Genomic DNA, 71,045 nt, shown 5'->3' on the forward strand with positions numbered 1-71,045 from the left:
AATGGGATGTGCAGACCTCCTCTCTTATACAAAAGTACAGGCACCAGGCTGGGTCTGACAGCAGCAGCCAGAGGGGCCCAGGCATTCATCCCTCACCGAATTTTCCTCACTGCCTCCAGTGGCAGCATTGTTCACATGCTGTGAATGTCCCAGCCCTGAGCCTTCAAGGCTCGGCAAGCCAAGAGCCACTGTTGGCCAGTGTATAAAATGGATACAACATCTGCATTTTGAGTCTTTTACTACCTTTTTTAAGGTGAACATTTTCCCCCCTGAGATTTCTGAACTCTCTGAGTAGTGCAGAAATATGACCATGCACAAAGTACCCTTCCCGTCCAAGCGCTGTAAAATCCCTGGCTGCATCACCCTGGCATAGGTGGGATCTTCAATGCTCTGGTCCCCCCAGCTACCGTCATTTCTCCATGCAGTCGAACAAAGTTTTGCACATCTTCCCCCTCCTTTTTTCTACCCTCAGAAAGGACGGGGCAGGTTTGACAAACTAACCCAGGGCAGCCTGGATTTGGCCACTGCATTCCCCATCTGTTAAGCACATCCACTCAACGATATTTCAGTACGTGCCTCAAAACAATGATTTCCTTTTCTCTCATTGTTTCAAGCCCTTTGGATTCCTCGTGCAGATTAAGGAGTGTCCCTGTAGAGTTGAAACACAGCGACAGAGCTTCTTGGGTAAATCGGATCCTGTCTCCCTGCAGAGCACCAGCAGTGGAAGAATAGCACTGCGCTGGCATTGCGTATTTGCTTTGCAGCCAGGAGCCTGGGGAAAGAAAGGATCCAGCTTGTCCATATTGCATGGCCGCAGCCACCACATTGTGAGGAGTGGAAGAAGGGAAGGGGAGACCCACCAGAAGCTCATTGAAAACTGCCACCCATCCACAGCTTTTCTTTCTGAGCAATGAACTCCTCCGATTTCTGCTGTGCAGAAAGCAGCATGTGGGCAATTCTGGTGCCAGCAACACTTTTTACTGGAAACCGGGATGTTTCTGTAACGAAGAAAGAAACGTTCTTGAGCATGAAGTTATCAAACAACTTGACAAATTCAGATGTGCTAAATCACCCAGCGTAAACATCTGTCTGGCCTGGTTTTACGTGCCTACAGCGAGGGCGGCTTACCCGATTCTTGGCGAGATGTGATCTCTGTCCTCTGGAGCTATTTTTAGCTTGTATTTATTTGGAGGAAGCTGTTAAAATACTCTAATCAGGCCTCACTTGCCTTTAATTCCTCTTAAGACCATTTTGGGGAGGTGGGCAGTTAAAACACTGCTGTGGCTAAAGCTCCTGTGGCACGCTGTGATGTGAAAGCCCCATGTATGGTTCCCTCTCATCACTGGAGCTGTTGGACCCTGGATCATTGGTACTTGTCTTGGTTGCATTAGTTACTTGCTTTCTGATGTTGGGGCAAATGGTTTCACTGCTCTATTTCCTGTGTACCTTTTTTCCTCCTGGACAAAGCACTTCTGCAGCAAAATTGGCTGTTAGTGAGTTTTCCTGGCCCTTGTCATGAGGTGTAGGGGGCAGAGACATGGCTGGGGGTTGTTAGAAAGCAGCTATATTCAAGCATAATGCCATTGACCTCACTGAGACTGCTCACATGTTTTAAATTAAGTGCATCCTTTAATATTTTCAGGAATTGGAACTGGGTTAGTTTAGGCTTGAATGCATGAAGGGATGCGTATGCATCTGGGACCAGAACGGAACCTGAATGTTTTATACCCATTAAATGTAAAAGTACAGGACTGTGTGTTGAGAGCCGGGAAGCCAATATTGAAGTCAGTATTCCCTGTTGCTGAAAGGAACCCAATGCAGTGGCTGCATGGTAGCATGGGAGGGGGGCAGAGCTAGGAAAAAGGCAACCCTTCGTCCCTTCATCCAAGCAAATCTGGGCACAAAGAAGTGCTTGGTGCAAACTCCCTGGTTACCGGTAATAGCACCCAAGTGAATGGTATGAAGCTGTGTCAGGGGAGGTTTAGGCTGGGTATTAGGAAAAGCTTCTTCACCCAGTGGGTGGCTGGGCACTGTGACAGGCTCTCCAGGGAAGTGATCACGGCCCTTAGCCTGACAGAGTTCAAGAAGTGTTTGGCCAACACTCTCAGAGACATGGTGGGATTGTCCTGTGGGGAGTCCTGTCCAGGGCTCAGAGTTGGACTCGATGATCCTTGTGGGTCCCTTCCAACTCAGGATATTCAATGATTCAAATATGCTTGCTTTGTGTTTCACCTCCCTGTGTCACAGTGCACTGCTTAGGAAGGTGTCCCACATGTGGGAACTGCACCTTTATGGTTTCTGTGCTCCACACCATGGGACAGCATCATGGAAATGGATTTGTAGTTTATTCTAAAGGAAGACATAAAGACAGCTTTTCAGAAAGTTGCCCCCACCAGGACTTTTACCTACATATTTTTCCATTGAGGAATCCCTGTTTTGTGAAATGATACTTTATTTGGGGAAAAACCTTTAGCTGTTTCTTTTGTTTGGCATCAAAGCCAGCTTAGAGAAGACTTTTTTTTCTTTAATAGCAGCCAGCTGCATCAGCAGTCTTGAACCATGTTCTTCCTTCTGCTTTGAATATAAAGCCTATAGCAAGGGAACATTAGTTTTTCTTCTTGGCAACAAACAGTGTCTTCAGCTGCCAGTAGTGGAACTTGCCCATTTGCTTGCAAGAGAAAGTTAAAATCAGCACTAATGAAGAAGAAAAGCAAATCCAGCATTTCAGGTCTGTGTTCCCTGTTCCCTATGAATAGGCATACACTGCTTGGAGCAGTTATGGTGATGGACTGGAAATCCATTGGGTGTTGCTTGTGCAGGTATAAGTCCTGCTGGCTGTGAGCCACTTTTCTCTTATCAGGTTTTCTGCTGCAATGAAATGGCTTAAAATTCACATCTGGGTCCTGAGGCAATGCTCGTGTCCTTGCTTTGACTTTTGTATGTAACAGCAGAACATACTTTGGCTTCTTTTTTTCCCCTAAAAAAAAAAAAAAAAAAAAAAAAAAAAAAAAAAAAAAAAAAAAAAAAAAAAAAAAAAAAAAAAAAAAAAAAAAAAAAAAAAAAAAAAAAAAAAAAAAAAAAAAAAAAAAAAAAGAAAAGAAAAAAAAGTCAGGGAGAAGAGGAAAAAGAAAAAGAAGGAAGGATCTCCTACAAACCTGAATGGAGTGTAAAAAATGCCACTTGTCTCTTCCACCATAAGGGGAAGCTTGTCCACTTGACAGAGCTAATGCCTATTTCAGGGCTAGTTCTGCACGAGCTCTTCAGTGCCCATGACCAATACCCCAGAGGCCAGGGAGCCTCTCTCTGAGCCAGACGGTGATGGGAAGTGGGTGACTCCCTTGGGATTTGCTCTCTTGCCTGAGCTCTTCATGGCCCTTGGTCACACATCACAGTGCTTTTGGGTTTTGGCTGGTTCCTAAACAATGTCCCGGTCAGGCTGAGCAGACACGGAGTCTGTGGTTTTTTCTTCTTCCTGAGTTCAAGTCCTGTAAAGTGGGAGTGCAGGAAAGAAATCAGCCTTTGTGAACTTTCAGTTCACAACTGCTGCTGGGTCTTGTATCTGTCCGCTCATCCCACTGCCTGTCATCACACAGCTGCCACAACCCTCTATTTATCTGGTTCCTTTTCTCTCTTCCTCAATCCATGGGGTTTTTATCCCCCTGTAGTCTGCCTTGCTTTCTGCTCCTTTTTTCTCTCCCCTTTGGTCTCTCCTTGTCTCTGTACTTCTTTTTTCTCGCCTGTACATTTGTTCACCACCTGTGTTCGCCCAGGCTTGCGGCAAGAGCAGCTCCCTCCCTTGGAACATCCCGGGGGCATTCTCATCATCTGCAGGAGGGAAGCGAGCCACGGGACAAAAAAGAACCTCACTTCTGTGATTAGAGCACAGAGACGTAACTCAAAGGTCTATTTAGAAAACAAAAGTCAAGCTCATCTTTCCTTTGAGTTTTAATTTGCCAAGGTGGAGATCCAGCAGTGCTGGATACCCTGGGAGTTCCCACAGAGCAGGTCTGGATGCATCGAGGCCCAGATGGGGAATGTGGGTGGATGATGGGCACAGTGACACCTCCAGCTTCAGGAGGAATCTTGGCATCCAGTCCTGCCTTCTTGGGTGCATAGACTTGTGGTAAATGATCTGTCTCCCTGCCCTTTATTTCAGAGAGCTACTCTGTCAAACTGTGACACACCTGCAAAGTGCCCTCCCTGACTCAGCCTGGCAAGCTCAGGAGGAATTGGGAGCATCCATTTCTGTCTGAATTCTGTGTCTGCCTGGTTAGGTCTTGCTCAGAGGAACTCCATGTGTGTGCATGAAGGAAGGAACATAAAACCACCTTCTCAGCTACTTTCCTGCATCCTCACCTCCCTACTTGGAGTTTCCAAAGATATCTTTGCATCTGCTCACAGACCATCTCAGGAGTGATTTTTGGAGATGAACAGGCTTTGCTGCTTCTACATCAGCTTTAGTTTTCCCTGTGGCACCCTGGATTTGTTTAAACCTGAAGTTCCAGAAGGGCAAAACTGTGGCAGAAGGCTGTTGAAACATGTACAAACTGGCATGGAAAACATAAAGCATTTTACTGAGAAGGCCAAAGGTTTCCTATGTCTTAGAACTATCCTTCACTTATTTAAGAGCTTGAGTGCAAATTCAGAACCCTACTTTAGGAACTCACACCTCTTACTTTTGTTCTTTTTTTTTTTTTTCTCATTATTTGTAAAGAGCAAGAGTTCTTCTGTGCCCTGCTTAATAACTTTCTGACTGGAAAGGCGGGAGATGAGGTGCAGTATGGCTCTGTAGATGCAGTACTGCACTTGGGACCAAGCGTTGAATTTTTGCAGATATTCAGGTATCAAAGCTTTTGCCCTGAATATGTGCTGTTGGTAGGAAGATTTGCAAAACAAGGCAATATCCGGTTCTGAGGGGGTATTCGGTCAGAAAGCAGCCCTACCATTCCCCTTCAAGTATGGATGAGTTGTGGCTTTTGTAGACTTATGAAAAATTAGTTCTCATTATAAACTGAAGTTTTTATCGAAAAAATGAGTATTTTTTAGAATCTGGAATCTTGGGTCGTAATTTGCCACATTGTCAAAAGTCAAATACTGTAATAGCACCACCATTCCTCTCTGTCTCACACTGACTAGCCAGTGGCTACTCAAGAATGAGAAAGCTTGGAACAGAACTGCTGAAGTCAAGGCAGTAGTCTTCCTCATCTGCCTCATCCTGCTGCCTCCCACCTTTGCAGAGCAGAGCTGCCTGCAGAGCTGCCGCTGTCTCTGACAGGCAACATAGATTTTTCTTTCAGGAGAAATGTTTTGATAGCCAACAGCTTCTAGGGTTTCCCATGCCAAACCCTAATTGGTTGTCTTAATCAAATGCCTCTTCTTTTTTGGCTTTGTGCAGTTGCTTGTTAAATATAAGAATCCACCAGTGATGTGACTTGATCTTTGGAGATGAGAATACATATTTTTATACATACATATATATATATATACACACACATATATCTATATAAACACACAAATACATATGCTACTTGGTGTCTTTTTCTGTCTCAAAAGTCTTGCATCGAGATGCACAGTATAAAGAGGCATTAAAACCACCCATGGACATATCTTATTTATTAATTTAGCAACATATCTGATTCACATTACATTGAGCCTCCTTCAAAATGACTGGTGCAAAATGTCAGTAGTAGAAACCACTAATGCTCCTCAGCTTTTGCAGGGACTTGATGAGATAAAGGACCTTCTTTTCCACATATCATTTTTACTTTAGCTGTATGTTTCCTATTAAACATGTGCAGTGTATTCCCAACATAGGATGTTAAAAGAGAAGAAATTATCCCCAATGCCACCTTATCAACATCATTGTGCCTTTTTACAAGGGCCTGTAGTGACAGGACAAGGAGGAATGGCTTTAAACAACCTGGTCTTGTGGAATGTTCCCTGCCCAGAAGAGGGAGTTGGAACAAGATGATCTGGAAGGTCCCTTCCAACCCAAACTATTCTGTGATTCTGTGATTAGGATTCTTTTGATTTTTTTGATGGTTGGTCTCTGGAGGGGCAGAAGGAGTGGGGTTGGACAGTGAAAATCTTTCTAGCCCTGCTCTTTTGTCCAAACTCCTCTCTCTGAAACTCAACCTCTTCCTAACCACTGAAACCAGGGAGGCCAGAATTGGAGTAAGACTATGAGATGGTAATAAGACAAAAAGTATAATTGTGCTTTCATATTAGAAATCATGGCCAAATATCTCAAAATATTGCCTGCAGCTGTGCTTTGATGGACACATGGCTTGTCAAAAAGTGTTGTGAGGTGGTGTGACAGCTGTGATGGCTGTAGGTGGGGGAAATTCTGGAGAAAGCTGGGACAGTGTGTATGTGGTCTCTTTGGTGTGCTTTTCTCCATATGTATGGGTGTACAAAACTCCACATACAAATCAGTTTGAACTCTGGGGTCAGCCTAAAGGTCTTGTGATGAGCCAGGTTGTGTGGAGCTGCAGGAGGAATCGATTCAGAACACGTCAGGGCAGGAAAAAGTAATCCCAAAGCATTTGTAATGATGGTGGCTTGGAGTTTTATACCCAGTTCACCTTCTTGAGGATAAATCTGGTTTCCATACAAAAACCCATTTTCACTCCGAATATTTAAACTGAAAATTGGACCGTGGACTTTTGAGGCTGGGACAAACCTTAAACTCTGCATGTTCCTGGGTACTCATGAGTGTTCCTCCAAAGCTGTGCATTTTGTTCATAGTCTGGATATTCCCCTCCATCCTCTCTGGAAGTCGCCTTACCTTGAGGCACTGCATTTTCTGCCACAGGGCTTAGGTCCACACAACCCTCCACTTCATTGATAATTGCCATAATTTTCAAGCTAGATGAGTTCTTGATTACATTAAAAGGGATGCCTGTACTTGACTGAATGTTAGCTATTTTGCTTCCAAGGGTAATTAGTCATGGATTTAAATAGAAAGGAATAATTGATGTACACAGAGAGTGGAAGCACTCTACTGCCATTACAGTCTGAAAACTCATATTTATTTGTTCATTCTGTCTGAATGTGAAGTAGCTCTTCTGTTAGCATAGTAAAATGAGTAGGCTTTTTGACATAAGATTGTTCTGGGTCTTATTAGAAGCTATTTTCTAATTTCTGGAAGAGTGGGTAAGAGCAAATTACTTGAATTTTTCATACTCAGAAAAGCAAACAAAGGTAGTTTCCTGGAGAGTTCAAATGTATTGCTGAGATGGTGGTTTTGGCATTGGCATGATGTGGCAAATGTATGCTGAGATAAACCTGCACATATATGCTGTACCGGAAACCTGCAGTTTGGAAAGATTCTGATTCAGGATTTCCATCTGGGAGGTGTGAGACACACTGGTATCATCAGCCAAGAGCACAACACGGATCTTTGCTTTGTGTTCCCAAGTCCTTTTCCTCCACTGACCTTGCCATTCAGGTTTCCTGTCTTCCCTTCTCTTCTCCCAAGCGACGTGGTGTGGTCAGTTGTGTGGTGACACCCTCACCTGGCTGTCACACCTCAGGTCCTCTTTTGGTCTCATCTCCGTTCTGTGCTTCCCTTGGGTCACCCCTAAAGTTCCCCTGTTCCCTTGCAGCACTCTCTAGGTGCATCCTCTCATGACTCACGTTGTTGCCATCTGTCCTCCAGAGAAATCATCTTGCTTATCTTTGCAGTTCTATGTCCACCTTTTCACCTAGCTTTCCATGGTGAGTTTTTACGGGAAAGAAAGAGCTCACACACAGGATACAGGCCACTGGTTGTTGGAGGATGTGGTGTCTTAGCTAGAGGAAAATGTAGCTGAAAAACTGGACTAAGATACAAGAGCCAGAAGAGCTGAAATAAAGGTCCTTCAAGGAAAGATGGGACCCAATCCAGGGCTCCCACATTCTGTGCAAGAGTCTGAGCCACCAGCCACTAAAGAATAGAAAAGCCTTTTGTTTGCTGCCTTGGCTCATCCAATTTTGATTCAAATCCATGGGTTTCTGGCTGACTTACACTGTATTTCTGCATTAGTTTTATGAGTAAGCTGTTGGGTGAAAAATATCATCTATGTGTAGATAGAAGTCACAGCATCATTTCCTACCATGCTCTTAATCTGACAGGAGTTACATCTTGCTACTGTACATAGGAATTCCCACTGCTGCCCATGCAAATGTCAGGGTGCCACTTCTTTCCTGTCCCTTCCTGGGCTAGAGAAATGCCTTTTTGTAAACCTGCACTGTCAGCTGAGCTGACAGAGGTTTTATTTAACATGAGGCAGAACTAATATCCTTTAAAGAAAGCTGCCATGCCATTAATTGTCACTCTGGTTTGTGTCAGATGCTTGCAAGAAGCGTGCTTGGTTCCTCCACAAGCACAACAGCATCTTTCACTCTTAGTGAATAATGCACTCCAGATGTTCCACCCTGTGAGAATTTCTTGCGCCCACTGCAATGCCAAGAGAAAAATAAAGCAGTTCAACTTATTTAACCCAGATCTCAGACTGTCTGTCTGCATCATCTAACTCCATCAAGCTGATGGAGCACATGGGATGGATGGAAAACATGTGGTTCCTATAGACTCCCGCATTTCATGTTGGTTAACAAACGCAGCATTAGTTTACCCAAGGCCATAACAGGCATGAGCCTAAACCTGGTGTATTCCTGGCAGGTTCTCTGTGTCTTCCCCAAACTATCAATATTTAGGCCTCAGAAAACTTTGCCAGTCCTCCTGTTTCTACTCACAGTATCAGCCTGAGGACTCTTGCACTTACTTTCTTTATAGGCCAGACAGGAATAATGCCTGAGCTGCCCTTAAAAATTTAAATCCTTTTCTGCCTAAAGATTTTGTGAGTGTCATTGGGACCTCTTGTGTTCATGGCTGCAGCTCAAATACTCATTGTGGTGTTTTCAGGAAACAGAAACTTGGGGCTTATAGGAGGATTTTAAAGAAGCGCAGTCAGGATGGGCTCCATGCTGCCCTGCAGCTAAAGGGAGCTAAATTAACTAAATGAAGCCTGCCTTGCTAAAGCAAATGCCAACCCCACTTTCCTACCACTGACTGGTGATGGGAACCAAGTGGACCATTGCAGGGAAGGGCAGGAAAACTAGTTGTGATGAGACACCTCAAAGGTGATGAGGATGTGATTTTAGCATACTGACTGCTGTGCTCCCTTGCTAACCTCCCAGACAGAAACTTCAGAGCAGCTGCTCCACTCTGTCCTCTTATAGAACAGAAGAGAAGCCACAAAAGTACTCTCATCCTCCAACCTAAGAAAGAAATTCTGGAGAAGAGGGTATCTGGTTACCCATGTCCCTGTGTCTGCCTCTGCCAGTGCCATTCCATACAGGATTATATGTGAGTCTTTTAGCATATCCACCTCTACCCCATGACTTTCTGAGGTTTTTTTGAGGCTGGAAGACACTGGTGTTCTCTAAGCTCTTTCAGAAAAGTCTTACTTCCTTAAAGCTGTGCAAAAGATGCAGAACCAAAGCGGCATGCAAGAACAATTATTAAATGTTGTTAATTAGGATGTGTGAAGATGGTCCCTCTCCCCTTCTCCTTTGAAGCATGAAAGCCCAGAGGGAGCCTTTATTAAAGTCAACAAAGAAATCTCAAAGGGAAAAATTCTCTTCTTTAATGTGGTCACACACATCATCTCCCGCCTGGTGTGACCTGACATGTGAATGTGATTAGGGGCTGTGTCACATGGGGGCACAGGCACACTGTGCCCCCAGCCACGATGGGGAGAGGAAAGGGGAAGAGTCCTCACAGCTGGTCTTACATCCAGCTGCTTGGATCCTCTTGCTGCTGATGCCAGAAATACAGTATCTGGAGCTTGCTTTTGATAGATCATTTATTTTTTGTTAACTACCTTTGATTTTGCTAACTACCTCTCTCCAAAGCAATCTCTCATAAAAGTGAGCTGCAACATCCAGGGTAACAGCTGGATCTCCAACCTGGATTTTCCTGCTGGAGTGATGGACATTACATTACTGTCCAAGTAAGTTTTGTCTGTGCATTTAAAAACAAACCAGAGTCTCCCAGCAACCTGATTATGGTGGTGCTGATGGGCTCAGGGAAGCCCATCAGAAATAGCAAAGATCCCACTGTACTTTGGGAGTTGGGGTAGAAAACCTCCAGATTCAGCTTGGTTACGTAAGAAGCAGTCACAGCATTGCTTCCCACTCAAATTCCCAAATAGCATCCATTTGTAGGCATAAATACTTTGTCCTCTTTATTCCCAAATGTCAAAGACAGGATTTGAGAAGCGCTGCTTCAAAATTTTAGCTCCGTTCCTAAACACTCCCTCGTAGGGAAAGGTTGGATATGGTGAGCTCTGATCCACGGAATGAAAGACATCAGGGTCTTGCACTGAAGCTGTATTTGCTGTTGGATGCAGGTAATGAGGACAGGGCACAGAATGCTGCACTCTTAGTGTATGAAAAAATGAGGTGGGGATGCCCTTTCCCCTTCCCTGAGTTGCTCTGTGGGCTGGTGAGGGCAAAGACTTGGTGTGTGACAGGTCCTTAGGGATGCTTTGATCATCGTGGAGATACAGCAGGGCAGGGCCACTGTAAAATTCATGGAGTGGAGAATCTGTAGCTTCATGGACTCTTCAGGAACATCACTGGTTGTTGGTTGCTATCAGAAATGTTTTGCCCAAAGAAAACAGTGCGAGATATGCTGTTCTTGTCCTGCTCTGTGCCATTCTTTGGTTGGGTCTGACTGTTTCTTATCTAGAGAATTTTCAGAAATATCAGGATTTCCACCCTCTCCTCCCCCTGTTGTTAATTTAGGAATGGGGCAGCACCCTCACTTGGCTCCTCTATAGCTCACACTACCAGCCACATCCCTCTCCATGTACCAGAGCTAGGCCATGGGCTTGGATTTTTCCAACAACAATTCTCCCTCCCTTTCTTTTCCAAACAAGAAAATAAAAAAGTCATATGAAAACAAAAGAGAGTCCAAAGAGAAGCAGCCAGACACTTCCTTCTAATACCCAGATAGCTTGGCATGTTCATCTACCCTTTTGCCTTGACTGCTGGGCTGGCTGGCCACATCTGAGAGGGGGGGATCAGGCAGCAGCCAGAGCCTGTATCCGTGAGCAATGTTGGTGGCAAGGAGGCTTTGGCAGTGGGTTCCTCTCTCACAGCCTCTTTTTTCCCCAGCTGGAAGCTCGAATTGTTGGGCGATGGCACACGAGGCTCCCCCCGAGCCTGGCGGAGCCCTGCAGGAGCCGGCCTCATGCTGTGAGCAGACAATGCAATTAGCTGGGTTTCACAATGTGCCACTTTGGGTGACCTTTCCAGGGAAAATAATTAGAGGGAGACCATGTCTGCCGTTGATAATTGGCTTCATTAGCTCTGAGGTTAATTTCAGGGATGTGCCCAGGAAGCAGCAGAAGCGGCTCGGGGGAGGCTGCCCAGTTAATTACTCATGAAATAAAAGAGTCCATCAGCCTTGTCCTTGCGCGTGCGTGTGAGGGGGGTGTTCGTGGGGCAGCCTGGACCTATGGGGAGGTTGGACCCTTCTCCTGCTATCACAGCAATGGTGGGATCAAACAGTTTTTGAAGTTTCCAACCCCTTGGTACAGACTTGCCTGACTGTTCAGGGATTTGAAACCCAGGGTCTGGATCTGCAGGACCCACCTGGTCACCCAGGCTGAGAGCTGGAGGACAGGGCTGGCTGCAGCAGAAGCTCCCGTTGCTCAGAGCTTGTGAGGTGCAAAAGGGCATCCCTTATGGCAACCTGTTCTTTCTGGTGGCACTAAGGGCCCAGAGGATGGGAGCAAGATGGGCAGGAGAGGAAGCACCATGGGCAGCAGAGCCACAAGCCCTCTCCCTACTGCATTTGGTCTGGCATCACAGACACAAGTGCCACTTTCTGTTTGTCACCAGGGCTGTTTCCACATTGCCCTGGGAGCTTATCCATGAGGCCATGTCCCCCTCTACATAGGCAGTTAGACACCAAACCCTGCATTTCCCACTGGGAACGCAATTTTTCCACATTGTGTGTGCAGCACCTCTGCCTTCATGGAGTCTCTTTTCCTTCATCCATCTGCTTTGGTGTCACCAAGGTAATTAGACATTTGACCCATTGACATCCCTTATGTTTGTAGCCATGCTATCTCTAAGCTGGGCGTGGTGGGAGAATGGGAAATGAAGGCAGAAGAGTGCTTTGCACAGTGGATTGTGCTGAAAGTGTCCTCCTGACCTGGCTGGTCTCAGTATGTATCCATCAGACTCAGAGGGGCTGGTCAGTGCAGACCTACTTCAGACCCAACCTGGGAACAGGCAGCTAAATAAAACCCCTTATTCCCCTGTGCTCGCCTGTCATAGCAATTAGCAAACTTTGGGCTCTTTTTTAGCTTTTTGTGAACTTTCAAAGCTTTTTCTTATATTTGTTACTGAAACTGCACAGGCTTTGACTTCCCCTTGCCAGTGCTGACTCCCAGTGGGTTTGCTGGGGTTTGCCAAAACCAGGGACTGGGGAGGGGCACAGCCTCAATGTGTGCCCTCACAGCAGCATCAGAGGAGAGCAAAGTTTTTCAGGCAGGAGAGTCAAGTATAAAGGAAGTTTGGAGATGAGCACTTGGGAACACGTTCCCACAGCAAGCAGTTGTACAGGAAAGAGGTGACCGGGTCAAAGGAAAAGCATATAAACAACCCAGAGAGAGGATCTTCTTGGCTGCCAGTTTGTTTACATCTTGCAGAGGAGAGCGTAGCAATCCGTGTGCATCTCTGGAGAGCTGCAGCACCAAGTTCCCGTCATTTCAAAGGATAACGTAGGGAGAGGACTCGCAGGAGTCACGTCTGTGTTTCCTGTCCCAGTTGTGGCATAAGGAAGTACTGTAGGTTGTACCCTAATAAAACGATCAAAGGGGTTTTTTGTTTGCTCGGCTTTCCTTTCCTTGGGCACACAATCCCCTGGGAAAGCTTTCTGCAGTGTGGTGTGGACAGCGGAAAGGTGGGAAACGTCTGGGATGTGTGTGAGAGACAGACCTTTCCTCTTGGCCTGAGTGAACCCATTCTTGAGCGTGGCTGGACTCAGGGAGACTCTGTGGATTAAGGTTCTAAAACGCATCATCCGATAAGGACAAAACCTGGAGACAGACGTGCCGGACCATCCCAGTGAATACTGGGAATTTTTATGCTCTCAAGGTTTTAGCAAAATCCAACTCAGATTTTTCTGGTTTAGGAGCTGCTGTTCTGTCCCTTAGTATTCTGAGTGTTCAGATCAGCTCTTGGAGCTCGACTGCTCCCTGGCCTGTGGTCTTGCAGCAGAAAGTGCATCCACCCAGTGACAGAGATTATGCCTTGACGGTGGAAACACACGAAGAGTACATTGGATCATCCCCAGCCTTCAAATTTGTATCTGTGTCCAATTCTGCCTTTATTAGCGATTGCAGCTGAGCTAGTGAACATGATGTACTTCTTTGGGCCTTTTGGTGGGCACATTTTATGGGAAAGCATTAGTTCAGTTTAATACTCACCAGAATGTTCTTCCTCTTGGGAAAAGCATCCCAGCGTGCTTGAGAGCAGAGAGGTCGCGCAAGATTTATTTGAAAAGCCTGTCCTTGATATCCAGTTGGTCAAAATCCATCTAGCTCCATGGAAGTTGAAGAGGCTACACTGACTTCTGTGAGCTGGATGTCCCCCAATAATCTAGTTGCAGCTCATACTTCTGTGATAGATATTCATAAAAGGCCTTAAAGCTATAAAAAAAATAGAATTGGTGCTTTCTATTCCATGCTATAAAATCTCGTTTTCCCCCCCAAAGCTCTTACAGTGAGACATGCTCATTTTGTTCCCAGAGTGGTTCTGGTTTCCAAGCGTGTTCCTGGTAACCATTTTCTCAGCAGTTGAGAGGATTTGCACCGAGGGGTTGGGTTCTGCAGTTGGGAGGGTGGGTGGCTGATGAGATCACATGCCGTTGTTTCTGGTCCATGAATCAAAGGCTTAAAGCTTAGAGTTGAAGGTCCAGGAGAAAGACATTAATAAGTAACAGGCTTCCAGGAAAGATCTTTGGAGAACTAAGTGTTTGGGCAAAATTAAGAAGGTCTTGTGAAACATTTTCACAAGTACCTGAATGCTTATTTATCATCTTGGATTGTGAAAAGTCAGAAGCTACCCCAGCACTTTTATTAGTGGCACTCTTTGTGTATCTTTGAATTTCTACTCCTGGCATTAGTGCAAGTATTGGTTCATTTGTAATTTGTAATTACTACTTTGAACACAGTCTTTTGTTCTAAATCACCCATTCCTTTTCTCCTCCAGAATCACATCTTTAGCTTTATAACCTCTCCACACAGATACAGCCTTAAATCAACACTTGGCTTCAGGCTAGTGATATTTCTTTATTAGAAAAATATCTGGCAGCTCCCCCCCAGTGGATTTGAGAACTAGGCTGTATTAAAAATAAGGTTATACTTGGTTGTTTCTTCCTGTGCTATCTTTGAGCAATCATATAGAGCTCACTGCTCCTTTATCCATGTCATTTATGGATTTCCATAGTGCCAAAGGAGGCATATAGCAGTTTGCAAAGGCAGATTATCTGGAATAAATCATATGGTAAGTGCTGCAGGTTTGCAGGCAACTGGCTTTGGGAAGATTTGAACCTGAAATGAGATTTGATGATGAAGGTGAAATGATCACTTGCAAATGGATGGGAATGCCCTCCATTTATTTGGAGAACTGTGAAACTCCTCTAGAATACAGGACCTCTTTATTTATCCCTCCCTGACGCTGCCCAATACTTTCCCCACTTTCTCCCTTTCCTCCTTCCCTTCTGTTGTGGTTTAACCTCAGCCACAACTAAGCCCCACACATCTGCTTGCTCCCCCAAGGTGGGATGGGGGAGAGAATCAAAAGGGTAAAAGGGAGAAAACTGGTGGATTGAGATAAAGACAATAGGGGCAGAGAATTCAGTGGCATCATTCAAGCACCTGTTTTGAGGCAGAGCTGCTCATGTCTCGGGTCGTGGAGCACCGTTGGGTGCGGGGAGTTTGGAGGGAGCAGATGTGGCCCTCTCCAGCCCACGGGTGTATTTTCACCTGTGTTCAGAGCCATCCATTTCACCACAGATCCCATCCCACCAAACTGGCCTTCACGTGTGAAAATCTTCATTTCTGAGCAGAAGCAGGAAACCAACCAGTGCATGAAAACAGGGAATAATGGGAAGGCTTGTCTGGGTCTGGAACCAAGGTCTGATTTGCACTGCAGTTTTGGGTCAGGTCTGTGTTTTTTCTCTAATCAAATCAGCAGACGGGTGTTGGGTAAAACACAGCCTGTGTTTGCTGGGTAAGACCAGTGAACGGAGAGCTCTGGAGCAGAGCGGAGCTGGCAGGGACTGAGGGTGAGCTCACCTTCCCACTGGGATTTTACTGTGCTTGGCTGTGGCCTCAGAGAACCACCACAGTGCAAACACTCGCCAGGAGTAAACATCTGGAGGCCAGAGCTGCTGCTCGGTCCTTGTGCGGAGCATCTTGCCCAGAGAGGTCCCAGTCCAGGCAAAAAGTGTGTAGCAAATAATAACAAAAAGAAGCGAAGCAACTTTTGGCAAACACAGCTAATTAGCCCATCATTCTTCTGTTCCCTGGAGATGATCTAACGGAGTTGTCCTCAAAATCCAGTGATTTTGTAAGAATGTAAATATTATTTTAGTCGTCTTTAGAATTACTTGCTCAAATGTCAAGAATTACATTAGTGTGAGGGAGGCTATTCTTTCAATTATGTTTCCCCTCTCCTTTTGAGTCTCATAATTTTTGAGTGCCAACTGCATTTCTCCGTACCTTTCTGTTTGTCAGCAAGTAATCTTGTCACTAGTGCTGGGAGGGGCTCTCTTCTTTTTTTCTTTTAAATCATCTTTAATATATTTTTTTTTTCCAAGCTCTCAGTAGGAAAGTTGTGAAACCCTGTCATAACTCCAGAGCTCTGCACTTTCCTTGCCCAATCTGACAGGCACGGTTGAGTAGTTAGCACCTGGCCCTGAGGGTCAGGGCACCTCAACCTCTTTCTGGGTCTTTCCTGCATTTACTGTGTGACCCTGAATGAGTCACGCTCTGAAAAATGTGACTGCAAATTGCAGTAATGAGAATTTCTTAATCCTTGGCTTGACTCTGCAGTGAGCTGGGTTACCCACCCTGCTGTTCTTGGTGAGACCTCTCAGATTTCATACCTTGGGCCCACACTGATGCCTGGTATCCTGGGATTAGCACAGGGGATGGACTCTGCCGAGCTGCTTGCCAGGGGTCGTGTGTCACCAGGGCTGTCCCACCTCCACTGCCTGCCAGCGGGCTTTGTGTGGTATCAAGAAAGCCTAAATCTTAAAAAAAGAAAGGTAGTGAAACTTGCACAGGGTTTTATTCAAGCCTCAGCTGCTCCACCATGGTTCTGAGAAAGCCTCAGCCGGTGCCATGGGCTTCCACATCAGTTTTTCTCATCAGCTGCTGAATGTCATGAGCAGATGGAGGTCTAGGGCCTTCCCCATAGACGACTTCATTTTCTGCCACTCACCTGGTAAAATGCCTGTCAGGCCAGGATGCACACAATGACCATAGCTGTGACATGCAGTCATTTGAAGAAGTACCTGAAACTTTTAAGCATGTTACAGGAGACAGGATGTAGAAGGCCCCCACGGCCAGTCATCTTGTAAAACACATGGAAAAGTTGTCTTCATTTCGTGAAATGTCTGCTTTCACAATATGGCCCCTGGTTATTTAGCCAGTCAGCAGAAAGCAGAATTCCATGCTCTCGTCTCCTTTGTGGGCACTAAACACATGAACAATCTATACAAGTGGTTTGTTTCCACCGTGTCATCATTGCTCATTCCCATGTACTGGGAGGCACTCAGGCAAAACAAGTTGTCTAATCTCTAGTTAAAGAAAAAGCTCTGTAAAACTCTAAGCTTTCCAGAGGTGTTGGACAATGAGCTGTTTTCACATGCCCAGCAAAGCAGCAGTGCTTCCTGCAGCCCCAGGTCATCTCAGGGATCTCCTCCAGCTCAGTCTGGGATTAAGGCTGTGACAAGGTGAGGGAGAGCAACTTAAAGTAAGGATGGAGGAAACTGCTGTGTTAGACCTATGTATGCACTGGGGTCCCTGGGTGCCAACCAGGCAGCCTTCCTCACCTCTGTGATGTGCCTGGCCAAGGCAAGGAGGGAGCCCATGGGGAGGGAGAAGAGGTGAAGCTGGAGGAGCACTGCCTGTTCCTGCTCATTGTATTTCTCATTAGCAGGAACAAAGGCTCTGAGAGTCTCAGTCCTGTCTGACTTTGCAAGGAACACTTGGGGAGGGCTTGTTTGTACTTAACAAAATCCAGGAACAACAGCAACAACAAAATAAAACAGTGCTCAGTCAGCCCAAGAGGTGGGCAGGTGACAATAAACCAGTAAAGCACGGGCTGGACACCAGCAGCATTGGGGGTCTGGGATGACAGCACAGAGCATGTCATGGAGCCAAAGGAAGGGGCACATGGAGGGTATGTGTGGGGAACTAGGATGGTGACAGAATGATGTGGAGGGCCAGAGGATGTTTTATAAGACTTCTTGGGAGAAGTGGCCACACTGGGGAGTTTCAGCAGTGCTGGTGATTTTTCTCCTGTATCACAAGAACTATGAGAGGCAGCGGAAGAGGAGGAGGAGATAACTGTGTTTCTTCTGGCAGGGCAGTCTGAAGTTGGGAGATAAAGCACAAGGACTGTTTTGTGTGTGCCATCCTGCTTTTTCCTAATTGTGTCTCCCAGTGCCTCTTGCCTTGGGTCCTTTCTCTTCATGGCTGTGCCTCTGAGGAGGAAGAGCAGGGCACTGCTCTCTGGCTCTGGTGCAAGTAGGGCAAGGGAGGTGCCAGAATGGAAGTGTCTATCCGGAAGACCTTTTCCTTTTTAATTTGGGCAGATAGTCCCAATGCCAAAGGTGAGGCCCCAGGAGCAATTTTTGGTGGGCTGATCTTTGCCTGGGCTCTCCCATCCCTCCTGTCTATCTTGGCCTTCCTTCCCTTCTCTGGGGTATCTCAGTGCCATCCTATTCAGCCCCATTCCTCCACACACCACTTTCACAGTGGGATTAATCTCCCCATCTCCCCACTGCTCTGTTTTGTGATGCTTGTTGCTGGTTGCCGTTTTGGGGATGTGTTGGATCTTTGAAAACAATGTGACCCTGTGGAATCCCAAGCATCCAGATGGGATGTTTGCTGCTCAGTGTTCTGCTTTAACATTGTGGTTTCTGAGAGAAAGAACCATGAGATCAGGCTGTGAGGCAGCTGTGGTAAATACTGTTACTCCAAAGGCCGCTGCTTTCCTTGGGAAATGAGATGAGACCTCTCCTACGTACAAGTCAAATTTTAAGGCACATTCGGAGTGCATGGCTGTTAGATGGATGGGGTGAGCTGGGGATACACAGCCAGTGCAATTAGTTGGTGTATGACTGGAGGGAATTAGTTAATTCAGGCTTTGATTCTGTCCTTTGAGAAGAAAACAAATGAGAAGGCATGCCATTAGAGGAGATGAGTTGTCTTAATCACTGGCTTGACGTTCCTGTTCTTTCTGTTGGACACCTTTTATCAGCAGAGATTTGGGTATGGCCACAGGTGCCAGACAGACACTTTGCTAGTCCTGGAGGAAAAGTCATGGCATCTTAGGTCATGGCTCAGAAAACTTCCCAGCAAAACTATACTGGTGTAAAGAACCCTTGGTGTTTGGGGCAGCCCCAGCCTGTGGATGCAGAGCTCACTGCGGGGTAGGAGAGATGCTACACAATTTTACTGCTCTAACCTGGTGGTATCGTTGTGATGGGACACTTGTGACGGTACATTTGCGGAGGTGGACGTGCCAGTAGGCGTATTGTGACTTAAATCACAGTATCTGCTGAAGGCAGTGTGTATTTTTTTCCACTGTGTATATATATATATAAGTAGGCAGCACTTCTGTGGCGTTGCTCATATCAGCCCACCAGTCCTACCTACCTCATCGATAAAGGAGTGTGGCAAGTTCAGCTCTTGGGGAAAACACAGCTGGTGCCTTTGCCTGTTGTTCACCTGTGGTGCTGGAGGAAGGCATGGGGAGCCCATCTCCAAGATGGGTGTCACATATGAGGCGTTTCAGCCATTCCTTTTAGATCTGGGGTCAGCAGAGAAGGGCTACTCTTCTCTGAACTGTAAAACACGTCGTAGCTCTGACAGATCCCATGGGTCTCAATATGCTTCTGGCTAAGCTCATGATGACACACTTTTACCTGAGGAGAGATGCTGCATGTAAAAATCATAAATACAGAAGCCACATTCAGCTGGAGGGGGGCCAACCACGGAGCAACTTGAATCTGTTCATACCAGGGACAGTCCCAGTGCAGGGATTTTCTTAGTCCCTTTCCATGGCCTGACACCTCAAAACAGAGACAAGTAGCCCCACTCCCACTTTTACTGGAAAAGGTGGTATTTGGAGGGGCTGGAGAGCAAGGTGTGAGAGGCAATTACACACCCCCAGCTTGGAGGCCGGTCGTGACTTTTATGATCTCATTTCCTCATCCACACACAAACGCTTGGCCAAAGCCCAATCACTGCAAATGAGCTTGGTCACCACTGGTTTTAATTAGCAAGAACAGTCCTGTGCAGTGTTCCCAATAACTGAATGACAAAGTATCAGTCTCAGTCTCTGGCAGTTTTCTCTTCTTCATCCTGCCAGAGGGCTTTTTCTGAGCCCCAAACCAGCCTCTTGATCTCCGCTTCCAGGAAACCTTTATAAAATTCAGACCAGATTCTTGAGCAAGAACCAAATGTTTCAGCCAGAAAGATTTCTTTTTTCGTTTTGGGTTTTTTTGCCTTTTTTTTTTTGGTTGGTTTGTGTGTGTGTGTGTGTGTGTGTGTGTGTGTGTGTGTGTGTGTGGTGGTTTTGTTGTTGTTGTTTCATTTCGTTTTTGGAAAGGGTGAATGGAGGATGATTAAATCTGAACAGAATCCGAACAGATGATATTTTCAATGGCACGTTTAGCATTTCTCTGAGAAGGCTCCAATGGGCACAGTGTTGCTGTTGTTTTCTTAAAAATATCAGTGAGGCCAATGTGTTTAAACAGGTTCGGCTGTTACCTTCTTTCCTCATGTTTCACAAGTACAACCAGTGAGTCATGTGCAACGTTATTTATTTGTCTTCCTTCACAGCAGTGAGGGGCTGCTGGAGGAGGCACTGCAGAAAGCCCAGCCAGCAAACGGCTTTGCTTTTAAGGAGGATCCCAGCAAAACACCCGAAGTGGTGGCTAAAATTGCCAACCCCCCTTTCACGCAGCAGGGATGGAGGTGGCTGCCCTCCCTGCAAAGTGGTGCTGGTGTGGCTCCCCGTGGGGCATGATGGCCTCGTTGGTCATGCCAAAGAGTGAGCTGAGATTCCCTGAGGCAAAGGATGACCTGGTGCCACTCAGTGAGACCTCCTGCAGTGGAGCGACAGCTCAGCCTCTGCTCTGAGCTGTGCCAGGATGCCCCGGGGGGTCACACACACCGGGGTTCCCATCCTGAGCCATACAGGTGAGTGAGTGAAGGAAGCCTGACTTACCTGCTGGTCTTTAATTTAAAAGTCTCCCAGTGTGTGGCACTGAGCAAAGGGAGAGTTTGAGTGTCTGTTCATCTGTGGTCTCTGAGTGATGCAGTGTGTGTGTAATCATCAGGTGTCTCCCTGCCCCAGCACCCAGTGTGACTGCCCAAAGATGCTTTTCTGCATTAAAGACTGTCTCTCTCCAGGCCTTAGTTAACTTCCCGATTAATGCAGATGCATGAATTATTCATCAAACCGCCAATGAGGCCATTAAGTTTCCCATCCTTTGAAGATACCGGTAGGTATTCCTATTACAAGAGCAAAGGAGGAGGCTGCAGATCTAATTGCAGGCAACAAAGTGAGGAAGACTCCTAGTCCGCTGCTTTCCTGGTGTGCTTGAAAAGCCTTCCTTTTGTAGAGGTGTCAATAGCAATTTCATTCTCTTTTCAGAGGAACAAGTGCCTTTAACCATTTAAACCCACTTAAACGAATGGCTTTTGTGCTTCGATTACAGACACAATGCAGAGAGAGCCAGGCCTGGTTGGCTGCAGGGTCCCCCGCTGGGCAAGGTCCAGCCTGTGGCCAGAGGGGTCGTGGGTGCTGCTCTGCCCTCCTGACCCACCGACCTCTCCCAGCTGGGACAAACCTCTCCCTGCTGAGCCGAGGCTGGATAGGCAAGATTTGCACTCCTAAGGCTGTATTTTGTGGCTCAGCTATGAAGCAGTGCCTCCCATCCATGAGTGACACCCTGCCCTGTCCATCAGCCACATCCAAAAGCCTCCACGTTTCTCCAGGAGGCCTGGGCAGCCAGCGCCTGGCTTGGCATCTCAGGTGTTTTCCCTCTGCTTTGTTTTTCCCTGCTAGATTTGTCCTGCTCAAAACTGCTTGTGAAAATGGCCTTCTTCAGCCCACAAGGGTCACCTTGCTGCAGAACTCGAGCCCCTGCCCAGGCACAGTGGTTTTCTTTGCTGTTCAAAATATTCCAAGAGCTCTGGGCTAAGTGCTGGACAACAGTAGCATTAATAAATAATACAAGACATCAATAGTTCTGGGGGATTTTATAGCCACTCCTATCTTGAGATCTCAAAACATTTCTCAAATGTTAATTTGTGGAGCCTTACAGATGCTCTTGCTAGACTGTTTGAGAGTGGAAATGAGAGTCAGGACACGCAGGAGAGCAGGAACGAGATTGCAGCCACTCTGCTCCCAGGTCATGAACCTTTTGGGCCACAGCTCTGAGCAGCCTGCATTTGAACAAGCATCCAGAGATGCTGCTTTTGCTCCCTGAATTTTATATGCACAGCACCATTTTGGATGGATAGAAACGAGATCAGGGAGGCTGCTTCCTCACATTCAATTTTTTTCCAGCAACCTTTGGTATAAATAGCCCAGAAGAGCAGTGGTGATACCCACCAGTAAGCACTGGCCTGCTTATTTACTGAGAACTGTGTCTTTAAGGGAGCATAGTATCATTGTTGTATTATTTTGACATTAAGACTCAATAGTATTGAGTGATAAGGGAAGGAGATTGTCTGGTCCAGGCAATCTCATCCTTCAGGTAGAGTTAAGCAAGTTTAATGGTTAAACACTTAATGAGGTGTGAGGTTAGTTTGCTCTCACAGTCCTTTATTAGGGACTCTGGTCCCTGTTAGCTCATGGATGGAGAGAACTTAAGAAGGCTTTGCTGGGCAGGCTGAAGCACCATAACTTCCTGGAGGAAGACACCCCATCTTCCTTTCTAGATGCTTTCAAGATGTTTGCAAGTTCACCAGATTGAAATATGTTTCTTTTGCCATTTCAGTGGCCTTGGCTGACTTGTACTCAACTTGATCTGAAAGAGAAGCAGGTGGCAGCAAGAAAAACCTAGACTAAAAAGAAGAAAGTTGCCTTGCCTCGGTCTTTCAGGGAAGGAATAAAGTCCTGGGAACAGGAATATTAACAAAAAAGGGCTGAGATCTGAGCAAATAATCCCTAGGAGGTTTGGTACAGGTGGGAAGACACGTGGTATCTGCTTAGGAGCACACACTAATGCCCCAAACCCAGGGCAGCTTTTGCCCTCATGTAGTCAGTGCTGATGGGGAATGAAGCAAATTACTTTGTGTTTCCTAAATATCCTCAGTTCAAGCGCACCTGATCCGTAGGGAATCTGTTCAACTGTGCTGTGACACAGTTGTGTGGCTGCTTGGTGCCAGGGCAGAGCTCAGGGGAAGGGAAGGACTGTGGCAGAAAAAAGGGACCAGTGATGCTTATTGCTCTTCATCCCATCTAAACTGACTTTTTAGTCTTGGCACAAGGCAGCAGGGGAGAGAAGGGATAAAACAAGGCTCAAAATGCCTCTTTCTCTCTGACATGTGCTCTGTTAGCCCCGCTCTGAAAGCTCACCAGGACAAATTGTCTGTGCTGGCAGTCTCTAGTGAGGAAGATCACATCTCCTAGGTGAAGCCTTTTTCACTTACCAAAGATTTAGTTATTCTTGGACTGAAGGCCAAAAAAACCCCATGGAAACCTAGATCCTCTTGTGTTTCCAGAAGCAAGAAGGGGAGTGAGCGATTTCCACTGCAGCAGCTGTGTCGTGGTTTTGCCAGAGCAGCAAGTTCCCTGTGGTGATGCTGAAGGTTGCAGCATCCCAAGGTCTTGGTGAGCCACAGAGGCTGTGCTGCTCCTGGTTTTTTAACAGGTTGTCTGAAAGCCTGGGGAAGCCACAGAACAGAGATGAGATCTAGAGAAAATAGAAACCGAGGGTGAGAGGCTTGCTTAGCGAGGCAGAGAGAGGTGAGAAGCGACTTGACTCCTGTGCCCGAGTATTTCACAGAGAGAAAACACCAAATACAGGAAGGGCTCCTTAATCTCAGGAGCTAAATCAGGGCAGGCATCCCTGGCTGGTAAAAAGAAGCAAAGAAAGTTCAGCAGGACTTGTCTTTTTGGCAGAGGGGACAGCGAGCATTGGGGACAAATCACCCACAGCAGAGGCTGCTTTGTCTCAGATGCTCTAATAGTCCCTCTTTTGCTATGGGCCGTAATCAACACAAGTCATTAATTTTAATGCTGGGGTAATTAGGCTTAATACAGGGTAACTGAGTGAAAATGAATGGGTTGGGATGTACGGGAAGTCAGATGGGATAATTCTTAGTGGCCTTCCAGTAGGCAAACAAGCTTTGTAGTTTTAACGTGAGCCCCGGAGGCTCACTGTGTTTTACTGTGAAAAGATGTGGGTTTATTAACACCAGATACCCTTCCAGGCTGCTTTCACAGCAGCTGGAGGATGTTGCTGGTGTAAAAATGGCACTGGAGTTCTTTAAAATGTTGGCAAATCTGCTCCCCCTTTCCTTTCTGCACCCAGAATTCTGCAGGATGTGAAGAGATCAGGTCCCAAGCTGCAGCAAAGGGCTGCCCCTCCCCAGAAGTGTCTGTGTGATGCACAGCTCGGTGAATGGTTTCGGAGGGGCCGTGTGGGGAGGGATGGGCAGTGCCACGCGTGTGCTCAGCAGTTGCTGCCCTGTGAAAGGTCAGCCAGAGCGCTGCCATTTCCAGCGGGAGCCAACTGGAAAAACGTCCATGGCAGAGGTGTCCCCCGAGCAGGGAGGGAGGCAGCGCTGGGGGCAGGGGATGGGAGGGGCCATCTCCACAGTGTAAATGTCACTGCCCATCGCCTCTCTCCTCTGCGTGCCCAGCCCTCCACGGCCCTGTGACAGAAACCTCTTGGCATTATCGAGAGAAATGCTTTTCTTTCTGTCTGCTTTCTCTTTTGCAACTGTGTTGTTCCTGATTTTATAGCCACGGACATACTTTATTAATTTATTTTTTTTCTTGCATCCCTGTTACTTTCAACCACAATAAGTTGGGCGACAGAAGGGGAGGACATGTGAATATACTGTTCTCCCCAAATCTGGAGCACGTATAGCAGGCTGGCAGTGCAGGCTTGGCTTCTCATCTGGAAGCTGGAGCTGTGTTCCTAACAATACAGCACCCACCCAGCATGAAATTGTAATGGATCACGCTTTGCCCTAGGTCCTTGGCTTATCCTTGGTTGACACTGAATTAAAGGACATGATGTGTGGGACTCAGTAAATCCCTAACCTGCTGTCCCAGAGACAAGTATTACCAACTGCACCACGCTGACACACGAGATTAGTGGGAGAGGTGCCCTCAATGCCACAGGCAGAAATGGGTCAGCTCCGATTTGGAAAGCTCTCTACTTGAAGTGAGTAGCGATGCAGCCAGCAGAAATAAAAGGCCAAAAATCCCGTGTTTGCTGCCTCGGAGCCCTGCTGAGATCCACAGGCAGTGAGTCCTAAGCGGCTGAACAGGAGCATTTGTGTCGTGGGTATTAGCTTTGTGAATGGCGTTTTATTAGAAATTGGGTAAAAAAATTAGGAACCAGTCCAGCTTAGGAGCTGCGCTAAGCAGGTGTGATACTCCCTGCTACCACCAAAGTGCCTGAATTTATGTATCAGCCAGGAATCTGATTATTAGTTTTTTATTATTTGAGCATATTGTGCACTTTGCAATACCGGTGTCCCCACTGCTTCTAATAACTGAGTGCAGCAACAACACGAATCTCATACCTATTCCCCTTTCTCTCTTCCCTTTGCCCTAATCAAATCCTTTATTCATGCTTTTTCTGACATACCAGGTTTCCTGGCTTGGTTCAGCAGTGACTAAGTAGCTGTACAGTAACAAAACAGTGCTGTCTTTGTTCTGGAAAAGTGGAGAAATGAGCTGTATAATCCTGAACTAAGGAAGCTTGCAAGTGAGAAGGAAGCCAGGCACCCGCACTGTTGTATTCCGGCACGAGCTGGGTTGAATTTACCAGTGTTGACTAGAAAGAGAGCAAAGAGAGAAAACAAACTCATTTGTTGTTTTGTTTTGCCACCTCTTAAATGACCTGAAGCCCATCGGAGCTGACGGTGTTTTTGGTGGTTAAAGCGATGATACTCATCTGCCTCTCATACATTCGCTTTGTTTTCTCCATTTCACTCTCCCACTGTCTGTTCACTCTCCCACGCTGCACATGCTCATCCTGCCAGTCGGGATCACGAGGAGCCCTGATCGTGTTCTTTCTCCTGCATGGCATCATGTCTTCTACTGGAATTTTGGACAGCAAATCATCCCCAAAGCAGCACTTCACTTAGGACAGCCCTCGTCGAGCAATACCTGCACGCTGTAAGGACACCTTAACTCTGTCTCTTCCTGGGTCTTTTTCAGTAAATCCTATTCATTCATCATGCTTGTAGAAGGCAAAACTCTAAATTAAAGTGTTATCCCTCCTGTGTGAATCCTCAGGGAAAGATGGTATAGCCTGTGTTCTTTCCATGGGGTTTTGAATGCCCCCTGTCTGCCTGTGCTTCTGGAACGGCTCCAACAACTCTGGGAGCAGCTGAGAGGGAGAGGTTATCTGCCACGAAGGTCTTACTGCTGCAAGGTGCAGGTTGGACAGTGTAGGCAGATAGATTTGAGCTGAGGACAAACCTCAGCTCCTCCCTGGATCTGGTGTAGCCAAGTGCTGAGCCTGGGGAGCAAAGTTCTGTTTTACTTGCTGGTAACTCTGAAAATCCACACAGACATTCGAGGCATGCAGCAAGCAGGAAAGGGGAATGCAGAACAGGTGGAAGCCAGATGTGAGCTGTTTCATTTGAAGGTTTTGTGCACAGACCTGTGCAGTATTGCTTTCTCTGGTCTCTTGAGTCTGCCCCACAAACTACTCCACAGCATATGCACCAGTGCTACAATTAATACTCCTGGGAAATTTGGCTTCTCCAACCGTCTGATGGCATGTATAGTGTGCTTTGGGTCCAGTTGTGATTCCAGTTGTGATCCTGCCAGGACAGACCTGTCCTCTAGGTCTGGCTCTGAAAGGGAAAAAGGACTTCCCTCCCAGAGAGCCCTGGAGCCTGCTCTCCAGGAGAAACCTCGGATTTGGCAATGGAACAGTGAGCCCAATGGGGAAGGGAGGCAGGGTCAGCCTGAAGAGGAGCCTGATGGCCTGAGAAACCAACTGGAGATTCCTCAAAGGAGGAGAATATGGGTGCAGACCCAGGTCACTGAGCTGATGGAAAGAAAGAGGCACCTGGAGAAGGCAGCACTGAGTTTGCAGCAGTGTAGAAGGCTCAGTGAAACCAAGCTTAAAAGGAAGGATTTGTCTTCCAGGCAAGAGTGGGAGGAGAATTTGTTTTAATCTCTCTCTCTCTCTCTTTTTTTTTTTAGGTAGTTTTAACCTTTTTACTGTAGTTCTTTGTTCCAGGAGTTCATTGCTAAGGAGAAGGAGGTAGTCACTGGGGTTCTGGTGCTGTTCTTGCACCAGGGAGGGCTTGGCTAGATCCAGCTCGAAGCTCTTGAGCTTTTGAAAACACATTGCCAGATTTACCGCTTCAGCCAGCTTCTGTGGCCTTCTCTGGCCAGCCAGGACCACTTAGGTCAGCACCAAGCCAGCACAACTTCTTGGCCTCACCAGTGACCCCAGTGGGAAGCTGGCTCCGGTGGACTGAAGTGTGCAGTCCCAGCAGTGCTTTGCAGAGTGGGTCCCCAGATTTTCAGCCTGTTGGAATGTGTTGCTGTAGCCAATCATGTTTCCCAGATTTTCCTTCATTGGTGGGAGCCTCATGAAGTGTGGGGCCACCTTCTGCTCTTTCTCATGCCTTTGAGGTCCTTTGGGTACTGCAGGCCTGCTTTCTCAACCAGGGTGGTTTCCCTGTGTTGTTCCCCATGGGAAGAGCCACCAGTGCGGTCGTGACGCTGGAATTCATTACAACATGACTGTGACAACTGCAGGAAATAAACAGTGGGAGCAGATGGGCTTCCAGAGACCAGAAATCCCATTTCTCTATGAACATCCTCAATAATTAGATGCACACAAAAGTAAAGGAAGGAGGGGAAAAATGCCGAAGGCTTGGGACAGCCTGAGGGCAGAATTGCCTTAACACATGAGTGAGCCTTTTCTGGTGGCTGCAGCGTGGTGGGGACCTGCAGAGCTGTACACGAATCACCTGATATGCTCTTTGTTTTATTGTGATGTTACTCACTGAGCTGTTGCATGAAGGTTTCTACCCCGCCACCCCAAAGCACGGTTATCTCTCAGGACCTTGCATTTCACCAGCTCGGTGGTGTGACCCAGTTACCTGATTTAACAGGGACTTTTTTACTCTTTTAAGGGCACGGTTGTGAAAATGTTCTCTTTGCTTCTTTCATATTGAGGCAGTGACTGAATCCCATTCTCCTTCCCCCTGTCCCATCCCACCCTGCCTGTCTGCACATCCTGTTGTTCTGTGCTGAAGTGCCTTGGCTGCAACAAAACTATATTGTTAAGGGTGGTACTGGACAATTTGTAGAAGACAGGGGAACTGGAGAAGGCTGTGGAAGCAATGGCCATCTAAGGCATTGGGTGCTGCTGATGGAGAAGCACAGCATTCTTGAAGAACAGCAGCTTTGGATCAACATCAGCACAATTAGTGCCATGGCCAGCAGGAGAGTAGCAAAAGTTGGTGCAGCGTGTGCTTCACCACACTGAGCTGCTGTGTAGGAATGCTGATCTCAGGTGGTCCTGAGAGCTGTCAAATGGAATGGGAGGGCTCATAGGAGTAGAAGAAGATGTGGTGTGGGGTACAGGTTGGACAAGTGCCTGTAAATAGTGAGATCCAGCTGCTCAGAGTAAATGCTTTAAGAGGCAGGTAGTTACAGCTGGTCAGGAAGTTTTTCCAGACAGCTTTGGGGTTGTTTTTAGCAGGAATATTAGAATTCGATGTGTAAACAATTGTCATGGGAAGTTTTATGTTTTCCACAGCACTCTTGAGTTGTGCTGGAAAATGAAAAACTTAAAACCTAAAATCTATTTTGTTATTTCTTATGAAAGGCCTGACCGTTCTCAGGATAGGGAGTCAATCTTCCAACCGCTTCTTCTGAAACTGATGGTAATTTGCTGATTTCCTGGAGGTGACATTTAGGTGTCTCCCAGAGGGCTAAGATGTACAGAGACACCCTCCCTTGAGCTGAGAGTGTGCTGTCCTGGGTTTGCTCCCTGAGAAATGGCAGATTGCCCTGAAAGCCCCTTAAACTGTGCTCCAGCCACCACTCGGCCATACACTCAGGCACAGTGCTTTAAACTGCCAGTGCAAATGAGAGCTGGTTTAAACAGTTCCTTGTCTGTAGCAATAAATGAAAAGTAAGAGCGCCAAAATATGCAAAGATGCAAAATAATCCTGGCAGGGGGTAGTTAATCAGGCATTAAAACCCAGGGCAAAGTCCAGGCAGAGATTAGACAGTTGCTCTTTAATCAAAGCGGCTGAGCTCATGTGTGCCTGCTAGTAACACTGCTTTTCAACCTGGAATTGGAGTTAGAAAAGCAAGGATTTCCTGTAATTCCATTAATACCATTATTATTTGTGCAATGATCTGGAAGTATCCTCTTCAACTGTGGTCTGGGATCAGGTGCTGTCAACCCAAGTGCCTGTTCCAGTTAGAGCAGCAGCAGAATGGAAAGGTCCTGCCTGGCTTGGTCTGTCGTGTTGCAGGAGTTGTGATGAACCATTACTTGTGAAAGGTAACAGCTTTGCCAGGGCTTGCTGCTGAAACCTGGCTGTCTTGGTGTCTGTGAGGATGATGCTCCTTCTTATCTGCCCAGCTCTGGCAGCAGCCAGGGGTTGGGCCTGGAAACCACAGTTGGCAAGAGATCTGGCTCTGTGCAATGCCCAAACTCTGCCGTGCTCACAGCCAGTCAGTGATTTGGTGGTTTGGTGTGCAGGCTGGGAGCTCGGTCCCAGAAAGCTCATCCCTCATCAGCTGGGCTGGGGATGATGCTTTAGGTGGCCTCTGAGGCTCCATCACAAAACAGAAGCGTTGCTGCTGCGTGGCTTTGGCCCTCAGGCACAGCAAGGACCGAACCCCCCTGGAAGGTGTCAGTGCTGAGCTCACAGCAGTCCCAGCAGCTGCCTCCTGCTGCGTAATGGAGCCGTGCAGATGTGAGAGCGTGGGATTAGCAGGGCCCTGAGCTCCTCGCTGGCAGGATTTAAGGATTGATTTGAGCTGTGCAGCTCCGGCACAGGGCAGCTGCCATGTGGCTGGTGCTCAGTTTCTCTTTGCCCTGCTGCACCGAATGCCAGCGAGCTTCCCTTCTCACCGGGCTGCCTCTCCGCTCGAGTGCCTCTCTTCCCAACTCTGGCAAGGTCTCCACTCACCAAGCAGAGCTGGTGCTTACTGGAGCCCTGCTGGACCCTCATGGATGCTTAGTGGAGCAAAACTGCTTATGGCACTGGGAAGGTTGCCAGGTCTACAAGAAACAGCACCAGGTTTGCACCTCAAAGTCCACGTGCTCACTGAGAGAAACTGCAGCCCAGACTATTTGGTCTTTCCTAGTGCCTGGACAAGGTGGATTTTTACCAACCAAGCAGGAGGGGTGGTAGATATGGATCTCATTTTTGGCAGTTTTCAGAGTTTTTGTGGCTCGGGTTTTGTTCTGGGTGTGAGAGCAGGTCAGGCAGTCACAGGTTGGCTTTTGCTTATTTTTGGTCTTGGAAAGTTTCTTGTCAAAACCTGACTGCAATCTGTGCCTTTTGACTCCAAGCCTCGATATTTCCATGATGATCCATTTGAGCAATGGTGTTTGAATGAGCTTTGCCCATGATACCTCAAGGAGCAGAGAAATAAAAGCAACTCCTTTTGTTTCCTCCAAGGGTTTTCAGGTGGCAGTGACAGCTGGCTGGAGAGAGCAGATATAGGTCCACCTGCTTCCCAGATTTTTAACTAAACTCCAAATATTTCACCGCTTATTGATCATGACCTGTCTTCTCCCTAGCAGAAGGATGTGTACTGAGGACACTTCTCCTTTTTCAGGATGAGAGAGGCTTTTCTCCATCCTTGCATTATGCAGCCATAAGAGTTGCTTGTCAGATGCACTGTCTGTAGATGGGTACTAAGAGACTCGTTGGCTGTCCTGGCACTCTGCTTTCAAGTTTGGCTTTCCTTGATGTTAGAGATCCTCACCACTTTCCAACTAGAATATTGCTGTATACTGTGGGCCAGGGCTAAAAGGAAATAAAGCCTTTGGGAACTGGCCCATGCACGTGAAACTCAACCGATCTTCATCAACAATAAATAAAAGCAGGCAAATATATTTGCAAGGTGACCACCTTGCTGATTTTTCATGCTACAAGGCTGTGAAATAAGGAGTGGAGATGTGTGTGCAGACAGATGAGGATGCTGCTGGGCAAAACCAGGGAGACAGAGTGATCTTCAGGTCATGTGTTGACACCCTGCTCCTCTCTCCGTGGTGATGGGCTCCAGTACCAGCTTCTTGTTAATTAGTGCTTATTGCAATCAGGACTGCAGGCCAGCCAGAAAGGGTGCTGAAAACAGGCCAGCCACAGAAATGACTCTTCTGGGTTGACTTCTGCTGTGTTGGGAGGAAAACAGGCTTTAAAGGAAAATACAAGAAGAGCTGGGACATTTAAAGGCAGCACAAGGGAGGGATTGCTAAATAAAAGCAGTGGTGGTGTTATCCACCCAGCGAGGAATCGCTGCCTTCCCTGTTAAGAGTTAACACTGGATCAGCACAATCCCTATTTTTAACTGTCTCTGACAGTTTCCTAGCAGCCTGCTTTGACTGGGTTATGCTGAAGGCCTGCTGTAATTTTTCTGCCATTGGGGAAAAGAGGAATTCCTGTGCTGGCCCGGCAGCTGCAGGACATTCCCAGAGCGTCCTGCTTCGCTCACTGCCTTTTCCAGTGCTTCTGTCTGTTTGAAAAAAACAGCCCTTCCAAAATTTCCAAACAATTAAAACTCCTTGGAAGGCAGGCCTGGATTGTCTTTCAAGAAGGGAGGCTGACTGCAGGCAAAGTTAGCAGTGCCGGTGTTGAACTGTGCAGCAATGCTTGGAGCAGTTTGCCCTCCCATGGCCAGCTGGAGCTTGCAGCTTCTGCCTTCCAGTGCTGCTGCAGAGGTTTCCCCTCGGCTCAGATGGATTCAGACTCAGGATTAGCATTGTGCTCCTTGCCTGCGTCTTTTCTCCATCCCCAGGATAATCTGTCCGAAAGGGAGAGCAGGGGATTTACTGGAGCAAAGCACTCTCAGGGAATGTGCCCAGCACTGCCTTCTCCAGCAGCACCTGCTTCCCTGCAGGCAGCTTTGGCTTCTTGGGGATTCTGTGGGCCTGTTCTGCGTTTCATGGTTTGGTGACCTGTCTGTGGTTTGTTGAGACTCTTGTGTAAGCTACAAAACACCCAGAGCTGCTTCGCTTCAGTGGGAGCATCTGACAAGTGTCTGCAGGCTGGGGCACCGTTGGATACTGGGCAGCTCTGGGCATATCTTCTGCATTCATAAGAAAAGGGGAAACGCCTCAAGTTGTGCAAGGGGAGGTTCAGGTTGAACATCAGGAAGATTTTTTTCACTGAAAGGGTGGGCAAGCACTGGAACAGTCTGCCCAGGGAGGTGATAGAGTCACCATCCCTGGAGGTGTTCAAACGCTGAGTAGATGTGGCACTTCGTGATATGATTTAGTGGGTGTGATGGTGTTTGGTCAAGGGTTGGATTTGAAGATCTTGGAGATTTTTTCCAACTTTAATGATTCTACAGTTCATGGCTCCCGTTGTGAGATCTCTCCTCCACCCTGGGGATGGATCCCTCGTGCATCTCTAACGTTTGAGCAACCCCACGTTGGGGTGTGCCTGGAACTGGGGTGTAGAGAACAGGTTGGCCTGGCATGGATGGGATCAACAGAACGACGAAGAAAAATGCGGTGAGAATAGAAAATCATTTCACTTTTTGTCAGGGTTTTGCATGGGAAAACAAGAGAGCAAATGCAAACTCCCAATTTCTGCACTTTTTTTTTTAAGAAACATTTATATCCTGAAAATCAGAGTTTCAGGCATTTAGGTAGAAGGCAAAGAGTGGTAGGTAGGTTGATTTCTGCCTCCTGCCCCCCCATCTTCAGTGATATCCCAGTAATAACCAGGTATGAGGCTCTGACCCTCCTTTCCTTCCTTCACCTGTCAAAAAACTGTTGTTCTAATCTGGCCTCTGAATTTGCTAGGTCTTTTTTCCCCAGCATCTTCAGTAGATTCCAAATCCCCAGCTATCCCTGCAGTCCCTGGCTATCTGCATTGGACTGCTGGGCAAGATGTGCATGGCAGCAATTCCCGCCCTGGTAACACGTGGTGTCCCCCAGCCCCATTCTCCAGAGGACAAACCTCAAAAGTCTGGTCCCTGTTAACTGGCCATTAGCACCAGCAACATCCAGAGTTGAATGTCTCAGGCTTGGAAGAGCCAACAGTTGCTGTGACCATGCAGCAAGTGTGGAAAGCCGGATGATTTTAATGACAGTGTGTCCATTGGATTCGTTTGTGGGAGGTTGTGATCATTTCCTCTTTCTCCCAGATAAAAGAAATGCAGAGTAAGAGAACTTCCTTGGCCACTGCTGGGTGGACACTTTGAATATCTCGTTTAATTTACTAGATAATGATCACATTTATGGAGCAGCTTGTTTCAATTTTCTCATTATCACTAACTGAGATGATAGCTTACTTAATCCACTTCTGCACCACTTCACAGACAATGAGAAATGTGGGAAGGAAATTCATTCAGGGGAGCACATGGAACCCTCATGTAAGCAGGCTGAGGAAGCCTCAGGTTCCTAATAGGCAGCCATGTGAAAATGAGTGATTTTGCAGGACCTGTGCTGTCGTCCATTCAGGACACAGGTCACGCTGGAGTTCAGTGGCTGAACCAGATGCCAAAGCTTTTTCTCTGAGACAGTAAGAAGTCTGTGCTGACTGTTAAAAGACTGATACATTGTCTGCTGAGAGGACTGAAGCAAATGATGAATGAGATCAGAGATGAATTTGCTCTAATACTAATACTCTATATGTAAGGCACAGGCTGTTTCCGCTGATTCTGAAAGAAATTTAATCCTCTGCCACTGAGAAGGAAATGGGTTTGTAAGTCTGAGGAAGGAATGCATCATAATCCCAGAAGAAGTAGGCAGCAATTTCTGGCACCGGAGATTTGGCAGAATTTTGAGGCTGAAGTGGAACAGGAGCAGCATTAGCCAGTAGATTTCAGCAATGGCAAATGGGGTGAAGGACACCTGTGGTCTCTTGGCTGTCTCTGGGCTGTTGTGTCTGTTTTCATACCCTTACCCATATAATAGCAGCAAGATTAATTCTCTAATGTTTTCACATGGAAGAGAGCAAGCTCTCGTGCTGCAAAGCCACCTCCTTCCCTGCCTCAAAGTGCCTGTAAAGCCCTACTGTGGGAGAGGATGGGGTCCCAGCTTCACTGCCAGCTTCTCCTCCACTTCCTCAGTGGAGGAGAATCCCCTGAGGGCCCAAAGGGGACTCCCAGGGTGCTCTGACATCTTCTCTTTATTTGTCCAATGTGACAGAAAACAAACAAACCCTCCAGCTATCCAAATCAGAGCAGGAAGAATGTGACTGTAGGATTGTATCCATGTGCACACCTTCAAGAAATACCACCTTTTCTGAAGGCTTATGCAGACCCCCTAGGGTAAAGTAAAATTATTCCTCTTATTTCAGTTGGCTTCTAAAGGAGGTAGACAGGAGGGGCCTGAAGTATTTAGACACACAGCTGTCTTTGATGGTCTCTCCCTAGGACCTTCTGGAGAACTCAAATGAAAAGCCAGGTGTGCATTGCAGGGGGATTTGTTTTTCCAAATACAAATTATAAGACAAGGAGAAAGGCTGTCTTTTCAAAAGCAAGGAACTCTTTGGACTCAAGTTGTGAATCAGACTGTCAGTCCCTGAATCCATTATATAAAATATGTGCTTGACCTGTAGCTGTTTAGGAATCATTCTTAAAATACTCTTTCAAGTACCAGCGTCAGAGCTCTGTCTAAAAAGTCCTTTATGATGGGCTGTTCTGCCTTCAGCTCCTACTCATTTTATGCTAATTGCTGTCAAGTCGTAATTTTCCAGTAAACCACTCAGAATAAGCTTCGTGCAGATATTAATGATACAATAACTCTTTGAGGAGTCACCAAGACTGACACACGAAAAGCAAAGGCATCTGCTTTTAGGATTTGACCCCTTGATGTATTGCTTGTCTTCTAGACAACAGACACCAATTCTGTGTGTAGATGGTTGATTTCTAACGCCCAAATCACAGTGATGAGTTGAACAGTTACCTATGACATTGGCTGGGTTAGGACGGGAGTGCCTGGGTTGCAGTTTCTGCCCAGACTTAGAAGATCGGGGTGCCCAGTTCCCACTGACTTTGGTAGCAGGCAGGTGCCACATTTCCTGAGGCTCCTTTAATGAATCCAAGCTCTTACCTCTTGTATTTCTCACTGCATTTCTCCCCTGGCCTTACAGGGACTGTGAGTTTTGGGACGTGGAGGGGTGGCTGAGACGCACTGATAATAAATGGTATGGTCAGACATGTCTGGGGACACCACTGCTGCCTTAGGAGGTGCCACACAGGCCCAGGAAGGGAAGCCCCAGGAGGAACTGCTGGCCAGACCACCTAAGCTAAGGAATAAATCCTCCAGTGCATTTAGCCCTGCAGACAAGCATCTGCTGGCCAGTGGTGAGGGGTGGGGGGGAAATTCTACAGAGTGTGCTTGTTCCAGGAAGCTTTACTCTTAATAGTATTTTGGAGGAAACCCAGGAAAAATTCCATTGGAAGGCTGAAAGCTATTATGGCAGGATAGCTGCTAAGTGACTTGGTATGTGCCCTTGGAGACCAGCTCTCCCAACTTTATGAAAAATTATATAATCTGATTCTTTGGTTTTATGTCACTGCAGGCCCAGTGTAGTGTTGTCTACAAAAGGATCATACCATCATATTTCCATTCTTTTTTTATGGGTCGGACAAAAAGAGAAATTATAAAGAAAATGGTGAAAATGTAAAGTCTCTTACTGAGTTGCTTCTCCTTGGAGTCCAGTAAGCTGCAGAACACTGTAGACTTTTCAGCCCTTTCAGTTCCTTTATTAGGTAACTCCTGGTATCACTTATGGATGTTTAAAGAGAAGAAAATGGGACTTCTCCTGTCTGCCACTTAATTAATTGTGATTAGCACAAGATCTTCAGGGTATCACCACCACCTGTGGGCCTCTCCTTCTTCCTCTCCTCTGCTTACCAGCACGGCTGCCTGGTGTACCTGTTCAGCTGTGAACTCAGGGTATGCACTCCAGCTGGAGAGGACATTTGGTGACATCTTGTCCAGAACAAGCTGAGGATACACTTGGGAGGAGATGTTGCATGAGGGAGCAGCCAAGCTGGGACTTGAGCTGTACTTCAAGGGAAGGAGGCAGGTAATCAATTCTTAGAAATAGCTCCACCCATAGAAGGGTTGAACTGTTAGGAGCTGAAGAATATCTTTCTCTTCCTTCCTTTTGTTTTAAAGGGGCAGGATGTGCTGCTTTTGACAAGTTACGAGCATCTCTACCCTGCAGGGAAGGCTTGGTTGTCTATTTGGGCCCAGGGCTGGCACTGGTTGTAGCTGGAAGAGTATGAGAGTGTCCAAAACACTGATTCCTGTTACTTACAGTGCCTCTGTAATATTCCCCCTCCACTCACCTGCAGTGCAAGTGCTCCACATCCTGCCTAGTGAAGTCGTTAGAAGGGACTTGCCAAAGCCTCTGCACAGCTCTTTGTCTGCTCCATTCCCCTGGGCTTGGACTGAATCATCCCCCGCTACAGGCCCTGACAGAAAGTCTCTCTGACTCAGGAGCTCCCAGGAACAAGGCAGCTGGGACTGCTGGCTGGGAAGAGCCACCAGACAAGGGAGGCTTTCTTCTTGCCACCACACTGCTGATCCTGGTCTGCCTACGAGCAGGTGTGGCCAAGGGAAAGCAGGGCATCTCAGATGTGCTCTCAGGCTTAGGAGGGGAAAGGAATGAATAGAAACAGGGAAAAAAGGATGAGAATAAGGATGGAAGGAGGAAAACCATTTTGGCCAGACAGGCTGTACAGCTGCCCATACAAAAGCCTCTTCCCATCATCCCTGTCACACAAAAGAGACTTCAGTGCTCACCACAAAACTGCTGAAAGGCACACAGTGCAGCAAGGAGAGGTTGGAAAGCTTTGTTAAATACACGGATGAGCAGTGCCTGATACAAATAGGAGTGTTAGGAGGGCAGTGCTGAGCCACCTGTGCTGTGGTGGCAAATCCTGGACAGGAGAGTGGCTGGGTTTGTGGCATTAAGCAAGTATGTGAGCGTGGCAGGTACCGTGGGCAATGCAGAGGGCAGCGGTCACCCCCAGGAGGCATCTGCTGTTGCATCTGGTCAAAGGCTGAGCCAAGATGAAACTGTGGTGACCTGAAGCGGCCATCTCCCCTGTGATGTGAGTGGATAAAGGGGAGGCCAGCCTGCACTTTCCAAACTCGATTATACTGTGGTGTTCTTAGCAGAGCAGGAAGCAAGGCCAATGATTGGTCCTTTGGAGTTCCTAACCCTCTCCCCTCTCTGCTGTCTTGTGCTTGTGGCTGTTTGAGGCCAAACAGTGTCTCTGTGCATGCAAGGAGCTGTCATGCTGTCATGAACTAGTTAGAACTGACAGATAATGCTTGATTTTACATTATAACCCATTTCTTCCCCACCCCATGCCGACTGTACATGTCTCTTCGTGCCCAGGCTGTGTCATTTCCGTTTGTTTCCACTTATTACATCTCTCTTTGGCTGGATTCTCTTCCTCACCGCCTGCTGAGCACACATGAAATTTCGGCTGTGCCCAGAGCTGTACAGACTTGCAGTGCTGTGCTCCTGAGCTCCCTCTCCTCTCTGTGCCAGCCGGGCTGGTCACAGATGAAGGGATGGCACGGGCTGGGCGAGCGTTGGGTGGCACTGAGCCAACCAGGAGGCGAAGCTGACAGCTTGTCACCGCTCCCGTAGTAGGTGTGGTATGATTAACAACAAAGGTCTAAGAACAAATGAGTAATCTCACTTTCAGCCCAGTTCTTTCATCTTTCGTAATTAAAAAAAAATTAAAAAAAAAAAAAATCCATTTGTGCTCCATTGCTGAGCTCCCGAAGGTTGCTAAATCCTCCTTTGCTCTTGAGGGAACTGGATAATCTTTAAGGTCCCTTCCAACCCAAGTCATTCTATGATTTATACAGCCCTATCACCAGTGTGGCTCCAACTGAACCTAGAGCCCCCCTGTGCTCACAAGCACGGTGCATATGACAGCAGGGATGTCCTGAGGTGTCACCAGAAACAGGAAGCCCAAGGTGGAGATTGATGCTCAGTTCAAATCCACTGAGCCCAAGCTGAGAGTTTTTAAATATCTGACCACTCTTTCTCACCTGATCTGGAAAAGCAACAAAGCCTGTGTCCAGTGTTGATCATGCGGGTAGTTTTGCTGTTGATTTGCAAAGCCTGCTGACCACGAAATGCCCCCAAATCATTCCTTTTAATTTTAAGAACACAAAAATAAATTAACTTAGTCCATTTAAAGAATTTGGCAAGTCATTAAATCTTCCAGGAGTAAAGACCAAGCTATACAGCTCAAGTTAAAAGAAAGAGCTGTGAAAGTGCAAGGATATACATCCTCCACAGGAAAAAAACCCCACCATTTTCATATTGCCATATCTGACAAGTTTTTTTATGTGTTTATCTTTTCCCTCCCCATTGATGTGCTGGAGATAAATAATAAGCTGGCAAAGCTGATTATAATAGATCCAAAAATAAGACTCAGAGAGATTCCCCGCAGCCCATATCCGACAGGTCTTGTCACTTGGATGCATTTGTAAAAAGCTGGTTTGTCTCTCAGATGACAGATGCTTTGATGAACTAATCATCTCATTTCCGTGAACTGCACATCTGTAAAAACAAAAGGGGATGAGACTCGAACAAGTGACTAAGCCCTGCTCTTGTTTGCATTGTTTCATCACTATTATAGGAGTGGGGCTGGTGCTCCTCCCGTGGAGGTTCCTGCCGTGCCCTGTGCCAGCTGACAGGTGACGTGCCACACGTGCTATTTTGAGCAGGTGACTCCTCTCTGGGGTTCTGCTCACCACAAAGACCACAAGAGGCTTTTCCCCTGCACCACTGATGGTCTCTGATACCCCAGGGACAGCTAGGCTTGGCTCAGCCAACCACTCCTCTCATCAGTGGGTTGCTCTGACTTAGGGGGCAGATGTGAAGGGCAGAGCTGTGGAGGTGACAGCAGTGCAGAGTTTCCTGGGAGGAGCAGAGGCTCTTCTCCATTTTCTGCACCCACTAGTTAATTTATATTGAATTTTCTGTATGTGCCTTACCAATTAAGTTTTCCTGGTTTTCATCTTTAACTTTGTTGTCCTGGGTTTCCTTTCTTCTTTCGGTGTTTTCTGGATTAATTTTATAGCAAAATAAATTGTAGCGGTATCAATCCACCCATATGATTATCTGAATCAGGAAATTGGTTTCTTCTTAAGTTTTTTTTGTGGAATAGAGCTGTGGTGGAGGAGGAGCAGATAAAGATCCTTGAGTTCAGAGGAATATGCCCAGATACTGAGATGGGTAGGAGTATTAAACACTGGTTGTTCTGTAAATCCTCAGAAGTTTGTTTCCTTTTTTCAGTTCAAACATGAATTTAGGAGAACACATTGTATGTCCCCCACCTCCGCATGTCCAGAGCCATTTATTTCAAAGCAAGAACGTTTTTGCTCTGAAGTGGAAGTTTAAAAGGAAACTATCCAGTACTTTCTAAACCAGTTTTGCATCTTTGTTACTGCTTTATCTTTAGTAATTTGAAATGCTGGGGGTGGAATGTTTTTTGATGCAATGCCAGCAGAAAAGTAAAGCCCAGCTTTAACCCTTGGGTTCCTCTTGTCATGGCTTTGTACCTTAGGATCGTGTTCTGTGGATGTGAAATTTCTTTGCACTTCCAGAAATGTGATGGGAATTCAGGAGTGTGTGTGTGTCTTTGCCTGATGGTGGAAACAGAGCTCTGAGGGCATTTGTTTTTGCAGGGCAGGGGTGGAGTGAAGGGGGAGCACTGGCAGAAATTGGTGGAGTGCAGCGTGTGGAGCTGTGGCCGCTCTCTCCCTGCTCTGTCTCTGCTGGTGCTTTGAGCTGTGTTTTCCTTTGGTCAGAGTGGCAGCAAGCAGAGGAGCTCACGCTGGCCTTACTGAGGTGTTTCCAGGCTGAAAATTCAGCATTTAGGCTTTAGCCAAAGCTCCTGGAAGGGGGTGCTGGTAAAGGGCAGTCTCAATCCAGAAATGGGGATGCACAAAAAATGAGTCACACTGTGAGCAACCAGCCTCAGTTAGGCTTCTGCCTCCCTGTTCACAGATCAGCACTGGAACATGGCTCAGTGATGACTTTTTCTATGCAAGTAGTTCCTGTTCTTTTTTTTTTTCTTTTCCCTTTTCGTTTTTTCTTAGTTAAATGTATCAACATCAGTGCATGGAAACTGCACCATGGGCTAATGTTCTTGCCAAGCAAGGGTCAGTGCATGGCCATTCCCCTCTTCCATTTCCTTACTAACAGTTTCAGGTCTCAGCATCTATCAAAATAGATGCTGGAGCCAAAAACTAACAAAGATGAAAATGATCTCTGCAGTTTCCTGTGATCTGGTCTCAGGCCAAGCAGATACAGCTCCAGCAGCAACCTCTGCTTGTGCCGGTGATGTTTGCGAAGAGCTGCCCGTGGAGCAGCCCAGGGAATGGTCTGTGCCACAGGAAAACAAAGCAAAACCAGGAAAGAGCAGATGTCATATCTCAAAGTGTGGGTTTGGACAGAACATGCCTAAAAGGATGTTATGGGTGGGGGCTATAAGGGTGGCCTGTCCCTTGGGGTGTTGGTGTTGAACCCATTTTCCACCAAGAAACAAAAGTCTGGAGGGGCAAGGGTTTGGTGGAGCTACATCTGAGTTCCAGAAGTGCAGGGAAAGGTTACTTAGATCCTTGAGGCATGTGATGGGGCAATGCTGGGCTCTGGAATCCCATTTAAGGACAGTGGAAGCTACAGTGAAAGCCCAGTGTGTTGGGAAACAGGATGTAAATGGAAAAGGGTGTGTGATTTCATCAGGCACTTTGAGGCTTGTGGAGGAAGCTTACCTGAGTCAATTAGCAATGTGCTTGTGCCCTACCAGCAGCACTGAGGCTTTTAAAGCCAAATCTGATACAGTTTTGAGCACTCCTGGAAACAGGAAGGTATGCAGGTCTCCTCTGAAAGTGCTTCATGCTGAAATATTAACTCACTTCTGAAAGGGTTGCCAACACACGTAGCTCCACCAGTAGAAATGGAGGTGAGGTTACACCGCTTATATTGGTGAAGAAAGGTGTACAGACATCCATCAAATTTTAAATCAGGCTCATTTGGACTTGTTTAAAGTTGATTAAGAAAAGGTTGGTGTTGAACCACAGTAAACCGCTGTCAAATAAAGGAAGCAATACAAATTAATCAAGTAGGTAATTAGCGGGATCTCGAACACCAACGTCGTGTCTCTGCCTGTCCAGTTTTCTCTTAGGTTTCCTTTTGCATTTCAGAATTTCTCTCTATTGTTTTTTCTGTGCCTGTGAAGTTATTTCAGATACCTGTTCTTTAGTGGTTTGGGTTTTTTATTGTAAAAAGCATTTAACCTCCTACCCCCTAAAGCTTGTGCTCAAATCCTTCTCCATGCAGAAAGGGGAAAAAGTGCGTTTCTTCCTCACTCTTCAGAATTCTGTACCATGGTACGCTCTCTGTTCAAGACTGCTTGGGAAGTACTGGAGGTTAGAATTTCAAGCTCTGTGCATAGAGGTTTCTGCATTATGAGAAGAAAATCAGAGTACTCCAACACTCAGAGCCCCTGAGGGGCAGGTATAAATCACTGAGGGGCAGAAATCATTGCATCTGAAGGGTTTGGTATGTGACATAAGTTTACTTACAGCTCGTGCCCTAACGCAGTTAAGACCTCAAATTTGAAAACTTCTTTGAGATCTTGAGAGGGTCTGATCTTTCCAGAAAGACGAAACATTGCTATATTCACCTTCTCTTTCAAACTTTTTATTATAGCTGCTTTCTGTGAGCACCAGATTCACACGAAAAATGTATAAAGCATTAAAAAGTCATTGCAGTCTGTCTCCTTTCCCCCATGGATTGCTGAAGTTTCTCAATTTTGTACTCAGTTTCCATCACTTGGGAGATACATACATCATGCCAATAGGATCCAACCCATAAATATTCCTAATCCCACTTGGCTGGCAATTTTCTCTTGCTTTAGTCTAATGCAAATGGGATCCTGATTCATGTGAGAAGCCCCTTTTCCAGCTGGCTGCATTGCTAGTAATGCTCCTTCCCCGACATGGTTGTATCTTGAACATAAAACCACTTTTATTTCATGTTTATGTGACCCTCTAGACTTTGAAATTCTTCAAGGGCACCCCAAAATATGCCCTCAGTTTCTACCAGTTGCCAGGCACTGGAGGAAATACTGGAGGCTGTTCAGAACAACAGCCACGAGGCAGAGATCGGGGTGCACTGGAGGCTCCTCTGGCAAGGCCGGAAAAAGAAAACGCTGCCTTTTGGGAGGGCTTCTCGGGCGCTCACCCCACGCCTGGGTGGGGGGCTGTCACGGCTGTGATGGCTGAAGCGAGTGGGATCAGCCAGCATTAAGCTGCAGCTCCCAGTTTTGGGGAGGGCTGTTGCCTCCCCGCGCTCTCCCGAGGTGTGTTGGGTGCGTGGCGGGACACGCCACCCTCGTTAAGCCTCCCAACGTCACGCAGATCCCAGCCCGGTGATTTGCTTCTGGGACCACTGCCATGCCTCGGGGTGCCTGACGGGAGGATTATTTTTGTTCTTTGCAGAAGACACTGTTTTCCAAGCGGATCATAAAAAGAAAAATGTGCTCGTAGGTGTTGAAAGAGCAAATGCTTTTGCATTTGACTGCGCTGTGCTTTTTTCTGATTGCTCTGCTCTTTGGAAGCAGACAGGGGCTTTTCATCACGATTTTAAATTCTGGGTCCTTGCAGACTGGCTCTGTCCCCATAACTGCAGTGAGGGCTGCAATTCTGGGGGGAAGGCAATTAAGCAGTGTGTGGTGACTCACCAAACAGACCCTCCAAGGTCTGCTCCCTTAGCCAAGTTTTGCCTTTTGCTTTTTCCTGGGTCTTTTTGGTTTTGGTTCGGAAGCATTCACCCTCTTACACACCCCCAGGGTGTTTCTGGAGCTCCATTAGGGTGGCAACTGTGCCTGGTTTGAAGCTCATTTCATCTGTTCTTACGGAGATGATGGTAACCCACACTGCAGCTTTCCATGAGGCAGCCTGCCATGCCATGTCCTGCCCATGGTGCTCTAGCTACCTGTTCTTTCTTTATTCCATGTTACCAGAGACCCTCCTGGACCCATCCATGCTTGTCCTGGAGGTTGCTTTTGGTACATTTTTCTCTTCATGTCTCTGGCTTTTAGAATGGGTTTCTCCAGCTCCTTCCCATGAAGTCCCTGGCACCTGCTCATACACCGATTTTGGAGGATCGTGGCCCTGGTTTTCTGCACTATAACATTTGGATCCATTTGGAGACTTATTTATTAGGATCTCCCCAGGCCTCCAGCTGGCCCACTCTCCTACACCAGCACACTTCTCCTTAGCCCCCAAATGTGCAGGTCTGTTGTGAAATCCTTCCCCTGACTCATCCTTCTGATCCTTTTAAACTGCCCACTCACAAAGCACGTTGCAGGCTGGGATGAGGAACTCACCCGGGCTTGAGCAGTGCTGGTGCCTTCATCCAAGCATCTCTGAAGCTTCTGGAAAGGAGATAGTTCCCACAGCCTCATGCAGAGGGACATGAGTTTGTGTCTTGTCTGGCTGCCAGGGAAAAGTCCTGAATTCGCTGAACCAAAGAGGCCATTGCCTTCACGTGCTGGAAGGCAGGTTTGGCTGGGGAAAGGCTGGGTCTGATGGTCAGATATTATTCCCTGCTGGTGGTGTTTTGGATATGGTGATATCTCCTTTATTGCTCAGTACTTTCAAAATGCTTCATTCTGTGAGGTCAGCAAACATGATTTTTCAGGTGTCTTTTCAGACAGTGGAGGAGAAGGAGCCAGTGGGGCTGTGAGAGAGGATGTCCCTCCCTGTCACAAGATGGGTCCTCACTGGGCCCCGTGGAGGCACAGCTGGCACTCTGTGAATGGCCAGAATGAAATCAACAGTAACCACAGCCTCTGTCCCTGCATGTGCAGGGTTAGCAAATCTTACCTGCTGTTAAAACCCCATGAAAATGGCAATAGCAGCTTCAGAGAATTTTGTCTCTCTGTCATTTAATTTACCAACCATCTGAGCTCTGGTGGCAGGGTCTGTCCCTTTGGAGCAACCTTCCTAGGGGGGTGGATATTGTCGCTTTTCCCTGTGAATTCTTCATGGCTCTGTTGATCTCCTGACTTAAATTTTTGATACACTTAAGGAAAGCAGTATTATCAAACTGTCTGTGCAGGAAAGTGATGATCAGTGACAGCCTGAATGTGTCACATCAGCAACTTCCTACGAGGTACTTGCTACCTCCACAGAAGTTATTTGCAGATAGTTTTAGTTACTCTTTGACTTGCCCAAAGGTGAAAGAGTTGCTCAAACAATAAAGAGGTCAGTGGGGGCTGCAGAGTTTGTCCCTTATTTCTGGATGGTCTTGGGAGGTCCTGTTTTCCTAGCCTGTAAAAAGGAGGATATTCTTACCCGATGGAGGTGGGAAGTATGTTGAGATGTGCAGCACAAGTTTGCCAAGTACCAAATTGCAGAGAGAAAGGTAAATGGGCCCAGTGCTCTACAGCGAACCCAAACCATGGAGACTGAGCAGAGCTGCCACTCCTGGATAGAGCCGGACACAGCTGAGGTCTTTCCTGAAGTCAAAGGAGAATGTGCCAAGCAGGCAGCCACCACTAGGAAACAACTCACTGCCTGCACAGAGGTCTGAGTGCTGCTGCTCTGTACAGAGCATCACTGACCCTCGGCAAGTTCATTTTCCAAACTGGGCACTGATACTTTTCTCTCCCTCTTGGGGCTGGTCTGGGAGCAGGATGCTCCAATTTTGGTGTCAGGAGGGTGGCAGTGGTTGCAGGTGAGCATGTGTTAGGTGGAAGAAAGAAGTGACAAAGCAGCCTTGCAGAGAAATGTTCTCCCTGGTGGTTGTGTTTGTGTGCATTTGTTTATTTTAATTAACCTCCAAACAAGGTATTTCATTTTTTTCTTAATTTTAGATATTGAACCCAGTTTCAAAGTGACCTCCTGAGGCAGTGGTTCAGATAATTCCTGGCAGAGAACAAGTTTTGAGTAAGAGCTGGAGCCTCATAATGAGGCCTTGAAACATAAAGCCATCACTTCATTTCCCCAGGTACCTGCGTGCCTGGAATACATCCTCCTTATACTCCTTTGTTTGAACTCTAGGAGGGGTGGCACAGTTATTAATTAAAACCGTGGCATGCACAAGGTTTGGAAAGGGAACAAGAAATGCAAAAAGGAGCGATTTCCTCCTCCTCCTCCTCTCCTTCCCCTGCAATTTATTCTATTCCTGGTTTTCCATGTGATATCTTGTCCTTGCAAATAAAAAAACCAGCCCACCTCCCCCATCCAGACTTATTTTGAGGAGGTGCTTGGGAACACCTTTTGCTTTGAGCTGAGTCCTTGCTTTAGTTTGGAGGTATGAAGGCAGCAGCAGGGACCCACCCACGTGCTCCCTGGATCAGGGATATTGGCACTGTGCAAATATAACACAAAAAAATGTGTAGGCAGTAAATCCCTGTCCTGTTCTGAGGACAGGAGGGAAGTTCACAGAAACACCTTTGGGTTCTCAGCCCTGTCTGAGCCAGTGATGGCCATTGATGTTACCTCCATCTAGGTCAGACTCTTGAAGTGGAAAGATGCAGAGGGAGTTACAGGTGAAGACTGCAAGTCAAATCAAGGAATCCAGTGCTGTTTTCTCTTCTAGACAACAGTTCAGGGCCCTTTATCCAGCCTGGCATCTTCCAGTGCTCTGCATCCTGCAGAAAACCTCCTTTGTAGCACCTGCTTCTCTGTACCCTTCTTGCCACTCTCCCTCATCACTAAAAAACTGATGTCCTTACTGGCCTGGATGCTGCAAGTATAAGTGCATTGTCTGTAGTGATGACATTTTAAAAAATTAATGTATTAAAAATGTTTCCTTCCTCTACAATAATGATAATTTTTGAGCTTCCTGCAGTGGAACATTTTCTTAATTGAATTCCTAGTACATTGAGCATCTCTAAAAAGCATGAATGGCAGTTTCATCTCGCTGGCTGCATTCTTCCAAGGGACACTCTTTGAGGGCTGTTCATGAAACAAAGACATTTTTCCCCTCTCAGGCCAAAGGGAAGATGGCAATCCCACTGTCACAGTTATCTGGCTTCAGTGTAACTGGTGTCACACAGACATGACTCCTCCTCCTTGGGGTTTTAGAGCAAGGAGCCTCTCCCAGCAGCCAGTCAGTGTCTGCTGCACCCCGGTGCATGTTGCTGGTTAGCTCCAGCCTTGGAGAAGTGGCATTATTGGTCCTGTGAGGACCAGCTGAAATCCAGCAGTGCTCCTGGGATGAGCACAATCCAGGTACCGCCTAGAAAAAGCACAGCAGCAACCTGAGCACATGAACTGGTGCCCTTGGATAGCTCATCTGTTAAGGCAGGGCTGCAGTCTTGGGGTTAAAAGAGTTATCACAGCCAGAAACAGGCATCAGGAGATGGGCTCCATCTCTGCTGCACAGAAAAAGGTGCATCAGTCATGGGAGAGAGTCTTTTGAATCTCGTTTAGATGTGACACACACAGTTCTCAACTCTAGGAGCATTTATCCTCTCTCTTTGATATTTCCAGAGCTTAATTAGTATTATTATTATTATTGTTATACCCTAGTGCTTCCCAAGGCCTGAAGTATTTAATGAAGACCAACACAGGCTGAATGAGATAAAAAGGAATTTTGGTTCCTTTGAGAAGAAAATCCCGTCTCAGCCTGCTCTGAGAAGCCAGTGCCATCCCCTCCCTTTGCAGCCAGGGCAGGCTGTTCAGGGTTTGCAATTCAAAGCAAAGAGACCATCCAGAAGCTGCGGGACCAGGGAGTGATTTCCAGAGCAACCCCACAGATTGCTGCTGGTTGTGCAGGAGCTAAACTGAGCACATGTGTATCAGACAGCTGCAGCTTTGCCAGCTTCTTGCACCCAGAAAATCCACACTTGGAGCACGCAGAGCTCCCCAGGTGCTCGTGTGCCATGCTGGGTCATTTCCTGTGGCAGAGGCTTTTCCCATGATTACTTTGTAATTGTACTCTGTGCCTGTCATTTTGTGACTTGCCAGGCAAGGCTACGGATGGAGCACGTTCATTTGAAACATTATTCTTCAGATTTGGCAAAGAGATGACAAATTTTTAGGGAAAACCCAGAAATACTAGTGGGAAATAATCTTCTCTTCACAGGAGGTCTGAGTTCTTCCCTCTCCTTCTCTGAAGTTCATTGTCCATCACGAGCCAGCTGCATCACAGCTCCAGCTTCATTATGGTTCCTGTTGTCTCTTGCCTCCCAGGACAAAGTTGTACCGCACTTGTAAGGGAACCCTCACAAGCAAACTTCTTGGGTCAAGGAATAGTCCTGATAAAAAGCTGTTTATGTGCAATGAGAAGATGCCTACCTCGAAATCACCCTGCAGTTTTCCTCTGTGCTCCATTATAAATGTGGCGGCAGGCAGGTGAATCCTGCTGGTTAACAGAGAACAGCTTCTTCCCCCCTAGAAAATTGTTGACTCCAGCGATTTCAGAAGGAAAGCACCAATTATCTGCTATCTCAGGAAACTGAGAACAAGCAAAAGTGCAAGGCATTTCACACCAAATCTACAGGGCCAAAATGTGAGCAAGAACACCTTGAGCTCCCAGGGCTCAGCACATCTGCCAATAGAAGTAGCAGTACAGGGACTGATTGGATCATTTTAGTGTTTAGTGGTGATTTTGCAGAAATTGCTCTGTACTGAAGATGTTTTACCCATTTGGGTTAGCATAGGAATGCTCTGCTAAAACACTGAAGGTGAATGATATTTTTAACTTAAAATGGCTGCTCAAAATACAAGGAAGAGTGTTGCTAATTAAGCCCCTGATCATTTAAAATTAGCGTATGTGGCTCAGGGAACACGGCCCCTATCAGTGAGAGCAGAGCACTTGGCTAAAGGCATGTCTAGGAAGAGGTGCTATAGAGGGGAAGAAAGGTCTCGAGACTTTTCACCTCCCATCTGCAGAACAAAACTATGCCTTTTTGTGTTAATTTTGATCTTTTTCAAGTGTCTTTGATTTGCTATGGAGAAGAAACAAGAGATAACAAACACAAAATCTTCTACAGCTTCAGTGTCCTACTTTCCAGCTCTCCCCTTTTCACTGATCATCTGTATGGAGTGCAAGACATATATTTTACTCAAGGCCACAGCAGATCAAAAACACTCAATATGTTATATATATGTTCAGTTAGGAACTTAAATTAGGTTGCAATTTGATGTGGAGGGTGGCAGAGTAAGGTTTTCTTCCCTGCTTAGTCCAAGTGACAGAGCAATTGGTGATGGCTCTTTATTCTCACGTCTCGCCATCTTATATTGGATCCCTGGCTTGGTGACACTCAGCAGTGACATCCCACAAAAAGTGAGTCTTCTTAGTGTCACAGTCTGGGGTCCTGCTTTAAAGGGAGAAAAAAAAAAAAAAAAAAAAAGGATAACACATGTTAAAAAGAAGCATACAGCTGAGAATTTTAGGAGGGTGATCCAACCCCCTGCAGCCAGAGAAAGAGACTGTCATGACTCTTAACCCTGGTACTCTGGCTCGGACCCTAAATAGCTGAGGTCAGATTATTCACAGAGAAGGTGAGTGGCAGGTTCCAGACCTTGAAGTCAGGCTGCCTCCTGGCATTTTCTCTCTGTAAAAATAAGTAGCCTTTCTCCACTTCTAACAAAAATCTCTTCCCTGGCTCTCCTTGACGATTCCCCCTCCTGTCTCCACCTCCAGAGATGTCTTTACAGTATAATTTCCTTTTATTTTTAGCCATCTTTCATAATTGAAAGTATCTCTGTGTCAAACAGAAAACGTTCCCATGAATTCCTCAACAGGCACTTACTGCAAGCAATTGATGAAAATGAAATATTTAATGGGGTTTTATACCTGTGGACTTGGTGACACTGGTGCATCTCAAAAGCCAAACTGTAATGACATCAGGATGGATGGTCATGAGGCCAGCTTCATGGATGGTCACCTCACCAGCTTCAGTGGTGCTTCTCTTTTGGGGTAAGTATTGGATCTGGCCTGGGGGGTGTGGGAGTTGGTGGCAGCTGAGCTCTGGGAAGCTGTGGCTCCTCCTGACCCCAGAGTTTCCAGCTCTTCCTACTGAAGATCCAGCAGTGCTGCCTGGGGTAAAGCTGATGTTTCTCACTTGTCAGCAGCATGTGACTGCAATGCTCTCCAGAGATCCAGCCATGCCCACAGGCAGCTGTTCATCTCATCTGAGGTAAGAGCCACCTGGAATCAGATCCAGAGTCCAGTGAGCCCCGTTGCTTGTCTTGCAAAGTGATCAGAGCAGATACCTCTGGAAGAAGACAACACAGGAGCTCCTTCAGGAGGTCTCCTGCATACTGCTGCCCACCCACACGAGTTTGCACTCAGGATCTTCCTGAAGCATTTGCATTTAATAGTCTCTGAAAGATTTTTCTTCCCTGGATTCGTTCCCCTCTTCTCAGGCCAGTTCTGTGCTCCTGTTTTGATGCTCAGGGATACAGTCACTGCTCCTGCTCATCCTCAGCAGCTCAGATGGATTTTGCCTTGGCCTGAAGAGCTGCAGCAAGAGCATTTCAAAGATAGTGGAGGAGCAGAAACAGCCCCTTGCTGGCACACAGTGAGGCAGGAGTTGATTCAGTTTAACAGAGCTACTGAAACCAACCCTGAGGATCCGAGATTTTAATTGCATCCACTTCACAAATCAAGCTCTCTCTAGTCAAACTCTCTTGTTGTGACTCACCCCTAGCCCAGAGCCAAGATAAAGGAGACAAGCCTCACTTCTCTCTGCCCTTTCTCCCTTCCTAACCAGCTAATAACATCTCCTTCCTATGTACTCCCTTCTGGGCTGCCTCTCCTCACCACTGAAGTGTCACTGCTCTGTCCCAAACCACCCCTGTGCATCTCACAGCATCCTGGTGGAAAAGGGCATGAGGAATCCTGTTGTGTCCTTAAAAATAAGGAGGTAGGACCCACCTTCTCACTGCTGCCCCCAGGCAGGAGTATCAGCCTCAGGAGGGTCTCCTTTGCTGCCTCTGTCAGTCCCTCGTGGCTTTCTGTTGCGAAAGCTGTGAGTTTTCAGTGTACTGCATCCGTTTGGGAATCGATGACACCACCGGAATTTATGAATCATAACTAATCACGCTGCCAGGTACGGGGAGGATTATACGACGCGTGATCTAATAACTCTGGGCCGTTTAATCACCTCTGGTTGGTTCTGAGCACGTTGCACGGCAGGTAACATAACTGACCTTTTAAGGCGAAACCACAAAAGGTGTTTCTTTCACAGGCCTTTCCTCACTTGGCTTGGCTACAGAGTCCCTGCAAGTAGCAGGACCTCCTTGCCTGGTGGAAGCAGGCGGGACTGTTGTCCCACGGGTGTTGTCACATCTCAGAGGAATTTCCCACTGGGATTTCTGTGGCACTTTCAACAGCAAGGGAAGGAACTGAGTGTGGATTTTGCAAGGTGTCCACAGATGCCCAGAAGCCAGCATGGCCTCCAAAGGAAGCTGGAAAGGTTCTGCCATCCCGGAGGAGACGTGGCTGGGGCTGTAATCCAGCCCTGCAGTTTATGTGCAGGTGAGTTGTGTAGGGTGAGAGTGAGCAAACCCATGCCATTTGTGCATCACTCGTTCACTCCTGTCCCCCAGCCCCAGTGGAACACCTCTGTATCTGCTGTGTGAACACAACTGCATCTAATTGCTGAGATAAACTGCAAACAAATGCCTGGGTGATGTTCACCCTTCCAGGGGTTTTTCTGGGTAACCCCTCGCTCTGCCCATGCTCTGGCAGCAGCTTTCCCAGACAGCCAAAGCACAGCTCCTGCTCTCGAACGCCTTCCCCGCGGCCCTTGGAGGGGTTTCAAGAGAAAAGCGAAACGGCGACATTTTAAGCGTCGCCTCCCACGCGGTGTCTCTCTTCAGCCTCCGTTCCCACTTGCCGTGAGTTCAGAAGTCTCTGGTGGATCAGTCTACCCCCGGAAAACTGTGGGCTTGCCAAAATAGAAGCATTTTTGCAGAAGGCAGTGATTTGGCTGAATGTTTTGCCAGCACATGTCTCTGGGGTTTGCAATTTGTTTCAGCATTTTGTGTTTTTATTTTATTTTGGATTTCGGTTGCTTGTACACAATACTACCAAAACAAAATATTTTAATGTTTGCAAATAATTTTTTTGGGGGGTGGTGGTGGGGAAAAACGTTACTTTCAAATACATTTTGCAATGCCAGGATTCCCTACCCAGCACTACTCTCATTTTGCTGTCAGCTCACAGCATAAGCTCTGGTTACATAGAAGTCACTGTGAAAGGACCTGAACGCCTTTCTCACTAATATGCTTTACTTTCAGGATGGTGAATTATTTAAAATGCTTTCCATGGCTTTAGTCTGTCCTAAGTCCCAGTCTCATATTTCATTAATGTCAGTCTCATCATCGATTATTTTTTTTCTAGTGGCAGCTGGCATCTCCTGTCAAGGACCAAGGTGCAGTTGATACCCTCCTGGCTGGTGATGGAGAGCAGAGCTGGGGTGATGTACTAATTCTACCAAAGCTGGGGACGTCTGTGACCTTCACAGCCGAGGGTGAGTTGGAGGAGAGCAAAGCCAAGAGCTGAGTAAAGAAATTACACAAGCCAGGTGAAGCAGACACTAGAATTGGGGTGGACCCTAGGCAGAAAGTGTGGCACAAAACAAGAAAAGTTCTTTCAAGACAATAGGAAGCATTTTAATTTGAAATGCCTCTGTAAATGCTGTTTTCTGGAACCTGGGAAAACTACTCAGCAGTCATAGCAGGAAAAGCGAGTGAAGAATAATGCGTCCAGCGGAAATTCCTGCAGCTCTTGGCTCAGCAGACCATAATTGGAGACTGGAGCCTGCTCGGGACACTGGAGCTAACACCTCCACCCTTACAAGAGGTGGAATCTTGGGTGACCACAAGTGGTAAGCTTGGGATGTCATTAAAATAGAAACACCTGCAGCAGTGCAGAGCCCTGAACTCCCTGCTGAGGAGTTTCATCGTGCTGCTGACTTAGGGGGAAGATGCCACCTACTGAATCACCCAAACCACTTCCTGGAGCACCTGGTTTTTCCTCACATCTCCCATCCAGATAGTGGCTAGACCCACGTGAAAAATGCTGGATCTGCACCACACACTGCCGTTGGGATGGATGCAGGAGGAGTAACATACAGAAGGAGTTACACCTGTGCCCACGCCATGGGCAGAACAGGAGCATGTTCCGTCCTGGAATGCACCTCTCCAGCATTTAGCCTAGGCCAATCTGTGGCCCTTGTTCCTGGATGTGGACTGGAAGACAGGTGGAGACTTGTGCTGGCTGGAGCCTTCAGCAGGGAGGAGCATTATGGCCCTCTCAGGTGCCTGCTTGCTCCTCAGCTTTCTCCTTCTCAAAGACTTCAAGAAACTGCAGAGATTCTGAGATTTTTCTTTTTCCCTTTCTTGAAAGCGTGGCTAAAAATAGAGCATTGAAACCAAGCCCAGCCCAGAAAGCAGAGTGTGTAGGTGTGATGCAAACCAACACCTGGGGCTGTGAAGCGTCCTGGGGGAGCTGGCACCCATCTGGCAGACGTGTTCTCTCTCTCTCCTCATTCTTTCTTTGGCACCTTGTCAAAGAGCACAGGAGATGCTGAACCTAAAAGTAATCTTGTGTGAAAATAACCAACACATGTTGTTCTGGTTACGGGAAAAAGAGAACAAGGAGAGGACAACAGTTTTCATTTGCAAAAATGTCTGGGACCCCTGAGCTGCTTCTGTGTTCTCTGATTTTGTTTCCTGGCTGAAGGTTTCTAGAGGTGGCTGGTAGAAAACGGTGATGGCAGATACTGCTCTGAGGTGGTGGGCCAGGATATCTCTGAGGTGTAAACAGGCCAGCAGATGACATACAGTGCACTGGGGTGATTTCTTGGACAGCACTGGGTGCCAAAGGGGGAGGGTTCAATGGAAAAGAGCTCCTCCAAGTGTCATGAAACCACGGAGCCTGTAAGGAAGGCTGCTGTAGCAGTTGTGTCAATGGCTGCACAATGCGGACATGCCAGTCCCACAGAGCGCCCCTCGCTCACACCCTCCCAGCAAGCGCGTGGGCAGGTCTTGCGGGTGTGATGGAGAGACACAGGTCTGCCCTGAAGATGGGGATTTGTGGGGTCTTTGTATAGAGAGAGAAGTCATAAAACATGTGTGTAATGTTACCATAGTCCCCCCAGAAGACCTGTGCCTCCACCCTGCTATAGCAGGGGGGATTGGGGCAGGATGGGCAGTAACATGTAAATCCTTACACAGCCTCAGGACTGCAGTTACCATGGAGGAAGGGCTGTGGTGGACAAACATGGACTTAGTGCCATCTGTAATGCAGTGGAGACTGCTGTTTGGTACAAGGAGAATTTGCCCCTCAAGGTAGTGCCGTGACCTTGTGGCAACTCAGATGTTCCCTCTCCATGGCCAGGATGCAGCCTTAGGGATGGGAGAGTTACCCTGGGGTTTGATGGACAAGGGTGGCACAGGCAGGAGGGTGCTTGTACAAGGTGAGTTTTATGAGCTGTATTGATCTGCAGTGCCCTACACAGGGACACCTCTCGGGCGCAGCACCCCAGATACTCCAGCAACCTGAGAGGCAGTAATTCCTCTTTCCTCCCTGCCATCCCCAACACCTCTGGTAGTGCTGGAAAATGGTAGGAAAGCAAGTGTCCTCAGAGCAAGCCAAGTCAGAGAGCTGTGAACCTGGAAAGAGGGCTGTGAAAATCCAGGTGGGAACCAAACAGGCTGTGCTTCCAGTGGCAACTTCCCAGAGATGGGCTTCCAGGGACAGTCTGGTTGGTGATGCCTGTGGGCACCAGCCAAAAAAAAAAGGCATGAATGTTTCCAAGACCCTGCATGCCCCGCCCTTGCTGATGTAAGTGCATGGCTGGAAGCAGTTTATTCCCTATCAGCCCTTTCCTGCTTATCTGGAGCCAGCGGCAAGAGCAGGAGCCGGTCTCACACAGGGACCCTGCAAATCCTGGGATGAACGCCCGGACCAAGAGCTATTTCCCAGGGGGATCGGGGTGGATTGGGTAATTAATCACAGCTTGTCTGGGGGAGGATGAGGAAGTCTGAATAAAGGTGTTAACGGCTCTTAAAGGCTTTCCTGGTTCGCAGAGGGTGCTGCCTCAAACAGATTATCTGGAAATATTATTAGCTGGAGTGGGAAAGGGTTTTTTTTCTCCTCTAGGTTCTTTGCAGCCACCCTAAATCTGCTTGAGCTGTTGAGACAGGTTTTATTGTGCAGGGAGAGGTGGGGGAGAGGTGTTGGCTGTCAGTGGGTCAGCAATTAATTGGTTTATTCCTTTCTCACGGTTATTTTCTGACCAACATCTGCTAAAGCCCCAGTGCCCGCTTTGTCCCAGCTCAGCAAACAAGAACCACAGGGATTTGCATGAGGGGACCCCAGGCCACGAGGTTGGCTTTGCAGGGGCTGCCCGGAGGTCCCTTGTCCTGCCAAGCCTCTTTCCCTGTTATCTGGTCTTAGGAGGAGGATGTGATTAGTGTTTTGTGCCGTAGGATGTCAGCTGAGGGATGAGAACCGTGTGCCAAGAGGAAGAAAGAGCTGCCACAGATGGATGGTAAGTGAAAACAGAGACCTGCCCCCTTTTCTCCAAAGGAAACTTTCCTTTCAATGTCTCCACGGCCCATCAGTTCAGACAAATGCTGTTTTCAGCCCCGTGCTTCTCTCCTGGCAGAAGTGACCCTCAGCCACGTGTTTCTGGGTGAGGGTGGGCTCTCCTCCATCTGCTGCTGCCAGCTGGGAAATCATTTCTGATTGATCCAGCTTAACTCAAGTGCCATTCCGGTTTACCTGAGCTTTGTTACAGTTCTAGGAGCTCAGAAACAGAGGGTACCATCAAAGCAGAAACCTTGTGCCCTGCCAGCTCCAGCTCAGCTCAGTCTCTGCCCCAGCTCTGCTGCTGTAAATGAGCTGCAGTGGGTGGTGGGGCTGTGCTGGCACAGCTGTGCCAGGCATAGGGGGTTCGCTGTGAGCACCACCAATGGCTCCCTCATAGTAATTGCTCTGAAAGTGCTTCTGAGCTGGCAAATTGCCTTTTAAACCAGAGCAGGGATAGAGAAAGAACATAGCTTTGGCCATGAAGGATTTTGATAGCTGCAGCTTGGCATCATTTTGGCTTGGAGTGAAAAACATAAATTTTGAGTCCTGCAAAGGTGATGGAGTGATGAGTGTGAAACTGATGTGCAGGGTAGTCCACTCTCTACTGCACCTTTCTGGCCTCCCCAAGGCCTGCTGGGCAAGTGGGAAACCCCCTCCATGAGAAATTAATTGGAAATCACATCATCCACAGGGAACATTTGCCTATTGCAGTGCTGCTACTTCTCTCCCAGCTCTCCCTATATATTTTATAGGCATTAGGCACTCTGAGCAGAGTCCCATGGGCTGCTTTCTTCATGGTTGCAATGATTTCCAATAACTAAGTTAACCCCAGAGAAAGCATAATGAAAGCAGCAGATTTCCAGGTCTCTCTTTTTCCTTTACAGAAGGCCATCCCTTTCACACACGAAGCACAGCGAGCCCAAACCAGATCCCCGTTCTCCATGGGGATCAGCCCGCAGGGATGATGAGAGAAGCAGAGTGAGTCCCCAGCCCTCTCCAGAGCTGGACTGCAAAACCACAGGCTTCAGCAAAGCCCTTGGAGCCAGCCCACCTCCCAGCAGAGGGACTGTCCCTTTCTCTCAACTCAGGGCTGGAAATAATGACAGGTACGGAAAATCCATTACCAATAATGAAATAACCCTCCATGCAGCACTGCCGGCTCCATGAGCACTTCCCCAGCTGCGGGGAGACCACAGGAGCACTCCCTGGAGCAAGCAGACACAGGTGGTGCTGGCATGTGGCTGGAAATAGCCCAAAGGTGGGGGGAGCCTGAAATGTCTGGTGTTCTGGACCCTTCACCCCTGCCATGGGGTGTCTCATCAAGCCCTGTGTTTCCAGGCAGCCCGATGTCAACCCCAGGTGGGGCAGGGATTCTGGACTCACTGGTGGCAAAGCAGAGAGAGAACCCTGTTTCCTTGAAGCAGAGATGTGATTTTGTGTTAAAATTGCTTTTTCCTCCCAGAAGGTCCTTAAGCATTCCCCTAAGCTGTTAAGAGGCAGAGGGGGATCTGGCTGTCCTGCCTGCAAGACAGGGGTGGGTAAGAGGGGAAGGAACCAGCCTCTGCCTGTGTTGGCACTGGTGACCAGCACCTTAACCACGGGAAGGGAACGTTGGCCAAGGGCTCCAGTGAAACCCTGAAGCAGCAGATATTGCTGAGTAGCTCCTACAGGCTCATACTGAACCCAAGAGCTGTGTCCACACCCGACAATGTAAGATTTTTCTCCAAGGGTTTCCAGAGAGCATGGAGCAGGCTGGAACCAGGAGAGGGACAGGCTTTTTAATTTTGGACTGTTGTTACCATGTAAAGTAAACCAGAAAGCAAAGGGTCAGTGTTTCTGATCTGCATGTAGACTTTGAACTAAGCCAAGCTCTTGCTTGTTCCAGTATCCCTTTCCTTCTTGAAGGATGTTTCTGGCCCAGAAACATCTCATATTTCTGGGGAAGGAACTCAGCCATGTGGTCAGCAGGGGGGCACACTGAACCTAACGGTGCTCGATAAAGGCAGATTGATGCTCCCAGGAGGAGGAACTGGACAAGGGGCTTGTCATAGCCATTTCCCCCTGTGCTCCTTGCTTCCCTGCAGCCTTTAATTCTGCAAAGCACTTTGGATTGTAGCCACTGGGAGTGAATGGATGTACCTGGTAGTCTTGTGTTGCCCACTGCAGCAATAGATATGCATAGGGTGCATGATGGAGAAGAGGCCAGCCACTTGTTCTCATCTTGAAAAGCTTCCCGTTGCCAGGGAAGCACCAGGGCTCACACCCCACCTTATGTGTCATCGGTAACTCTCCTGCTGTTGAAATTTCGTTGTCTCTCTTAATCACGAAAGGCTTATTTTCCCAGACTGGAAAATGAATTCAGCACCCCTGGCAAAGCTGGGGGCTGGGAAGTTTTAATTACTGTTTGTACAGTGCTCTGGGGTGAATGGTGCTGGAGGCCTGGGAAGGGTTATATTATATATTAGCAGTTACTTATGTTTTATTATATATGTGAGCTCTGTGGTCTTGCCTCTGTGGTCTCCCTCCTGATGCCTAAGATGCTGTGGAGCTTCCTAACTCAAGCAGTACAAATCCCTACCTCCTGTCACTGTTACCACTGCTGATCAGGAGGGAGACCTAGAAAGTCCAGTGTCCACCTACAGCCAAAATAATCTCAACCAGTGTGTGCCTCTAAATACCCACCTGCTACACAGGGAAGAAGAGCCCTAAAGCCCTTCTCTCACGGGGCTTTTCCCACTAAAACATCTTTTCCTTAGGCAATGCAGCCACATCCTGCACTGACCTTCCTGTGCCCTCCTTGTTCAGAACAACACCTCCTTAATTATAATCCATCAAATTCCTCTTTCCTCTACCTGGAAAAAAAATGGGATTTGGGGACAAGGAACAAATACAGAGTCATAAGTCTCTTTTCATGGGAAAGGAAATCAATCCAGCGCCCTGCTGGGAGCCCTGCTTTGCCTAAACCCTGGCAAAATGCAATAAGAAGTTAAGGCTCTTAGCGGGCGAACATTACTAGAGCCCTATTAAGCACAGCTCAGGTCTTTGTGGTCAAGTGTTCCCTGTTGCACCCGGCGCTCCACGTTTTACACAACGGGGCGATTGTGGCCCCGCCGCTCTGGCATTGGCACCCTGCGAGTACCCACCGTGGGCCGAGGAGGATGGGCTGCTCAGCAACCCCACAGGGCAAAGCCAATGCTTTGGAAAACGATTCTGCAGAGAATAGGAGTGTTTTGGTGTTGGCAACGGCCTGGAAAAGGGACACATTAGCTATCAATTAGCGTGTGTGCCCACACGTGTGCAGCTTGTAGGCATGTGATGGTGTCTAGGCTTGTGATAGCATCCACATGAAAATCAGGGAGAGAATATGATGACTTTGACCTCAATTTGTCATTTCCACAACCCCTCCCCACCACCCACCCACCCCACATTTGTGTTTTGGTGGCACAGTTGGTTTTCTGACAGATACTTCAGAAATATTCTACTGATTACAGCAAAGGGGCGAAACTGCAGTGACTTAGAATTTGCCAAAGCTTCTCAAATGCAAAATCCCCCTGCTTTCCCTCTCTAGCCAGCTGTCACCTCGTGGTTCCTCCTGAATGGTGGCTCCTAGGGTGGTGGGCAGCCCCTTGCTGCCTGTGCCAGGCATAATGGGCAGAGCAGAGAGCCCAGGCAAGGCCCCAGGGTGAGTACAAAGCCTGAGTATGACAGCACTGCAGTCACCACCCACTGCCAGACTGCTTCCTGTGTTCCCCTCACAATCTAGGACAGGCAGAAGGCAGGAGGGTGTTAGCTGAGCCTCTGTGCCCCTGATGCTGCTGCTCAGGAGGGTTTCATTTACTGCCAGGTACATTATGGCATCTGCTAGGTGGCTGCTGGGTTGAGACCTGTGGCTTTCTTGGGGCAGTCGGTTCTAGGTCCAATGGGTTACCATGGCCACATCACTGAAATAAGGCAAGGAATGTATCCACCAGTGCTTTTAGCAGCACCAGAGGGTGTCAGGGTGTGATGGAGCCAGCCCAGCCCCATGCCTGGGAAGGACAGAAAGGAAAGAGTGTAAACAGTCCAACTCACATCCCTCCAGCACTATCCCACTGGTGAGCAGATGTCAGAGGAATGTATTTTGCAATAGCTTCATTCAGTCTGGAGTAACTCCTGCTCGCTCTCTTTCAGGATACTCTTCTCTGCAGACCCGCCCGACAGAGAGCCGGGAGGGATCCACTGTGAAGCCCCAAAACCGATCTTGAGGAAGAAACACAGCTTGCCTCCCATCCTCCACCCCTGCAAACCCAAGGGGAGGGACTGTCTGTGGATGTCCCTTTGGGTCAGAATCCTGCACAAGGCAGCACCCCTGGGTGCTCAGCAGTCTCTCTGAGGAGGTTCTGTTTAGGTTGGCTGCTGCTGATCCCAGCCTGTCCTCAGCACACAGATGCTTTTAACCTCTTGAGGAGGGGTCGGAGTGGCCAGCAGCTGCTGAGGACATTGCCACAATTCAGCCATGTCCCTGCTCAGGGCATGGACTGTAAACAAAGTAGGGAATCCAGGCCATATCCCAGCCCAGCCTGGCTGCCTGCCTCAAGTTCCCTGTTGCCCAGAATTTGGAGCTTGCCTCTTTTTCCATTACCTCTAAGCAGAAATGGTGAATGTTTCGGTAATGTTTCCTAAAAATAAAAATGTCAACGGAAAGAGCCATTTAATGACATGAGTCTGTGCATCTTTGGGCCCTGAGCAATCAACAAGCTGAGAAGAGAAATGCTGAAGTAGCTCATGAATTCGAAGGTACTCTGAGAAGGTTCTTTACTGCCCATGGATGCTTTCACCAGCATCACCTGGGGCAGGAGGGCTGTTTGAGAACTGTTTTCCTTCCCTCTCTAGGCAAATAGCAAATTTTCTCCAAAACCAATCCATCTGTCTAATACTCTGTTTGATGCAAAAGCCTGTATCTGAAAAAAAAGGCAACACAGCTTGTGTGACCAGGCTGAGGTGCCTGTGGTGTGTCAGCCTGGGGACTGGGTACTGCTCTATCACTTACATGGGGTGTTGTGGCTTTCTTTGGGAAAGAAGTCAAAGAATATAGGCTCTCTATGTTAGACAAGGCTTTGCTAAGCAGGAATGCATAAACTTGGTCCAGCCTATAATAGTCTTAAATGTCAGGGAGTGGTTTTTGATGCAAAACTCAGAAGCTGTCTTGACAGCAGCACAGGAGAGAGAGAAACCGGAGAGCAAGTACTTTGTACAGCCTTTTGGGGAATGAGTGGATGAATTAGGGTGTAAAGATAACACAATTAACTCCTTCATGCAGCTCAGGCAATGTTAAACCCCTGCAATTCAGGTTTTTGGGGAATGGCCCTACTTGGCACCTTGCTTGCCATCCTCAAGCCCTAATCTGTACCCATCCAGATCTGAGCTTTTATAGGAGACAGGGACAGGAGCTTCTCCCAGCCAGCTGAACATGGATGGTGGATGCTCAGGTAATTAAAGAACTGGTATGAGCTGCATTAACCCATCTTCTGTGCCTTATCTAATTTGGCAGGTCTGATGGATGTGCTGCACGGTTACAGAGCCCAGTGCTCAGTACAGGAACGGGGCATCTGAGGACATCAGGAGGACACTGAAAGCCTTGTCATACAGCCTAAAGTCTCACAGCAAGTGTCTATTAATAAGCCATGCCCACGCTTCCTCCAGGTATTTACAGTGCCCTTTCTCCCTGTTAGCTTTGAAAACCACAGCTCCATTTTGACAGAGCAAGTCCTTTTCTTTTAGTGATGCATTTGGTTCCACAACTGCGTTTGGCTGGGGCTGTGTGACGGTAAAAACCTACCTCACTTTGGGAAGAGAACAGGATTTCCCTCTAAAAATGATCTCTGTCTCCAGATGAGCAGTTTCAGCCTGTCCTCTGGGAGCCTCTCTGCTGTGGAGATGGTGGCTGGCTGACTCTCATGCTGGCTGAAGAGAGGTGCCACCGACCCCACAAAACATGGAAGTGACAGCGTTAATCCAGCCAGCAAGGTCACCTCCCCCCAGGGCAGGTTTTTCCAGGTGAATGGGGTCAGGTGGGGATTCCCAGGTGCTCAGAAGGGGACCTCTGGAGACTTGGCAGTGTGTGGGGACCACCAAAAACCCTGGAGGGTGGCTGGTTTCTTACCCTTGCCCAGGGCAGAGCTCATTGTGCCACACTGACTCTTTGGCAAATGGGTCAAGACTGGCATATCTGCAAAATGGGGCCAGATGTCAACTGGGATGAGCCTGGCCTGGGAGTCAGGTTGGGCAGGAAAGGTAAGGAAAAAAGCACTTTCACCCCAGGGAAACAATGGGGATATGAAATGGAAACTAGGACCTGAGTTCCTCTGCCCTTCCCTAAGGGGGACCTGTGGGGTGCAAAGGGCAGATCCCAAAATCCAACATCTGTTGTAACTCAGTTGTACCCCCTCCGAGAAATGTCTTTTTGCTGTTAGATGTGCAGTTGCTGCTGGAGTGACTTCCTTCTCTCCAGCTGGAACTGGAGACAAAGGAAAGAATCATTGGTAATGAGCTATTTATAGAGAAATTATTCTTGATACTTGCATCACTAATACAAGGCAGCACCACAACTTTCTTACTGTGGTTAAGGACAGCACTCAGAGCAGACTGAGAGCCTTGAGGTCCTGTGAGTGATAGGAGCATGTTTCAGCATTGCTTGGTTGCAAGAGAAGAACCCAATTTGCCTCACTGGAAAAGCAGCCATGCAGAAACCACAAGAACCCGTCGTTCTGGTCAGGCCCTTGGATTTTGTCAGGATTTCTTGAATGCTCCTTCACAGTTAAAATTCCCACTGAGCTGTCTTGCTGTTTGCAAGGCTGATTGGGACTGGGATGGTGCAGGCAAGCTGGCAAGCAGGATTGCCCTGAAGCATCAAACTATATTCAATTAGCCCACCTTGCCTGCAGGAGCATGGTTAGCTGGCAGCACATTCCCCCTCCTGGTAAATTAGATATCGCACAGTGGCTTAGTCACACCGGAGAAGTACATGGCTCACAACTTGCTGAGACAAATTTCTCCCAGCTTTAATTAGCCATGAGATGCTGGAGTGCCCAAAGCGCTCTCCCTGCCCGTGTTTACACTCGGTGCATCAATCCAGTTTGGACTGAGGTCTCCAAATATTTGCAGTTAGCAAATACTGCTGTGTTTTGCCGTTCCAGCTCTCTGCAATTAGCTGGAAAACATAGGTTTGTATCCCCAGTCTTTTCAAAAACAAAAGGGTGGATGCTCAGGTCCCAGGACTTCAGCAGGAGAGCCAGCACTGCTCATCCAGTCTCTCTGCTGTGTATTGGCTCAGTGTCACCCCAAAAGAGAAATGAGAGGAGGAGAGGCTTGTGGCACCCTGAGGATGGAGCAGGGACCAAGCAGCAGGAGCTGCTAATATAAATGAAGGATCACTTAACATTTAAGACTTGATTCTGCCTTTGCTGTGTGTTTTTTACATTTAAGGACACTTTCCCCTTTCCACATCTCCTCCCCTCATGTTTCTCCTACCGATGTGATGGCAGCCAGAGAACTGAGGTGTTTTCAAACAAGCCTCCATCGTTCTGATGGTGGCACAAAGATGCCCAGTCCAGCCAGCTCACACTTGCAAGAGCTAGGCTTGGCACTTCTTATCTGACAACAAATGCACTCAAAACCTTAAAAACAATCTGTATTTTAACCTTGGTCATGTTAAACAGCTTTCAGGATGCACTCATGCTGGTTACACAGAGCACTACTGGCAATTGTTAAATAATTATGTTTAATTTGCAGTAACAAAGCACACGAAATCCATGTTGCATAAACTCCACTAAAGGTAAGTGTCACTTTTATATAAAAAAGCACAGGGTTAATTTAAAAATTTGGGGTCTGCTGACCCTCCAGGTTGTTGTAAACCATTTATATGTGTAAAAATAGACACGAGAGGCAGCCCAGGTGGGTTCACATGTTGGTGCTGGCAGCAGAGAGCTGCAGTCGCTCTGCAGGGATGGATGGGTTTGAACACGCCTGGCACTGAGGCACGCGCTTTAAAACTTCCAGCTCAGAAAGACTCGTCCTCTGTTCCAGAGGCGCTGTCTGAGCCTGACTGCAGTGAGCCACGCCAGATAAGGGCTGCAGCGCTTGCCTTTGTGTTGGCTGGGGGTGACTGTGGCACTCTGTGCCAGCAGTGGCTGTGGCAGTGACCACAGAGCCCTCGGCGGTGGCAGCGCTGCCTTGGCCCTGGCATGGCGAGGGGACAGCTTGGCTCTGGAGCAGGGAGGGGAAGAACCTGCTTGGCTCCCATAAATGATGCTGTTCTCCTCAAGCTAAAATGGAGCTTGAACTAATGCTTTATTCCTCCCGTGCAGACTCAGAAATTGGGAGCCTCGGTCGCTGGGCTGTTTTCTTTTGCCAAGCCTCTGCACGGCTCGTTTTTAGCAAAAGGTAAGCCCAGCCCCTGAGACATCTGTGGGGGTCATGATGTTTGGTAATGGTTCAGCCTGTGTATTTAAGCCAACACAAGCAAGTGACAGGGGGAGCAACCCCATTGCACAGCCTTGTGGGTTTCTGACTGTGTTACAGCAGTGTGAAGGAACAGAGGGGCAGGAACAAGAGGTGGAGACAAGGTGACCCCGCTGTCAGGAAAGCAAAGGCCTGACCCTGTTAACGTGGTCCATCGTGGTGATTTGCTCTTTTGGACCCTCCATCCATCATTAGGTCCAGCACCTTGGTAGGAGGTGCTGCCTGGCTTGTCCTGCCCCACCAGGTGCTGCTGCAATGGTCAAGTTTTGCCATTCATGTCGTGCTGCACCTTGGAAAGGTGTTTGCTCTGTGTGGTGTTGGCTGTGATTCCTCGGAATTGGGAGGGTTTTCTCTTCTGCAATTATCAGAGTGGCTGAAAGGCACAAGCTCTGTAGTCCCTGGCATTTTGTCTTCCATCTGTCTCTGGGCTTGAAGAAGCCAAAAAGGGAATAGAGGATGGCATTTACCCCTTCTCCCAGCATGGGTTAGCAGAAGCAAAACTATAAATCAGGAGACATTTCAGCACTTACCTCCTGTTTTTACAGAAATCACTATACATTACAAGTGCCTTTGCATATTTTATAGCACTTTAAAAAGCCAATGTAGCTAATCTGGAAGTTGGCTTGTTCAGAGAAGCACAAAACATGTGCAGCCATAAAAATCCCTCATTTGATGTCAAGCTATTGCATTTTCAAGCATCTGAAAGGCAATCACTATTACACATCCAAGGAGTTTGCCTTGACTCACCCCAGCTCCTCATGGTTGGTGAGAACAAAAAGATCAGCACAGCATCTTGAAAAGTTGTGTTGTTGCCGTACAGGGCAGATGTTTTGGCAGCAAAGGCAGCCTCCATCCAAGGGCTCACCTTTAGAAGAAGTGCAAGGTGATGCCAAAAGGCTGGAGGAGTAATGGTCCTGGAGCAACTGGTATCCCTCTAACAGGGAAATGTGGCTCATAGGCATCTTGGGTGACGAGATGTTCTTCTGTCTCTGAGAGCTGGTAGAGAGTTGGATATTCATAAATTTTCTCTCCTCTGGCTCTTACTACTACAAAATCTGTGGGAATTTGTTGTTTTTGGAAAAGCTGCTTTTCTGCCTAGATGAATCAGAGGTTCAGCAGATATTTGTGATGCATATGTAAGATATATAAGATGCATATTTTCATGGCCAGCTACTCAGGATGGTCACACAAACCCTCAGCCCACAGAAAACCAGACAGAAAACTGGCCTCTCCAAGTGCTTGACTCAACATTCAGTCTAAGCACTGATCCCAGGTCCCCTTTCTCTTGTCACTTGGGCATTTGCTGTGTTTGGTTGCTGGAGGGAGGAAGACAAGGGTGGGGGTTAACAGTAAGGGTTGCTGGTTATCTCCAAATATCTTGCCCTGCCCTGATTCAGGTGATGAATCCTGGCCCCTCTTCTGCTGCAAAGAGCAGCCTGGCCAAGCCTGAGCATGTCGTGCACTTCAGGAATGGCCCCGTCTGTGGAAGGAAAGCCATCCTCAAATAGGGAAGGGGGTCGGGCATGCTGGTGTGTGGGTCCAGCCACAGGGACAGCCCAGGGCTGGCCCATGTGGCAGTGGCAGCCTGTTCAGCTGGAGCAGAGGACAGCAGTGAGCTGGCAGTAGCAGTTGGTGTATTTCCTGCCTGTAACCTACTTAAGGGGAAGGCTGAAATCTGTTGCAGGAACAAGCAGCCAGGAGCATTGGATGCTGCTGGAAGAAGGAGTGTGATTCAGCCACCTGAAGGCATCTCCCTGTAGGAGAATTACCTTCCCTATAAAGCAGCAGGCATTGCTCTTAAGTGTTATCAAGCTTAAATCGGTTCCCTAGGTGACATCCTGGTAAGTGGATTTCCCAATTAAGCACATCCCGATTAAGTGGGATGTACTGTAATTACAGAGCGCTCAGCACTAGGAGCAAATCAGATCCATTTGCAGCAGAAGGGCCAGAATGAAGCTCTTCCCCAGTCTGGGGTGGGCTGTACCAAGGCATTTCTGTAAGCATGAACGTGGGCGGCAGGAGATGGGATTTTGCAGCCACCCCCGCCATGCCAGTCAGCACGTTCCCTGCAGAAGGAAGATGCTGGAGGAAGCCCCACTGATAACAGGAGCATCCTCCTTTTGAGGTTGCACTCATGCCTCCTACTAGTCCACAATCTGATGGATGAAGCGGTGGCTCCTGCCAGAGAAAATACCCATTAGCAGAGAAGGCTGTGTTGATGCTGTGCTGGGAAACAGTGGCTGTTCCTGTGGAGGCAGAGGCTGTCAGATGGTGCTGCCCCCCACCAGGAAGGGATTACAGCCCTTCAGAGCCAAATTCCCTTTGCACAACCCAAGAGAGGCAGTTTTTCTGTCACGGCTCTCTGCCCATCCCTCTGGCTTCCTCTTCAAAGGAAGAGCACGAAGCCTCATGGTCCTGGAGCCAGACTGGGGCTACCCAAGCCCATTCCTTTAAAGCTTTGTGGCTCCCAGCTGCCATTGGGACATCACGGGGGAAGAAGATGCTCCTTCGTTTGTTGTCTGTCAGTGAAAAGAAGAACAGAGTGTTTATTGCCATGGATGGGCCAGAGCATTTTTAGCTGGATGGGAATATGAAATCTGAGTGGAGACCTCCTGGGAATTAACTGGTCAAGGCAACGCTGAAACACTGGCAACTTCCCACCTGGCCAGGAGGTGATGTAAGTGTAGTGCAGCCCACTTTCCCTCCAGACTCCTGGTTCCCTAGGTCATGCTGGCTGGTGCATGTTTGCAGTGGCCATGGTGCTTCCAGGGGGTCTTGTGCCTACAGCCAAGATGGTCAAAAAGGTTTTTACACCTCCCACCCCACACTTCACTGGGGCTGCAGAGTGCAGGGCAGGAGCCTTTCTACTTCCCAGAGGTGGGACCTTACATTTTAGGGTGACATGTCACATGATTTTTAGCTGCAGAGAGAACAGGGTAGGACAACAGGGGAAGCTGATGAGCTGCTCCTCCTACCTTTGAGAAGGTTATCCATGTGTACCTGTCCCTCTCCCACTCCAGCAGCTTCCCTCCTCCCACCAGCCAGGCTGCAGTATCCCCACGATGTGGTGTCCCCACGATGCTCACAGTCGATCCTGCCAGAGATGCACAGCACTCGTGTCTGTGTGGTGTCTGTGCTGCTGTTCCACCCCCAGGCCCTTGCACTGCTGCTTCTTACACACTGCTGGTTTTGCAGTGCCACCCACTGGCCGAGGCTCCACAGAAATCCTCCTCTGCAGCTTTTCCCTGCCACAGGTGATGCTCCAAAGATAAAATATAAGAAGGATGGCTCTGGTGGGTGCGATTCATAGAGCACATCCCATGGGCACTGGTCCCAGACATCTGGAAACCTTCTGGCATCCTTTTTCTCATATCTCAGTGAATGCTGAGCCAAGCTGCAAGGTCACTGGTTTGGCAGAGTCCCACATCTCAGCTCAGGCTGTATTTATGTTTAAGGCAGCTCACACTGTGTCTCCCCAACAGGCTGTCCAGCCCTGTGTCCTGCCTGCAGCGTGGTGGGGCAGGAGGCAGCAGCAAGGTGGTTTCCCAGCCCTGCTTGCTGGATCTGCCAAATTGGTTTATGTAGGTTCTGCATTCATGTTTTCCTGTGCAGGATAAAACACAAACCCCTGGCTGATACCAAAACCCATGCTGTACATAGGGAGCATGCATTCCAGTTGGGAGTGCGCTCCTGGGGATACAGGCCTGGGGAATTGTGTGGGAGAGGATGCTTCGGGGCCACTTCATTTAACAACCTGCTCTCTCTGAATTTTCCTTGCCCTTTCTGACTCCATTTATAGTCTCATCCACATTCCCAGTCAAGATACAGGAGGAGAGAGAGCGAAGAGACAGAGCAATGCAGCTCTCAGGGCTTGTGTGTTGTGACCACCATGCAGGAAACTGGTACCATGCCAGGCTGGTGCCCCAGGGAGCAGCCAGAATCAGCCCACTGCCCAGATGTAATTGCCATGTCCATGTAGCAGCAGTGCAGATGGACTGTCATGAACTTTCTCCCCAGCCTGCTAATAGGCACTGAGTGCTTGTTTAAAATAAAGCCTGACAAATGGCATCCTGGGGGCGTCAAGTCCTGGAGCAGTGTCTTCCAAAGAAAAGTATGAAAAGGCCCCGGAGGGGAGCCTGGCACAGCCTCCCAAATGACAGTAATTAAAGGCTTTTGCACTCAGGCACTGGGAGCTGCTCCTCTTGCAAATTGGCCTTGATTGAAGAGGAAGAGAATGATTAGGCTGAAGGGGAATGGTGGGAGTGGCAGGCGAAAATACAGAGGTAAGTCTCAATTTGTCTTCTGATTTTTTTTTTTTTTCTCCTTCTTCCTCTCTCCCAAACGGTGTCTGTGTGGGTGGAGGGAGCAGTGCTCCAGCTCTGCACAGCCTGGGCTGGCTCTGCTTGAGCGCTCGGGGGATGTTAAGCTGAAAAGGAGCAGCTCTGCTCTGGTCCTGCCTACACAGCCCCAGAGCATCACCCAGCTCTTCCTGCAGCTGGTCCTGTTCTGGAAAGCTCTCTGGGCTGGATGGCACCAGAGTCACCCATCCTTTTGTAGAGCTGGCAAAGGAGTTAACCCCTGACCTGGGTTATATCCCTAGCTCCCTGTAAGGGCTATACTCCCCATAAACCCCAGGGGTTACAACTCTTTCTTCTATTTTAATCATAAAGGGGATATTGATAGCTTGTTCAATCCAGCTTTTACCACATTATGTATTTTAGACCTCTGTTTTTGATTAAGTTATCTGAATATATTTAGGTTCTTTGTTAATGGTTCCTGAAGGATAACATTATAGAAAATATGTCCTTTCCCTTCATAAAGGTCTGTCCCTTCTTGGACCCACAAGCACTAAAGGTGTCCCGACTCTGGCTGGGGTCCTCCAAGGAGCAGTTTGTGTTGAAGTACTTGGGGAAGTCACCATGGCATGAGAACAGATGCTGCCTCCAAACCCAACCAGCTGCTGCACCGTGTAGGGCCCAGGAACTGGTCCAGAATTCAACCAAGAAATGTTGGCCCCCGAGTCCAGGCCATTGGCAGTCAGGTGAAGCAATTTAGCTCACCTTATGGCAGGACAGGTCATCTTTTTTGTCCTGCTGTGAAGGGCAGCTAGATAAATGCATGAATGCAACTGTAAAAACTCCAGCAGTGAGTTTCTGAGCAGCTGGCCTCGCCCAAGGAAGTTGCTGGCCCAGTCTGCAAAAGGAGCTCCTTGTCGGGGTCCAGTCCTGCAGCCGTCAAACCCAGTGGCCAGACCCCCTGTGGGAAGATGGGGAAGCAGGTCCCCTGCTCTGCATTTGGTGCTTGTTAATATTTGGATGAGGTAAGTGGTGTGCTGAATCCAGTGCAAGCAATTGTGTTTGTTATAGGGCAATAACTCTGCAGGGCTACCGTGAAATTCAACACAGCTTACGTGGAACGCAGGCTGATGCAGAGGCAGGGCAGCAAACCTTTGGCAGGAAAACATCCTGTTGTACAGGGGTGAAACTTTGAATCAAAAGGGTGATATGGGTGAAGAAGGGACAGACAAAGGCGCTTTACCTGCCAGCTCAGGTGAGGTGTGATGCCCGACTGTCCCCGCCTGCTCTGCCACAGCCCCCGTGGCAGGGGCTCCAGTTCCTGCAGAGGCACTCACCTGCCCTCAATCCTCCCCGGCCTTTCAGAGGGGAAGCTGCTTGCTGGAGGGAGCAGGGTAAGTGCAAGAGGAAAAAACAAATGATTTTTCTCCCCGCTCCTGCCAGCAGCAGAGGCGGTTACTGTGTGAGCAAGGCTTGCAGCACCGGCTCATTCAGCACAGCAGTGTCTGTGTGCCCAGACCCCTCGCACAGCAGGCTCTGTGCTCCTGAGATCAGCTCAAAAAACTGCTCAGAGCCCACAGATGGTCCCTGAGCTTTGCATCCAGCATCAGATACTCTGCTAAACACTTGCAAAATGGCTCGTGTGGCCACACTGGGCAGCGTGGCAGCTGTGAGCTGCTGCAGGAGCAGCTGGGTGATGTTGGGGGATGATGACACTCCAATTCCATACAGTAAAACAGGATCAAACTGGCACTGAGGGGTGATCAGTGGCACCACATTCAAGTGGGGCTGGACACTCCTCTGAGCAGTGTGTGCTTCTTGTGGTGCTTGTACCAGGTGGCCTGTAAACCTTAAAGAGCAGGATCACATCCCAGACTCGTTTTCCTTCAAAAGGTGGAAGAAAGCACACTTTCTCCTCCAAACCAGAAGTAAAGCTGGACTCCCTTTCCTCCCCTAAAGCACCCAGTTTTGGTCCCTAAACTGCTCTGTGTTACCAAGCATCTCTCAGCTCCCTCCCATCATCCACCACCCTGGATCCCTGTTGTAGTCAGGCTGGCCAGTGGATTCAGCTGGTAGTGCTCCAGAACAGCACAATAAAACATCCAGAAAATAATTTTTTCATTTCCACATTCTTCCCCACAGCTGCCTGCAAGCCTTGTGCTGTGCTTGGCCTCAAGAGGTTCCCCAGGGCTCACAGGGTTGGGCTGCACAGGGCGGAAAGAGGGGTCTTTAACTCCCCCCAGTGCCAAAAGGCACCTATGTGGCCCTGCTGCTCCTGTCCCCAGGTTATGCACTGGTGTGATTCGACAGCAGATGACAGAGGTTAGGATAAGGCCTGGGATGGCTGGGATACTGTTGCCATGGAAATCACCCGGTGTCTGGAATAGCAAGAACAAGAGCAACTCAAAAAGTAATGATCTGTCACATTGATTAAGGGGGAGTTGGAGGGATTTTGTATGGGGAAAGCCTTGTGCTTCAAGTAATATGAATCCATATGCCACATCTCCCTGTTTGCCTTCCCCTGAAGGGCTCTGTCAACAGGAAATCATCTGATTTGTGTTGACCGGGGGTTTCTCCAGGGAGCACCGATGCCGTTCCTGCCCATCAGCTGCGCTGCACAGCTCTGCCATCCCAGGATGAAAGGCACCAAGTCGATGCAATATTCATTCACTTCCTCTTCCCTCCTTCATTCATTTCTCCATCCATTCATCTGCTTCATTCACATTTCCCCGGCACTTTAATGAGCAGTGCTTAGCCCCTGCAGCCTGCAGAGCCTTCCCCGGTACGCTCTGTGCTGCAGATGGCTGCGGGCTTGTTTGTGTGGCAGGGCAAAGCTCGGCGGGGCTGCACTGGGGCTGCGTTGTGCCCAGCTGGCACTTGCATCTTTAAACCCCCCTGCAATCCACCCCCCTCTCCCCCCAGGTTTTTCTCTTCTATGTTTCACATCTTGGTGATTTATCTCTGCTGTGATTTCCATCTCATCCAGGTCCTGACCTCTTCGTGGGAGCCCATCCCGGTGCCGATTCCTGTGCCCGCAGCAGCCCCCCTGGGGGCAGGGGGTGGCTTGGCAGGTGGTGGCAGGAGGTGGCAGGTGGCATCGCTGGGGAAGCAGGAGGGAACCAAGTGTGAAATAGGCATCACTGGAGTGCTGGTGACAGGTACTTGGTGCTGAGCCAGAGCCAGGGGCATAAACATCCTGAGGGCTGTGTCACCGTCCACCTGACCCCACCACACCAGTGCCTTTGTGGCACTTGAGGAGCTTAGGGGGGATTTCTTTTTCTTCTCTGCCTGGTGTCCTGCTCTCAGAGACCAATTCATCAGAGGCAGGTGGGTGATGGCCCCTGTGTGAGCTCCAGGCTTGGGCCAGGGGAGCAGAGCTGTGGGCCAGCAGTTACAGGGCGAGGAGCCAGAGCCCTGGTGTGAGCAGCTTGGGCAACGAGGGCTCACAGCCATGGGCAGGAGCAGGAGGCACATGCACCAGGCATAGGCAAGACCCTGGTTTTAGGGATTTTCCTCAGATAAGCATGGCTCAACCCTCCTGTTGCCCAATTTTGGGTGCTCGCAGCATGTAGATGGGGGGAACAAGCACGTCTGTACTTCAGTTCCCTTTTTAACCAGCCCAGAACAGGTTTGTATTTTTTTCCCCACCGATACGCAAACACTTCTCTTAAAGAAAATAAAATGCTGGGTAGAAATCCAAGAAAGATTAAAAGGAGAAAACTAATTTTCCTGCCCACAATCTGACTGGTGGAAAACAATCCCTTCCTCCCCCAGCCCGAAACCCGCCTTGCTGTGTTTGCGTGTGAGCTGTGCTCCATCGCTCTCCAAACAGCCGAGTGCATCTCTGCGCCCAAGGAAGCAAACAGAAAACATCCGTTGTTTGGATAATGGAGAAAGCTTTCTCTTTTGTTCCCTGCTTTTTATCAAGTATCTGCTGCCATTATTGTTACTCACTGGGTTATTA

General features: G+C 48.0%; 1 long non-coding RNA gene across 2 annotated transcripts; it reads left to right on the forward strand.

The window, feature by feature from the left end:
* The first annotated feature begins 24,647 nt into the window (after positions 1-24,647).
* On the forward strand, positions 24,648-58,968 carry LOC114061287. 2 transcript variants are annotated; one of them, XR_003572080.1, is made up of 4 exons: positions 24,648-24,828; positions 49,933-50,222; positions 55,172-55,393; positions 58,458-58,968. It is a non-coding gene; the product is annotated as an uncharacterized LOC114061287 (long non-coding RNA). The 2 variants fall into 2 exon arrangements; XR_003572079.1 differs by lacking the exon at positions 24,648-24,828 and adding an exon at positions 48,445-48,879.
* The last annotated feature ends 12,077 nt before the right edge of the window (positions 58,969-71,045 follow it).

The sequence above is a fragment of the Empidonax traillii genome, unplaced genomic scaffold (assembly GCF_003031625.1).
Source record: "Empidonax traillii isolate 1590-97213 ecotype Southwest subspecies unplaced genomic scaffold, ASM303162v1 scaffold323:size719838, whole genome shotgun sequence".
Taxonomy (NCBI): domain Eukaryota; kingdom Metazoa; phylum Chordata; class Aves; order Passeriformes; family Tyrannidae; genus Empidonax; species Empidonax traillii.